Source organism: Dysidea avara, chromosome 10 (genome assembly GCF_963678975.1).
Source record: "Dysidea avara chromosome 10, odDysAvar1.4, whole genome shotgun sequence".
In the NCBI taxonomy this organism is placed as follows: Eukaryota; Metazoa; Porifera; class Demospongiae; order Dictyoceratida; family Dysideidae; genus Dysidea; species Dysidea avara.
This window is the reverse complement of record NC_089281.1, coordinates 29,665,189-29,737,277: the sequence shown is the minus strand read 5'-3', so window position 1 is coordinate 29,737,277 and position 72,089 is coordinate 29,665,189. Positions and strand designations below refer to the sequence as shown.

The window sequence follows — 72,089 nt, the reverse complement described above, 5'->3', positions numbered from 1 at the left end:
AAATGAGACACAAAGGAGGACAAAGATAAGTTCATGATACATTCATTGTATGCAATGCAGTATGCCAAAAGGCACCTGTCAGGATGAAGCAATGTTGAACAATGAAAAATCAAGCTTGTAGGCACAAGCAAGTAAGTAAGTCAGTCAGGCAGTAGAAAATTCCTCTAAATATATTTTTTCTAAATTTTGTAGCAACCATTGCAAGTATTTGGTCATACTGAAAGCACTTTGTGCTAATACTGCCAAGGTGTCATGAAGTGTGATGTCGGTTTCTAACCAATATTTTGTTGTGCAAAAGTGCAAACCCCAGTGATCCCTAATATTCAGTTACTGTATGATATGCATTCACACTATCTCTTCATAATAGTCACACAATACTTTACCATGCTTGGTTCATTTAGTAGACAAGACTCAAATCCTTGATTGAGGTAGGCATTCATTTCACTGACACTACAGCTAGACCACTCGACTGGTGGAGGATTCCTACATATGACACATCATGTTACACGTTTACTACAAATTAGAAATTGAGAATGGTATCACTTTAGGTAAATACATCACAGTGTAGCTCGGTATGGCTTCAACATGGATAAAGCCAGACAGACACAAAGTGACCAGATAACTTACGAAATAAACGAAGACATGATACACAAATTGTTTAATCCAGCACATGTACAGCCACCTACAGAATACAATGATTACATAATCCACAGCCCTCATGGATCTATCACATTGTATAATCTAACAAAGTTTGGCAGTAGAAAGAAACTTCCCAAAATGACATTTTATCAAGCAAAAAGCAAATTCTTTATTAACTAAGACAGGTTCTGTTAAATAAAACAGTTCAGTAAATGCAAATTTAGTTCATTCATAAATTTAAAAACTCAGATTTTAACTCCTTGCTCACACAAGTGCTTGTTCACTACACTTACGTCCATCGTCATGATTCATGTCAAAAATATGTCCCATTTCATGTGCAGCTGTAGCGCCCACAGAAGCCACAGAAGATCCAGTATCTTGTGTCACTCCATTGGAAAATGAGGTACACATGGCACCAACAGGAGCAATACCAATTGTCTGACCATCCAAATCAATACCACTACAAGAAAACGTTATTGTATATACAAAACATTAAGTGATTTACTTACGTCACCAACATGGAGCTGTCATAGCCGGGGTATTGGGCAGCTAATGCTGTTCGATAACCATGGAAGTTGTTTAATAAAATTTCTGGATCAGAGACAATTGCAATAAAATCCTGACTGTTCCATGTGAGTACACCAATCAGGGCAACACGTACATCAATCGAGGCATAAAGCTGTTGATGTAACACTAACCTTGAAAACTCTATAAAACTATTCTAACTAACCAAATCAACAGTGTTAGCTATATCAATAGAGCGCATGGCAGTTTGTGAAAGACTTTGTCCTTGAGCAATAAACTACACAAAAAAAATACACAACAACTACAATAAGTACACCACACACACACCACACATACTTGTCTGCGATCATTGACAATGACCCATTCCACAATACGAGTAGCACTTTGACGACGCACCTACACAATCCAATTATAACAAGTGATATACACACATCAGTGACAACTAACCCTATTATGTGGTGTAGTGAAGTTGTGAGGAGGTTCTAACATGTGTTTATGATTATCCTTGTAACCTGATATTATAGTAAACAGTGATCACTCCTTCATATGACCACCTACCACATGTTCCATTTCTTCTCTCAATTGACAACTCAGAGTTTACATATAGAATGTGTGTTTGCTCAATCTGTGGGTAGTTAGGTTGATGTGACCAGGTTATTGCTCATATTTCTCACCTCACTGCTAATCCTTTCAAGAGGCTCTATGTGATATAAGCCTTCCATGTTACCATAGTCACCAAAGGTGCCCCTAAAATGGTCAATATCCAACATTGTAATAATTGCAGTACAGAGCCTCTCCCTATTAGCACACCAACAGAAGCCATGTAGGAACACAACAACAACAATAGTCAATAGATCTGATGGTACAGTTAACATGAAGAATCATAATACATGACCAGGTTATAGGACTTCCTAATTACCTCAATCCTGTACAAGTGCTCATGGCAGCTGACCAGTTAGGAAACCCGACCACTCTTCCATGATAGTAACAGTTTTTACGCTCCTGTGCACATCAGGCAATTAACATACATGAAGCTGTCGGCCTCACCTTACTAAATACCATCTGATTGTTCTCAATGTATGTCTCCTTATAATGAGGAGCTAGTAGCTGCCTATACACAATGTATACCATAATACATGGGGTCCCCTCAGTAATAACACTGATATGAATGTAATGATAAATTGTTGGCACTAACCTGTTCATTGACAAGTGGAGCTCAATGGTTTCATGTGAAGTGTTAAACCTAACCCATAGTTCATGTGGATAGCCCTACACAGATGATAACAGGTGTGGTAGACACTTATCATGGTGCACACAAAACATTGGATCTGAAGATTCTTATACTAGGGTAACAACTCACATCAGTTGTGTCTTGGGACTGATGAATAATTGTCGGTATAACCACCTCATAATTACTGATTGTTTCTACATTAAAACAAGTACATGACACGCTGTGCATCAAAAACGAGGTAACATAAATGCTACAACAGTACGCCAAATCGAATTGTGCCCTCCAGCAAAAAGGCAGATAGCCTAATTGTCAAGCATTTCACACCTCGTTTCACACATACAAACTCACCAGCTGGAGCCAGCACACTGCGTACTGGTCTCCTGCGAGCATCTGCCCAGTGGCTACTACCGGCGATCAGACAAGCCACGAGAAGTGAAACCAAAACGCGATCCATAACGATCGAAATCACTCATAGAACCAAACTTGTTAATGTCACTTACAGATTTTATCTCACATATATGTATATTCACTGCATGAGTCACGAGCTCTTGTTAAACATAATACACGCACTTAGGATGTCCATATACGGCGTGACCACACTATCGATATTATACGTTGTAAATGTGATCACGGTTTAATGGATCATGACAACTAGCAGCATCACCAAATTTGTCCTGTCTCTTGGAGATACTTCCTGTCTCTTGGAAATCCTTCAGGCCCACATAGTGTAAGGTCAGAGAGTCACTCACATCAAAATTGGAATCACAACTTGGGGCTGAGTCCTATATACTCACAAATTGTTTACAGGTGCTTTCATTCTGATCCTGTAAAATTAATAGAACAATCATGATAGAACAATCGTAAGCGTGTGTGTGTGTGTGTGTGTGTAGTGTGTGTGTGTGTGTGTAGTGTGTAGTGTGTGTGTGTGTAGTGTGTGTGTGTGTAGTGTGTGTGTGTGTGTAGTGTGTGTAGTGTGTGTGTAGTGTGTGTGTGTGTAGTGTGTGTGTGTGTAGTGTGTGTGTGTGTGTAGTGTGTGTGTGTGTAGTGTGTGTGTGTGTAGTGTGTGTGTGTGTAGTGTGTGTGTGTGTAGTGTGTGTGTGTGTAGTGTGTGTGTGTGTGTGTGTGTGTACTTTTGAATGGTTAGTCATGTATTTTTATATTGTTTTTGTTGTTGTACATGTGTACTCCAGTAGGGAACAATGGCTCTGCTGATTACTGTGAGGATAAATAAATATCTATATAAAACAATTCTAAGGGACACTAGGGGGCCTGTACCCCTAAAATTCTATTTATATAACTACAACATTCATACTGTCCCCCCCCTCCATGCACTCCCCTCCTTCCTCTCCTATATGTCAGCTCCATGCACAATTGGCACTGGTTTCAGCGTCAACACCTGTTGGAAGATAATGCAAGACACTGTATTATAGTATGAGCCTTATATGGCCTTACAATCCACTGTCATGATCCGCAGGGACAGGTTCAGTTTAATTGCAAATTTTGAAGAAATGTGAACATACTAGACAAAAGCACCAAAACTTTCTACATGCTACCCATGTCAATTTTTGATAGAAGACACTTCATTTCCCACATAAATGGAGGTTCCCTAATAGAGCAGTCAAACAACTATTGTGAACTACACACATGGCTATAAAAACTTTATACTTGTAGCTATATTATAGTAACCTATGAACTTATTAAAGTACACACAATATGCATGCACCGGGCATGACACAAACTGAAATTGCTTCACTGATCTGGCATTGCTGATGCGCCTCGCATCTTACCAGAACAAGGCATCTCCACCAAGCTACAGCCTTGCTGCATGCAAAGTTACAGACATATTTATTGTTATTAAGAGCTTTACAGTGACCAGCACTGATATGCGCTTTTCTGTGCATTGAAAGAGTGCATACTAAGAATATATCAGGAACAGATGCTAAGACTCTAAACTTTCATTACTTGGAGTGATGTTGGCAAATTCTCCATGCCTTGGATGTGTGCTAATTATGGTGATCAATAGTAAAGAAGTATGGAGCTAATGCTTCAAATATATAAACATGAAAAATTGTTCTCACTGAACAGTGTGATTTAATAAACATGCATTGCAGTCCAGAAGTTAAATTGTTCACAGTACAAACAATAGCTGCATGGTGCATGTCCTACAGACCTGTGTTGTAAAGCCTTAATAAATGAACTATTCCATTTGGTTCCACAAGGGGTACTTTGAGATAATAAAGTCACTCTCTAGAGTTCCTATGGGGATAAAAATACATGAAATTGACAAGAAAATAGGGAGAAAACTTCCTGACCACCTGTAAGCATTTGAACGTAAACCAGATGGCTGCAGGTTCAAGGCTGTACAGGATTTTTTCTCTCCTTTCTGTACCTTTTCAAACATCATTTAACAGGCTGTAGAAATAGGACCAGGTGTCCTACAGACCTTCAGCACTTGTGCTGTAAAGCATTAATAAATAAAAATAGTAAAATAGCCGCTATTATTTGTATGGTACAGCTATTATTTGTATGGTACAGCTATTATTTGTATGGTACAGCTATTATTTGTATGGTACGTGCTATTATATGAATAGATAAATGGCACCATTTAGTCACAAAGAAGGAGATAGTGATCCCATGCACTGGTAAATATCCGCACTATTTTCTTGTGTGTGTGTAATTGACACAGATTTTATAATAGTTTTAAACTGCAGGCATCATCACTTGTTTCCTGTGCCAAGATATGGAATTCTTGGGCGGCACCTGGTCCAGGAAAGAGTTTTAGACATTCCATTTAAAGAGTTCAAGGTAAAGAGAGATCTATTGCTTTACCAGCATTTCAGTTTTACAGGTTGTTTCACATTCCTGCAGCATTATTGTAAGAAATCTGCATAGGAGGTATGGAACTGTTATAGTGACTACTCAGTAATGTGCCGTTTACTTATGTGGCTCTGCATCCTTATGCTGTGACAGATCTTAGTTTTTCTCACTTCTTTTATGTATGACAAAAAACATACAAATGGAAGTTATATAGAAAAAGTGTTTGCCAAAAGAGTAGGACAAGGGAGTATCATGGGATACAGTATGTGAAATGACCTGTAAATCAAGCTTCAATATGGTGTACCAGTGAACAGTGGTATGAGATACAATATGATGTAGCAGTGCACAAAATAAACCATCACGAGTACAAAATTTGTGGATTCCTGTTTGAAACACTTTACCAGTAGCTGCCAAGACTTGTACCAAATTAGTAAAGTCCAGATACAAGGCTAAATGGATGTGGTCCCAGTTACTCAAGTAGAAAAGTTGATTGGGAATGCACTGAACCTTGTAAATGCCATGTGTGTTCTCTTTGGCATGGCTCAGCTACAGTGCGTGCATGTGTAATATAATCATTCAACATGGCTTTTGCATGTATTATGTCTTGTATGACAAGTAGCCACAATACTTGATATTCAGTTATTCATAATTTGTGACCCAATCTGACAAAACCGGGCTTATCGCCTATTTAAAAGTATCGAGAAATGCCGGTTTTAATTTAGTGTGTTGCAGCTGGTCAATGGTTGAAGCTATGTGTACCAATTTTTCACATGTTTTACACCAATTCCTCACCTTTCAGAGCATCCACTGTGCAAGTAGCCAACAACTAAATTTCCCACCATTTTAGATAATTATTAAACCGAGGTTGACTGTATCAGGCAATCTGCAAATTGGGTGGGATGCGGGGGCCCTGGAAGGCGGGCAATATGGTGTTCAAAACTTGAAAAGGAAGGCCAAGGGATGAATTAGGCCAAGTTTTGAGCTATTGAGGTCTTAAAACTGGCTAAAATGAAAGGAAATTCACAGCAGAGGTACTTATTCAACACCACAGAGCTGTACAGCCACATACAGTCATTCCCAGGCTGACCAGAGCTCCATTAAGGCCCCACACCACACGTACAGATCGCCACTGGGCTTGGGAAAAGCAGCCAGCAAAACCAGACCACTCAAGTCTAGCTGATTTTAAATGTGGAATTAGATAGTTTATTCATGTAGCTGTGTGTCCTGGGTGAAAAATCGAATCTGCTGACATGGGCGATAAGACCGGTTTTCTCAGACTGGGTCACATTTATTGCTGCATAACCTTGTAAACTACATGTTCACCAATTGTGTAGTTAGTAAGCTCTTTTCTGATCATGCAACAGTGTTATCTTTGAATGCTCTATTAGAGAGTTTTGATGTAGATTTCAGCTTGTAAATAATTTAAAGGGAGCATAGCACAGGAACTCAGTATATAATACAGATCATTAGAGTAAAGTAATAGGTACAATATGTAATAACAAATCCAATGATTTTATAGAAAGTTCCGACAACTAGTTTACATGCAGCTTTCTTCAAAAGTCGTAGCTACAAGTTCTGTCCTCATTTAAAAGTACATCTGTAAGCCGATATATAAAGCATTTCTTACGTATAGAGTATATCTCTCTTAGGCTGTCCTAGTAAATCAATGCACAGCACTACAAAACTCTCTATTAGAGCATTCACTATATTCCAAATGGTGGTTTGTCTCCTTAGATGAAGTAACTCCTATCAAAAAATGAAAGAGTAGGGACCCGCCGATTATGCTAGCATAATTTTGAACATAATAGGTACCTAAAAGCATTGAGCATAATGCCAGCATAATAGGTTAAATATTTGTACGATAGTGTAAACTTTTGCTGGAAAAATGACAATTGCAAAATAAGATCGATATACTCTAATAGAGCAGTCAGTAACTCTAATAGAACAATCATCAAACTGACTGTTCTATTAGAGTATATCGATCTTGTCTCTTACATGCAGGCATGCAGCAAGAATTTATAATTTGTGTTCCAGCCACTCATTTTTTTCTTTCTATATAGTGTTAAACTAGTAGCAAAGCATATGAACTAAGGCATGAACATTGGTAAATATTGAGCATTAATTTAAGCATAATAGGTGAATTTTTGAGCAGTGCAGCATAGCATAATAGGTAAAATTATGAGCATAATCGGCGGGTCCCTATGAAAGAGCTTCAAACAAGCAAAACCTCAATTTGTCCAGTAAAGTGTATAGTTGTGGCCAAATTTTATGAGCTGGGTAAAGGTTTGCAACTTTGCATGCGGAAGGCACATGTATATATACATAGATCAACTGTAACAAAAATACAAGGTCTTTGTTATGACTTTTGCAATATAATCTCAATTAACAAAAATTGAATGAAGTTTATTTCAGTATGTCTTTTGCATTGTCTAGATATAGCTGGTGGCCATTCCATTTAAGTGGTATATTGTCAGAGAGTCAGTATCATACAGTAGTACTATATGTACTGTAGAGTAGAAGGTTTGGACTTGCTCACACAAAATTATCGCCCAAAAACCAGCCCCACTTTTTCCTTCATAACAGCTTGATGGTCAAGACCAAAAAGCTGACCTTGCTGTAGCATGGTCTTGCAAATTCAAATTTTCACTCGGCCAAGCATCAAATTGTGAAAATAAATATTAATCATCTAGGATATTCAAGTCTCAGTAATCTGATAAATTGATAGGTTATACGATACAGTTAGAAGATTAAAACAAACTTGCTGACAAGTGTTATCTAGCCATGCTGTTGCTAATTTGCTGCACAAAATATTTATGCTTATATGGCAATGCCATTCATGCAGAGTTGAGTGGAATAATCACACAAACATGTTACAACAGTTAACAAGCATATATGTAACTAACTTATCCACCATAGTTATATTTTTACAATAGTAACTGTAACTGTAATGAATAAATAGTAACTTTTTTGGAGTAATTACCCCCCCACCCCCTCAACCTCTGGGCATTAGTGGCTAAAACAAGTTTTACAAATTAGGCACTCAGTATATGATGTAATAGCATAGCTATACCATAATTCATTATCTCCTCTGTAGTATTAACATTCTCAGAATATTTTAATTGAAATATACTTTATCAGTACTAACTAAGACATTCATTAGTTTTTCAAAAATTTTTTTCAATTAGCAGTTCAGTGGATAAACTAGGTACTACGTACGTATTTCATCAGTGTTCTCATTCTGTGCGGCTGACACAGGTTGATAAAGGAGTGGAGTGGTCACCACAGGTGGTCCCGAAGGTGGTTGGCTCTGAGATTCTGTTAACTGGCTGACAACAGGTGGAGGACGATAAGCTGCTGTTGGCAGTGGTGAAGGTGGTAGTTGAAATGTAGCACTAGTCACTCCATCATTTCCCTCCATAGTTTCAAAATTAATCCTTTCATTTTTGGCAACAAACCCAACGTCACCATCTTCCCTAAAGTTCTTCACATAATTTATTTAGTACACAGAAGAAATGTGCTGACCATGAGGATTTAGGCACACAAGAGAAAGTAGCTGTTTTCTTCTTTCCTCTACAAACTATACAAGTGGCTGCAGCAATAATTACTACAACAATTATTGCTACTGTTGCTATAGTTGCACTGACAATAACACAAGAGTCACTACCACCAGCTACAACAGAACTAGAGTAGTAACAATTAGGAATTATTATGTACAGTACCTCCTTGAAGATTAGTATGGCTGCCATGTGGATTACTCGGCCCATCTGGAATGGACAATGTTGATGGTAAACAATTCATGTCCTTAATTTTATAGCGTATATAACTAGTTGATTCTTATGTGAATCTTAATTTTCTACTGGCCATTTATGTTGTATATAATCCACTACACATTCTCTGGTGATCTTATTGATATAGGTAATTAATTTGCAATATAAGAAGAGATTATGAGAGACTTTGATGAATACACGAGTGGCATAAAATTTTTCAAGTGGGCATGCATGATGAGAATGCACACACAATACTACTACTTAGCAGCCACCTCTCTAAAGAGGCCAACTTTAAATTCCTTCAACAAGACTACACTAATCCAACAGCATAAAGCAGTCACCTGCAAATTTAGATCAAGAAAGTTTGGCTCAAATGTGACTGGCTTAGACAGGTCCCACTATATTTCATTGTGTTCTTCATGGTATCTATATGTTATAGATAAGGCATTACACTGAACATGTCAGTGTGAAGAGCTTTACTTTATAGTCTTATTACAGTGGAGACTTAACAAGCTCCAGTCCCCAGTCCCCAAATTAAGGACACAACATAAGGACAAAGAATTTGGTCCCACAACAGATTTTGACTGCATACATTTTTACCTCTGAAAGATGTTATAGAGGGGTTTCACACATACCATGATAAACAAAGTAGGACACAAGTTTCTGACATTTCCAGAAACTGGTTAAGCATGATCGAGATACCCTAATGCAACAGTCAAGCACATATTAATACGATATAGACTGCTGACATCACTTTGCTAGTTATATTGTGCCTGATTGTTTTCATGTCCTCTATCTTTGTGTCCTGAAGTTATGGGATCAATGTCCAGCGCAGTGTCCAGCCACTATTTACTCAGTATTGGAGTAAACTATATTTTATATGCAAATAATAAAATAACAGTTGTTTTAACCTGTTGTTTCATTAATCTTTGTATTACAGTCGAAACCAGTATATCCATCATCACATGAGCACAGGTTGAAATTGTTGCATTGCTGTATAAAATACAAACAAACATATCAGAACATCATAACATAAATTGTATGTAAATAGCTGAAGATTATAATTACACCATGAATGCTGAAAACAAGTATTTTCTAAGCTTTGCTTATTCTGTTTGTCATACATGCAGATTTCCCTTAGATATCTCCCACTCTGGTAGTATCATTTCCTGTTTGTAAACAATGTGCAAATTCTGTCACAATAAAATGCAACAATGTATTCTGTATATATAGTGAATTTCATGAACTATAGTAAATTTATTCACTTCTCAATAATCATGTGACCTGATTTGGATAACCTATCTTTTTTGGCACAATGTACAATCATGGATAAAATGGTAACCTTGGCAGCTATGCAGGTAAAATTTTCCAGAGATTTATGACCTTTCAGAGATTCAAAAGTACAAAAAGCAGCCTTTAGAATTTTCTGCCATTTTAGACAGTTTTCTTGAGTGTTGCATGCTGAATCACAAACAAGTGGAGGGAGGGTTCAAATGGATAAGTGTTGCTCTAGAGGCTCTGGGAAGACACTGAAGTGATGTATGTCATAACATGAATGGTACATGTGTGGGTGTGTAGTTTATACCACTGCAATCCATGTGATGTTCCCAGGAATGTGCACTCATTCAGAATTCTGTCCCAGAAAGTAAGCCTGTTAATATTTGGACAAAATTTGTGTGAAAATTGTTAGCCAGATAGTGCAGCCATCTCATACTGGTAAAACTTGCTTATGTGCCCAAAATAATAGTATTGCCACATGCAGGTTTTCCAAAAAAATCAGGTCACATAAATGATATAACATCAACACAATACCCACTATCATATCATCCCTACTTACACTGCATGCGTGATGTTAGTTGAGTGTGAGCTCAAATGTGTGAGCAAATAGCTAATACTACATGCATGCACATGTACATTAGCTATGGTCACAAGCAGTGAATTGCAAGCAAAACTATGTATATACAACTTATAGTAATGTTGTGTCTATGTTGTGTATGGATCATTGTAACACAGTTCTTACCCCATTTCCAGAACACGGAAGTAAGTTAGTACTAGGACAAGGAAATACACCTAGTGCAGTACACTGAAGATTTATACACACCTGAAACACATTAATGATGATATGGCTATTCATAATGTAGACTCACCTTTCTCTCCCCACATTTTGCTCCATTAGGAACAAGGCCCGGCATTATATCAGATCCTGGTTGTGTTGTGAAGGAGCTAACAGAACTAATGGTAACCACTGAAAATGTTTACAAGAAACCTACCTGCAATTGACAGGCTTTCCTTGAACATTTGCTTCTCGACTTGATATTTCAACATCTGAGCTGGTATTACTCAGAAATGAAACACTACTTTGACACTGTAATTGTCCACATCTCACATCACTATAGTAACAGTTTAGTATAAACTTTTTTGCAATAACAACTCACTCAGTGTCACAGGGCACAAAATCTGTACTATTGTGACCACAGTTTCCAAATTTGTCACCACGTGTATTGAAATTGAAGCATTCCTGAGGCCCACCAGTTGGTGGAGTTAAATTAGCTGAGAAAAAATGAAAACGTGTGTGGCAAAAGTATGTATATCTATTGAACATTATCACAACAGTCATGCAAAAAAGGAAACAGCAAACTTATTCATTTATACTATACATACTATGCATATGTGTGACCGAATTTTGGAAAATTATCCATATGGGAGCATTTGATGCCTAAAATATTTAATAATCAAATCACAAACTTTATAGTTCAAATCTACTTGTTGATGATTTTAAGCCATTCTCTATACCTTAAATTACAAGAAAAAAATTGAAATATTTTCAAAACTGTGCCCTGCTCTTATTGGCAACCCATTAAACATGAAATTCTAGTTATTTCATGTGATGGGTGATTTTCCAAAATTCAGTCACATATGCTTAACATCACTTTAATGCTCACCAGACAAGAATTTAGCTGCACAAATGGCATCAAGGTCATGACACATCCCATCATAACAGTATGCCTAAAATATTTATTGTGCATGGGACAAAGATTGGCAAGAGTAGTTACACCAGATGTAATAAACAAATTACCTTTCCATTAGCGCAGTCTGTCCCATCTTGTAAGAAGCGATTAGAAGGACACTGTAAGCAAGTACACAGAGCACAATGTTACACACATACGTATACACATGTACTCATGTACACTTTGGTTGTGATGACTCACTCACTCACTCACTCACTCACTCACTCACTCACTCACTCACTCACTCACTCACTCACTCACTCACTCACTCACTCACTCACTCACTCACTCACTCACTCACTCAGACACACACACACACACACACACACACACACACACACACACACACACACACACACACTACACACACACACCACACACACTCACACACACACACACACACTACACACACACACTACACACACACACACACACACACACACACACTACACACGCACACTACACACACACACACACACACACACACACACACACACACACTACACACACACACACACTACACACACACACACACACTACACACGCACACTACACACACACACACACACACACACACACTACACACACACACACACTACACACACACACACACACACTACACACACACACACACACACTACACATACACACACACACACACACACACTACACACGCACACTACACACACACACACACACACTACACACACACACTACACACACACACACACACACACTACACACACACACACACACACTACACACACACACACTACACACACACACACACACACACACACTACACACACACACACACACACACACCAGGGGCGTAGCCAGGATTTTTTGAAGGGGGGTTCTAGCACCAGCATTGAGTTACTAGAAGCAGGGGTCTGGGAGACTTTCAATATTTTAATAAATCAAAACTCAGCAAATTGCTATATATTATGCAAAAAGTACACTAATTATGATGCATTAAGTGCCCCTGGGATGAAGGTAGTACTAGATAAAGTCACATAGTGGAAATAGATAGCATAACACATAGAGACACATATAGTAATCTGTAAGTGATGGTTATATCTCACTGTGGTATAGGAGCCATGAATCCACTGATACAAATGACAATCAAAACAATATAACTATACAAATATGCATAGCACGGATTCATTTTGCATAACACAAGTGATGAATTACTTGAGCTCTATATCTTTAAACACTGCACACCAAAGCTATAGCAGTATAAGGTCATGCTAAGTTTTGCATTTAATGTTGGAATGTCCGGAAAACTTCATATGGACATGGATATTTACAGGCATGTTCTATTAGAGTATACCTGACTGCTCTATTAGAGTATATACGTGACTGCTCTATTAGAGTATATCGATCTTTTTAACAAGTTTTGAAGAGGGCTCATGTTATCTCTGTAAATCCTTCCCTGAGAGATGAATGTAAGTTTTATCAATTGTGGTGCTGTGCCATTACACTATATTGCTCACTCATTTTGTCCTGCCATACTAAATGGTGTGTTAGGATCCTGCTTGCAGAAGTCTAAACTTTACAGGGGGGTTCCTGAACCCCCCGGAACCCCCCGGAACCCCCCCTCCCTACGCCCCTGCACACTACACACACACACACGCACTACACACACACACACGCGCGCACTACACACACACACACGCACTACACACACACACACACTACACACACACACACACTACAAACACACACACACACACACACACACACACACACACACACACACACACACACACACACACTCACACACACACACACACACACACACACACACACACACACACACACACACACACACACACACACACACACACACACACTACACCCAAACAATGCACAATACCTCTCCAGAACTTCCAGTACATTTCTCAGAAATATCACACTCATTAATGGATTCCCTGCAAACAGACCCTCGTGCTCTATACTGTAAGAAGCATCACATGAGCATTGCATGCAGTTTATAATGTTATTATGTGATCACCTGACAGTTAGAACAACAGAAATCTTGGTTGCTGCAGACAGCACCTGCTATTAGCTTACATGTGTTGGGAATACAGCAAGGGTCATCACAAGTCTAACATGTTAACACACACAGTCACTAGTGAGTATGCAGAAAGGTTGGCAAAAATGTTCTCACTTCAGAAGAACCACAATCACACTCTTCTTCACCTTCAAGAATACCATCACCACATGATGATGATGACTGACTGAACATCTGTAATAAGTGAAGAAAACAATGTTACATGGAATTTAGGTTTAGGTAAATACAATTACAATCCATATAAAAACAGCCAAGCTGAGAAAAAAATAGTGCAGCCCTGGGTGAAAAATATGGCCAAGAAATGGTAATATCGCAAAACTCTTTTCATAGCTTAGCAGATTTCACTTGTTTTTTTTTGGACTTTATGCTAACCTAAAACTGGTTTTGGGTTTGTTTTTACTTTAAAAAGAAGTAATAAAAATTGTATTGTATTGTATTGCATGTTTTTTTGACTGTTTGTAACTATCATTGTAATACTAGCTAAATAGAACACACATTGTTGAGGACTTCTAATAGAACACACAAAGAATGTTCTAGAATTTCATTGGAAGAACATGAAAATATCAACTTTTACAATTAAGCTAAAATGAAATTTAGCAATATGTATAGCAGTGTCCCTATTGGTCTTGGGATTACATTTTTGTGTACTTTTTACCTCACAGTGAACTGTTCTGTTATATATTGACCTCACAGTTGTACACTTTGTTTGGTTTTTGCTTGTAGCTGTTACCCCTTAACATGCACATATACTTGTTCAAGTATTCCAATAAACTTAATCACATGATTTAAAACATTACACTGTTGACTATCTTACCACATTTAGTCTTCTATTATACAAACATCGGTCTACTCCTCTGTTAGAATTACGAACAAGGTCATCTATGCTACAGCTGGACCACTCAGCTGATGGTGGATCCCTACAAGGAGAGAATCAAACGATTAAAGTTAAAAACAGTGAAATATAATTATTACAATATCAATCTGATTAATCAGATAGAACTACAAGTTGTCTTTGCAACTTACGAAACAGCAGCAGCCATAATGCACTGGCCATTTCTTCCATTACATCTACAACGTCCTAAAAACACAAATACTCCACCATTTGTCCAGTATAAGATCTGGCCTACTTCCATTATCATGTTGCATGCCAAAAAGGTGACCCAACTCATGAGCAGCTACAGTACCTACAATAGCCTGAGAATACCCAAAGTCTTGTGTTACACAAGCAGAGTATTTGGAGCACAGTGCACCAAGTCGAGCTACACCAAGCACTGAACCAGACAACTTGATCCCACTGTATAAATATTATAACACTAAATATTTAACTGTGCAAAGGACTAACGTTAGTAACATGGCAGTGTCATGGTTGCGAAAACGATGTAACAATTGTGGTCGATATTTTTCAAAGTTAAGTAGTAAGGTTTCTGCAGATGAAGATGCTGAGATTTTATCTCTATTGTTCCACGTTTCTATGCCAACAAGTTTTACATGAATGTCAATCTTGGAATAAAGCTAAATATATTACAGAACAAAATTATAAAATTATTAATAACAATGGACTAACCATGTCTACAAGATTAACTATGCTTTTAGCATGATTGGCAGTTCTTATACCATCACGTCCTTTAGCAACAAACTAGCAAATCATTCAATATTCATATGTTTTGATCACCACTCTAAAGTGTGTACCTGTCTGAAGTCATTGACAATAACCCATTCCACAATACGAGTAGCACTTTGACGACGCACCTATACAATCCAGTTATAACAAGTGATATACACACATCAGTGACAACTAACCCTATTATGTGGTGTAGTGAAGTTGTGAGGAGGTTCTAACATGTGTTGATGACTATCCTTGTAACCTGATACAATCATTATAGTAAACAGTGATCACTCCTTCATATGACCACCTACCACATGTTCCATTTCTATAAACTCTATGAGCTTGTTGTATCTGTAGCCAGGTTTAGTGAAGTGAATATTGTTATTATATTCCTCACCTCATCACTAATACTTTCAACAGGTTCAATATGATACAAGCACTTGAGGTCACCAAAATCACCAAAGGCACCACTAGTGGCATTAATGAATGAATACCAAAAAATGTATACAGTAGACCATGTATAGTACACAACAGCCACACGTAATACAGTTGTATATAGACAGTTAGCACCTTAGTATACCACTTAGTAGGCTAATGATATAAGGGGAGCCACTTTTATTAGTCAATGTAGAATATCAGCATTACCTGTCTATCTTGGTACACTAAAGTTTAAGTTATTCATAAAAGTAGTCTTAATGGTACTGGCCCAGCCAGGGTTTTGGTAAGAGGGTATACTGGGTATAAGGAGCAGGGGGTCTGGGGATGCAGTTCCCCAGAATCTAAAAATGGTGTACAGCAGTTTTATGTACAAATAACCAGGCTTGTTGTAATTGTAATCGTAATTGTAATTAATTACTAATCATTAGCAATTTTCAAGTAATTGTAATTATAATTGTAATTGATCACTGAGCATAAAAGTAATGGTAATTGTAATTGTAATTAGCTGTTCAGTCAATAATCATTATGTAATTAAATTAAAGTAATCAAAGTTATGCTATATAAAAGTACTACTCCATAACTTGACTATACTATGTACACAATCCCATGTGTATAACATGTGGCCCATGTAGCTACAGTAAATTATTGAAATTATATGTCATGTATTTGTTGACCATATAGTTAAACATTTTATGTACAGTATGGGATACCCATGGGGTACATAATGTTCAATAGAAACATTTAAATGTATCTGGATGACACAGAGTTTACAAAGGATGAAAGCCCTTTAAAATTTTGGAAGATCAAAGCAAATAAATACCCCATTTTAAGTACAATAGCAAAGAATAGCAGCAACATTTGCACCATTTGAGTGTGTATTCAACCATAGTGGCAATGTTCTCAGACCAAAATATATGTAGACTATTACCAAAAAAGTTTGAAGAGTTAATAGACATACCTTAAGATTAATGCTGGAGAACTGTAAGTAAGTTATTGTTGTACCCCAATTAGTGCTGGGCGGTATTGAAAAATAACGAACGGTATACCTTCCATAAAAAGTATCACAGTATTAATGTAAAAGCTATTGGTATTAAAGTAACTGCCATTTACCACAACAAAAAGCACCAAATACCCATGGTAGTTCAGCAAGCCTCAGGTACAAACTACCACTAACAAACTTGTTTACATATAGTTTGGTTAGCTGACTACATCAGCACCTGCCTACAAACATTAATTGTCACATGTCTGGTTACCTTCTAAATATGGGATGAAACAAACCCACAGGGAGGCCTTAGTGCCCAGATGGTATGGCGGTATTAAAAAAAGCAGGCGGTATCATAACTTAAATATCACAGATTATTAACAATACCAGTATATCACCCAGCTCTAACCCCACACGTACAGTAATAATTGAAAAGTAATTGTAATTATTAATCATTATTTTACATACTGAAGTAATTGTAATTGTAATCATTAGATTGGCTTCAAAAAGTAATTGTAATTGTACTGATTACTTTCATTGGGTAATTACAACAAGCCTGCAAATAACTAATGAACGCTTTCTAAGTGGTCTCCATTGATCAAGAGCTGTGGGGGGGTCAGGAGCAGTAATGAGCCAAAAGTAAATTGTCATATAGAATGGCATACAAATGACCATGTGCATTTCATTTGCTACTAGGCCATACCCAGCAAGTCAATTGTGGAGGACTCTTATAGTGTTACATGTGGTGACTGTTCTATTAGAGTATTTTACTGACTACTCTATTAGAGTATCTCAAATTTGTGGGGAAGGGGCCTATAGGATCCATCAGTATCAGACCAGAAATAAATCAAAGAGTGAAACTTTGTGACAGTGAAATTTACATAGTGGAATTTGAAGTATGCAGCAGACATGAATGCCATTCAATATACCTATAGTGCAGTATACCTATAGTACCTATAGTGCAGTGTACCTATAGTACCTATAGTGCAGTGTACCTATAGTACCTATAGTGCAGTGTACCTATAGTACCTATAGTGCAGTGTACCTATAGTACCTATAGTGCAGTGTACCTATAGTACCTATAGTGCAGTGTACCTATAGTACCTATAGTGCAGTGTACCTATAGTACCTATAGTGCAGTGTACCTATAGTACCTATAGTGCAGTGTACCTATAGTACCTATAGTGCAGTGTACCTATAGTACCTATAGTGCAGTGTACCTATAGTACCTATAGTGCAGTGTACCTATAGTACCTATAGTGCAGTGTACCTATAGTACCTATAGTGCAGTGTACCTATAGTACCTATAGTGCAGTGTACCTATAGTACCTATAGTGCAGTGTACCTATAGTACCTATAGTGCAGTGTACCTATAGTACCTATAGTGCAGTGTACCTATAGTACCTATAGTGCAGTGTACCTATAGTACCTATAGTGCAGTGTACCTATAGTACCTATAGTGCAGTGTACCTATAGTACCTATAGTGCAGTGTACCTATAGTACCTATAGTGCAGTATACCTATAGTACCTAGTGGGGGGGGGGGGGGGGGGGTAGTGCAGTGTATTTGTAGTCATACATGTTCAAGCTAGCTATAAGGTATCAACCTTATCCGGCCACCATGGCGACCTTATTAAAGAGGTGATCACTTTACATCCAAAAATTTTTATACCTTAATCCACCACAAGTACTCAAAGCAGCTGACCAGTTAGGATACCCAACCACACTTCCATGATAGTAACAGTTCTTGCGTTCCTGTATGCAAGCACATAGACAAATTATATTTTCTCACCACCAGCTTACTCACCCTGCTAAACACCATCTTGCCATTTTCCATATGTGATTCAATATAGTCTGTATGTAGCAAGTCCCTTTGGCACAACTCTTGAACAATTATGATACATACATGCACTTCTTATTTACAAACCTGTTCATTGTCAGATAAAGTTCAAAAGTATCATGGATCATTTCAAACTTCACCCACACTTCATATGGGTAGCCCTATGGCAAGTATAGTGTTAGTTACCATGTTGGAGTATATATATATCAGGATTTGTACATGACTAAGAATGTTAGTTATGTGTTCACTGACATGAGTTGCTCCTTTAGACTGGTAAACAATATTTGGCACTACCATCTCATGATCCATCATGGTTTCTGTAATACACAAATACACACAATAAGTTATGTCAAAAAGATGTGGGGTACATAAATAATCTGAGCTATGTATGACTACACGATACCAAGATACTAACCCTATGATATTATAGTATACAGCCCTATAGTGGACGAGCCTTACAGGTCATGCATGAATACAGTAGCCAGGTGTGCAGTGGCCTAGGGCCACCTGCATTGGCTCAGGAACAATAATTGTACATGTACTATATAAACAATGAGATAAATTATTATAATAGAACAGTCATACACCCTAATACAGCACTCAAGCAAATAATCAGTAACTAAATTGCTGAAATTACTCTCATATTCAATTCCAGAAGTTAAAAGTTACCCGCATTGCATGTGTTTAGTAGAAAGTTTATTATGTACAATGAACACCAAGATACCTTCATAGGGCAATCACCCTTGTTAACTATTATGCATACACCACATTGTGATACTGAAATCACTCTAAAACATAATCTCTGTGATCCAGATTTCCTGAGGGGTATGCCCCCAGTGCTTTGTGCATTGCACACTAGGCCCTGGCATCACCAAAAGTCTGATTACACCATGACATCCATACTATTTTAACACTTAAATGACTTAATCACATAGCTGGTTCAGACTATGAAGTACTCTGCATACTATGTAGGCTAGTATTGATCTTAAGAGTGTTAGTTCACATGTCAGTGTGCCATATACCAAGTCAGCACTTTGTCAGTGCTATTCAACTTAAAAGACAAAGTTACAATCTTGATCATGCATGTATGTAGATGGGTAGTCCATTTTCATTATTCCATTATACCTTTTCAAGCCATTATTTGGCTGGAACTGTTTAAAGCATGCAAATACTGATGCTTGAGTGCAGGACGGGAAACAGATAATTTATTTGGCCTAATATTCAGGCTATAGTCACTGGTAGATCCCCAGAATCACTCCCCCCATCCATCCACCCACCTACCCACACATACACACTGCTCATACACACACACACACTGCACACACACACACACACACACACACACACACACAACACACACACACACCACTCACACACACACACACACACACACACACACACACACACACACACACACACACACACACACACACACACACACACACCACACTACACACACATACACACACAGGGGCGGATCCGGGGAAGGGGGGGGGGGGGGGGGGGGGGGCTTTGGGGGCTGAAGCCCCCCCCTTCATATTTAGGCTTTACTTGATCAATATGCTGAGTATTATAATGAAATTTTGTCTTAGCATAATTATATGATCGCTAATAATACAAATACTCATAAAACCACCTTATAAACATCTTTCCAAGGTATTATCAGTGGATTTATGCTAAAGTTTATGCAACAAGGACCCGGATCAGCATTGGAGGTGTACAAGATCGAGATACTCTAATAGAGCAGTCAGCTAACTACTCTAATAGAACATTCACTAGAAACATGTAGTTGGTTCTGTTATGGAATTTTTCCAAATCTGCCTGCACCTATACATACAATGAAGTGCATTGGTCTGTTTAAAGGGCTTCATTCATCTACTTGTGTAGTTAATATGTATGGCAATACTTAATTCAGGTACACAATTACCGCTCTCAAATTCAATCTTGTATTGTTCAAATTCCAAAATTTTCCACTTTCAACATTATTATTCTAACATGTACCTATTCTTGGTTGTCTGTACCTACCCAAACTTTTCCATTAGCAAAATGCTTCAGAGAGCCATACCTATAATCTAAAGGCAGTATATAAAATATCTACAGGCAGAAAATATTAGGGATTTTATGTGAAAATGTCTCCAAATTGCAGTATTTTTGCATCAATTTTTCAAACTTTTTCTGGGGGGGGCATGCCCCCAGACCCCCCTAGTGTGCTTTGCACACCTCTACCCAAGAGATTAGTACCTTGACTTAGCCCCCCTTTTTATAAATCCTAGATCCGCCCCTGACACACACACACACTGCACACACACACACACACACACACACACACACACACACACACACACACACACACAACACACACACACACACACACTGCACACACATACTGCACACACACACACACTGCACACACACACACACACACACACTGCACACACACACACACACACACACACACACACACACACACACACACACACACACACACACACACACACACACACATACTGCACACACACACACTGCACACACACACACACACACACACTGCACACACACACACACACACACACACACACACACACACACACACACACACACACACACACACACACACACACACACACACACACACACACACACACACACACACACACACACTGCACACACACACTGCACACACACACACACGCACACACACTACACTACACACACACAACACCAGTGGCGGATCTAGATGGGTTTCTGGGGTTACCCCACAGAAACCCCCTTTTTAAATTTAGCTTAGTGGCATTCTCAATACATAAACCTCGACATAAACATTATTGTATTGACAATTTGTCATAGCAAACAACTATGTACCAGTAGCATGCATGCAGTTGCACTTTTAACTAACACCATTTATAGTTATGAACCCTCAGCAAAGCTTCACTTTTCATCTCTCACTGCATTAAAACGATCGAGATACTCTAATAGAGCACTGAGTCAAGTAACTACTCTAATAGAGCAATCAAAGCTACAGCTTGTAGTCACCATAATATGTGACTGAATTTTTTTGGAAAATCACCCATATGGGTGCGCATGAAATAATTAGAATTTTCATGTTTAGTGAGTTGCTAACTTGCTATATAATAAGAACAGGGTACAGTTCCAAGAACCTTCTTGTAATTTAAGGTATTGAGAATGGTATAAAACCATCAACAAGTAGATTTTCACTATAATTTGATCATTAAATATTTTAGGTGTCAAATGCACTGATCTTTAAGACCAAATTAGATGTATTTTTATATGACCGCCGGTTTGATTTTATTTAGATGTACTTGAGATTGGTTTTTATAAGACTTTGTCTTCAATTAACAAATAATAATAATAATAATAATAATAATAATGCGCCCATATGCCATGAGTGATTTTCCAAAATTCAGTCACATATTTGCCCTATAGTTAGCTATAGTACTTAGTAACTATTTACAGCTTAAAGCATTTAATTGCTAACTAAAAATAGCCTAAAATCCTATCTCAGAGTTTCTAAAATCTCAAAAATTTTCCGGAGAATTGTCATCAGATGCCGCCTTATTTAGCTATACCTTTAAAAATCCTAGATCCGCCTCTGAACACACTACACACACAATAGCTACATTCTGTGCATGATTCTGTAAAGCGAGTAAAATTAATTGCCTTAAGGCTTGATAAGGAAACATTAATAATTGCTGCATGAGAAGTCATAGCCGTAATTTTTAGCCGCTACGTATAATGTTATACATACACCCAGTTGGTAGGGCTATATAATCTGGCTGTAATTGGACCATGCCACATAGATCCACCACTGCAATTGAATTGGCTTGTATGCCGGCTTAATGCAGTGTGTCCAGTAGTACCGACTTACCAACGGGATCATCCGCCAGTCTCCTGAGTGTCATTATTTTATGGGCAACAGCCAAGTGGTTGATGGCTAAGTACGCTACCAGGAACGTAGCCAACTTCTGATACATTTTGAGATAAAGGCTAGACCAAAACCAAAGATTGCATAGCACTGAACTTTTATATTGAAAGGTAGCATTACGTCATGGAAACGTGATCGCGATCACGTGTCATCACCAATGGAGTGTTTTCAAGGTTTCTGCAGTCTGTACTAGAAGTTGAGCTAGAAGTTTGCAGAAATTGTAGCCAGCAAGCTAATCAGAGGAGTGAATCGGACGATCTGTTATTGATGAGTACCACTCCAGTGTAAGTTATTATATAAAGTGCTATCCCACTAGGGACCTAGTCTGGCGGCGCCCGCCCCTTCGCATAGAGTAAGGGTCTGGTATGCTTAGTATAGTGGAGTTGTACCGGATTACCAAAAACTGGTGCAACCAATCAGAACGCTCCACGTTTAATCAGCGCATTTTTGTGTATGTTACGTCAAAAGAAGGAATCAAATGCCCTAACAGTACTGAAGAAACAAAAGGAGTTAGCTAATAAAGAACAAAGAAAAGAAAGTGTTATATTGGGAAGGGCTTTTCGCCTTGTTTGATACGCGAAAAAACCATGTTACGCTCTGATTTCCTAGGTAGGGAGACATGTGTCTTTTATAAAAGTAGACCAATCCACTTTCGCCTGTGTAAAGGCGAAGAAAGTTCAATATCTCTACCACAGTTTTGGGTGAGGCACTTCCGTTAAGGCCATTTTCGTTACGTCATTGCATTCAAATTAAATTCCTCCAGAACAACTCGGTGATACTAAGCATACCAGACCCTTACTCTATGCGAAGGGGGGGGCGCCGCCAGACTACTAGGGACCTGTGAGAAGGCTATAGGCCTGTAAATACAGTGAGTCAGAAACATGTAACTGAAACTGTGAATGCAGAAAAAAATCCCAGACCCAGTAGTGACTTGATCCCCTACAACTTGCAGTCTAGGCATGCACCAGAGGAGCCACAACAGCTGGGATCTGAGATCTTCTCTGCATTCATCCACTACTAGATTTTTTTTTTCCCGGGCTAGATGTTATGCCCTTTCCTACCACCCCCAGCACAAAAGGCAAACGTGCTGGACAAGAACTGAAAAGCGGGACATCTAAAAGTCCCTAGGGCCATTTGTTAGGCCCATTTCCGGGGAAGCATGTGGTGATCTAAACGAGATGGAGCGGCTTCCACGGATGCACATCGTCGCTGACCTCAACAGGGAGAAAGACAGGGTACAGCGAATCCACGCCAAAGTACTACTGCACGATAAAGCACTACGTTTGGAAAGGAGCTCAGCAAGCCGGCGATAAAATGTGATGGCTTCCTTCCCCATCCACTACTAGATGGGTTCTATCTGACTATAGTTATCACAGTAGTGTTAGTGCCATGCTGAAACAGCTCAACTGGTTACCCCTAGTGAAGAGAAGGAAACAACAGAGGCTTAATTTGTTCTATCAAATAATGCATGGAGGAATTGGCTTATCTTTACCAGAATACATTCATTTCACCACCAGACACACTAGACATCATCATCCGTTTCACTTGATTGTACCACCAACAAACACCACCACCTACATGACAAGCTACTTTCCAAGAACCATCCGGGAATGGAATTCACTGCCACCGCATCTAATTGAACTGAACACTCTAGCTACATTTTCAAACTTGATTGAACAGCACTTATAATTTGTGATTGTTTGGGCTTAATCAGCTTTGCTATCTGCCCTTTTCCCCCAAATAATAATAATAAAAACTACTTAAACATTGACTTCTTGCCATCAAAGATTAGAATTTAATATGCAAAAAATTATAGCCAGTATAATAGAATATTTAGGCCACTCCAAATTTATTTATTTAGCTATTTATTTCTTAATGTGCAGCCTCAGTTTGAGGATTAATGCACATATGAAACATGCATACAATATGTTTTACAATATGAGATTACTGATTGGTAATAATAGTTTCAGCTGGTGCTTAAAAATTTGTAATGATTGTTGTTGGATTAGATTCTCTGTTTCCCCAGCGTCCACCACCCGCATCTGGTTACTGTCAGCTATAAATATTCTGTATTCTTCCATTATTCTCTGGTTATTCTTGCATACTGACAGGCCCATCTCGTCAGCTCGTGTGTCAGTGCGCTATCGAGTCGGCACAAATTCACATTCATGTTTGGGTTATTTTTTGCAACTTAAAAGTAGGAAGATGGTTGTGCCAGGCAACTAATAGCTTGAAAATTTGACAATTTTATAATGAAATAATGGAAATGGACCACCTGCCCGCATGCAAATATGCCTGAGTCCAGGACGGGAACAGAGAATTTATTTGGAGTGGCCTTAAGTAATTAGCAGTTTCTGTGTAAATTGATCATAATCGTTACATCAGTATAGTTATAGCTAGTACATTTGTGAATAATCAAGATCATACACATGTGTGTATGCTTTAATTTTTATTAGATCCAATTCCCTCTCTTTACTGTGCAAGCATTCTAGAATTAACTCTCATAGGTTTTCTCTTTATTTGTTAGCATGCAGCGTTTATTTCTGGAATTGTGTCCCACATGATATATAGAGCGAAAACCATCATTATTGATAAATAACATAGTAAAAATACAAAAATAACTAGTAAGTGAGTGTGTCCTTGGACACACACGGCCATGGATAGGGCAATAAAATGCCCCACGAGTGGGTGTGGCAGTGGGTGTAGCAGGGAAAAACAATAACAAAAGAATTTTTTTTAATTTTCCTATTTCCTCAGGTACACTATACCACCCAGCACTACCAGATGATAAAGTGCTGGACAAAATAAGACAATAAAGGGATCAATGTGATAGAAGCATATATGCACTTGGCCCTCTGATACTGCAACCCAGCACACTTTTGAGACTATATGGAGCACACATTATGGCAGTCAACTGTGAATAACTGCCACTATAAAAATGTTACAACAGAAAGTTCAGATGCCATTGTATAGAGAAGTTCAATTGAGGGCTTTGTTTTCATAAATGTATTGTTGGGAAAATTATATATGGATTCTAATGGGTATATGTTTGTGCTTTTTTGTGCATAATGTAAATATGTGGTATTTTCCATGGAGCAAGAAACAATGGCTGTTCAGTGGGACCAAGCTACAACTACAAAAAGGACATGGAGAGTTTTTAGGCTGTTTTAATGCATAACTAGCTACTTCATAAGAATTGAGGTTAGCTAAAATATTGTGCAGTGTAAATTTTCTTTAGTTGACAATTTCCAATAACTTGATATGCACATGAAAAACTACTTTATTTGTACATGTCTAAAAGGGGATCAATGGAGGTATATACACATGTACATGTCATGCAGGATTATTGGAACCCTTACCCAAATTCAGTCTTATTCTAACGTACTGATTAAGAATCTATCTGAACTAAGAACTTAAAATTGGGGCCATTTTAGAAAGATTGATCACAAAATGTTGTATATCACCCAATTCGCATTTCATCTAGGATTATGATATGTGGGTTTATGGAAGTTATGGTGTGTTAACAGTGTTATTTTCCGTAATTTAAAATATTTAATGCACAGCTAAAGTGACACATTTTAAAACTGTTTTGTACTGATGTGTAGCTATGTATATAGTTTGTTGTGTTGTGTTTTTGTATAGCCCCTATAGGCTTTATATTAGCCTTTTTTGCATTCACCCTACCCTTTTGGTTAGCAAAACATTGTCATTCAACAACCGTTAACAAAGATTAGAAGTGAAACAAACTGTCACCTATAATGTGGTGAGTGTGATGGTTTAACTTCTTGTTATTTGTAATACTGATAGTCATAGGCTTGCGTATTTGCATGTGTGTTAGTGTCATGTGTACCTCCAACACAAATATTATATACCAAAAAAAATCATTTAGCAGTCCAATGGAACATGCAGTTACACATTATAGCTCGATAAATCTCGAACCTCTTCTTGGATGAGTGTGTTGGTGAAGAAACTTGGAGGCTGCTGGGTTAGAGAACCACTATAAACAATTATTAGTATATTCATGCAATGAAGTATATACCACTTCAGAGTTGTGCTATAGTGATGCATAGAAACCTCAGCTTTGCCTCAGTTTATTGGTTCTATTGCATCATTCTAACATCTCCTCCTGGGTTGCTACATATACTTGGTTTTCAGATCATGTCTTGATATTATACCAGGGATGTGCCATGGTGGTCGGCATTGGTTTGTACCATGCAGCCAGCACTCAAATAAAATAGCCACTACTACTACTACCACTGACTTTTCATCTTTTACTTACACAAGGCCTCACACTTCATTTCTGTATTTAATTCTCCGCCACTATTGGGAGTATCTCTGTTGATATTGCTCTTAGCAGACTTTGCTATATATGATTAGGTGTAGACCTTATGACCTTTATGATCAACTTTATTATATTGTAGTCAACTACATAACAGACTTCTAAACAAAGACTGCATGATTGATAACCATTGGTCCACGATAATAAGAGTTATAGTGGGTATTGTACTATCAATGATAACACACGTATGGACCAATCAAAGTGGCCCACTCAAATCAATAATTAACATGTTGCCTTGACATAGCTACATGAGGATCATGCACTTTAATAAGTTAGTGCAGTCTTTAACACTTGATGGACAATACTGCCAAAGAAACTACCCCCAAACAATTGATTATAGTTTCTGTCATCAGAAGAAAATTTGCTTTACAAACTGGCCAGCTCCACATATCAGATTTGATATAATTTTATGCCACAACAAATTTTAAACTACTTTTGGCAATGAATGAACATGTTCATCACAATTAAGCAAAACTGTTTACAACGGCAGTTTACTAGCTATCATCACATATGCATGGAAGTTAAAGATGAGGTTGGGATGGTGAGAAGCATTAAGTGCTTGACTACCTGCATGGTCTGTGGAAGTGTGGCTGGGTATCATCCTAACTGTTTTGAGTATTTGTGGTGGATTAAAGTATATATATGTGTGTGGAAGGGGCTCTTATACTGAGTCTGCATAACTATTGATTCATACTGTATAGTTTCCCTTGTATATAGGGAGTTCAGTAGGAGGGTTTATTTTACAATTGTATGTCACATGAACATTTCATCTGTATTTTACAACGTTGTAGAGGTGGTGACCTCAAGTGCTTGTATCGTATTGAACATGTTGAAAGTATTAGTGATGAGGTGAGGAATATAATAACAATATTCACTTCACTACACCTGGCTATACAGATACAACAATGGAACATGTGGTAGGTGAAGATATGAAGGAGTCATCAATGTTTATTATTGTACAGGACAGTCCTCTCAACTTCACTACACCACACAATATAGGGTTAGTTGTATTGGTGCATCATCAAAGTGCTACTTGTAATGTGGAATGGATGATAGGGTAGATTATAATACTTCATATTTGAAATTTGTCAACTATACTTATGCTAGTTTACTTTTTAAGGGAAAGGTCTTTCAATAACACAATGGGTTTTACACCAATCTATACAACTATTTAACTATTAGTTGATAATGTTATGTTAAACTGAACATTCATGGCTGCTTTCTATATCAATTTCACTTATGTACTCTGTTTTGTCCATATATTAAGGATAGAGGAGCAGTACAAATTACAGGGACCATTTCTTGAGAGCAGAGAAAATTGCTAGTGTAGAAAATCAACTTGTACATTTCTGTTGCTGGCACTGTATATAGTTGGAAACGTGGAACACTAAATACTTTTTCAATCATTTAAAATTCAAAAAACTGTTTTGTAAAATCATGACTACACTTATTAGCAGTATAGCGTAAACCTTGTGCATTAAGGACACCTTGGGGCTAACTGGCATCCTAATATATATAGCTCAGACAAAATTATATGTTCACAACACAGTAGTGCATCGTTGTGATTGCTCTACAGTGGAACTTGTTATGTGCACACTTAGGACCCTATACATAACTCAAAGACTTATAGACTTGTAGTTAAGGTCCCAAAGTAGTACATAAACAGACTCAGTAAATCAGGACAGTTGAACATGATAAATTATAGCAGTTGCATTATTTGGGATCATGTTTATATACATTCATGCACCTGGAGAGGTAGCTATACTGGATAATTTTACAAGCCTGCTATACTACAAAGAGTTTAGCACCCATCTTTGTGAAATCCTATATCCACTCCACAACTGGCTTTAAAAATGGTTTGAATATATCTAAGAGAAGAAAGTGTTAAAGATAGTAACAGTTAAAGTAACCAGTGTGTGAGTATGTATATGCATGCGCAGTTCACTGATCTAAGACAGAAAACTGGTCTGCAAACACTATTGACTCGAGAGACTAATCCTTTTGAAATATAAATTATGCCTTCAGTATAGAATTATTAGATTGGAAGCCAACTAATGAATTTGTAGTTTTTGCAGTATTGGCTAGAGACCTGAGAACGATGTGGGCAAGGCTATCCACAAACTTAATTTCCAAGGCCAAGGTAAATGATTGTGGGTAGCTAGCTGAGCCCACATATGTTGAGGGGTAGGGACCCGCCGATTATGCTGGCATAATAATGAGCATATCAGGGGCGGATCTAGGATTTATAAAGGGGGGGGGGGGGCTAACTCAAGGTACTAATCTCTTGGGTAGAGGTGTGCAAAGCACACTTCCCAGCATGCAAAGCATGCTGGAACTAGGGGGGTCTGGGGGTATGCCCCCCCCCCCCCCCAGGAAAAGTTTGAAAAGTAGATGCTAAAATACTGCAATTTGGAGACATTTCCACATAAAATTCATAATATTTCCTGCCTGTAGATATTTTATATACTGCCTTTAGATTATAGGTATGGCTCTCTGAAGCATTTTGCTAATGGAAAAGTTTGGGTAGGTACAGACAACCAAGTACATGATGCACCCCTCTCACAATTGCACAACACTGAATAGGCGTATGTTAGAATAATAATGTTGAAAGTGGAAAATTTTGAAATTTGAACAATACAAGATTGAATCTGGCAGCATTTTCAATGGAAATTGTGTACCTGAATTAAGTATTGCCATACATATTAACTACACAAGTAGATGAATGAAGCCCTTTAAACAGACCAATGCACTTCATTGCATGTATAGGTGCAGGCAGATTTGGAAAGTTCCATAACAGAACCAACTACATGTTTCCAGTGAATGTTCTATTAGAGTAATTAGCTGACTGCTCTATTAGAGTATCTCGATCTTGTACACCTCCAATGCTGATCCGGGTCCTTGTTGCATAAACTTTAGCATAAATCCACTAATAATACCATGGAAAGGTGGTTTTATGAGTACTTGTATTATTAGTGATCATATAATTATGCTAAGACAAAATTTCATTATAATACTCAGCATATTGATCATGCAAGTAAAGCCTAAATATGAAGGGGGGGCTTCAGCCCCCAAAGCCCCCCCCCCCCCCTGGATCCGCCCCTGCATATAACAGGTGTCTGAAAGCATGGGCATAATGCTAGCATAATAGGTAGAATATTTGTGTAATAGTATGAATTCTTGCTTATCAAAATAGCTATCACAAAAAGATCGATATACTCTAATAGAACAGTCAGTAACTCTAATAGAACAATCATATAACTGACTGTTCTATTATATATCGATCTTTTCTGTGATATACATTTTGACAATTAAGTTTGTGCTTCAGCCACTTATTAGCTATTTATCCATAAATTGGAAATTATTACTAGAGCATGGGAACTGAAGCATAAATAATTGGGCATAATTTGAGCATAATGCATGGGTAAGTATTGAGCATATATTTAAGCATAATAGGTAAATTTTTGAGCAGTGCAACGTAGCATAATAGGTAAAATTATGAGCATAATCGGCGGGTCCCTATTGAGGGGTTCTGAGATAGTTAAAGTTCAGTGCTCACGATGCTCATACTAGCCAACTTTAATCAAAACCTGTAAAATGGTCTATTAGAGTATTTTAATGTTCTATTAGGATACTCAACTTTAATTTGAGTGTTTTACTCTTTGAGACCCTTTCATTGGAATTTTGCTCTTGTTATACATCACCTGTAGCTTCTTCAAACTTCCTAGAGTAAATGATTGCAAACACTCCCTAAATTCACCCTTGATGGCATCCAAGTTTTTAATATATCCCAATATAAGCCACCAACAATTACTTTAAAATACTCTGTAATAAAAGAGTCATTCAACTATAGAACAAATTATATTCATTGTTGGAAACACCTGCCATCATTATACTTCCAATTAGCCTGTATACTCCACAGTATGCAGATAGTGACAGCGAAAACTGATATGAAAGATAGGCTAAATAAATGTGTCATTTTCTAAGGGTGATTATGTTTTATAGTTCCACTATAATGGACATAATTATACAGGTGGTAGAAAGGAGTTGTTGATTTTAAAAGACAGAACTAACCATGTAAGTACTCTGTGGAGGAGCCTTGGGTGGCTTTCTGTCCAATCACTGATCCAATATACCATTGTTGCTTATGTTATGCCGCCATTATCATAGTGACATGGAAAATACTATATTATTGAGTCCACCAATTCAATTTGGCAGATAATCACACTATGGCACCAGAACTACCCCTCATTTTGCTCGATTTTCATTTACACAGAATTTTTTTGTTCAAAAGGGACCTACTGGTGGAACAATTTACCATCTTTTATCTTTATGCAACCAAACAGTTATTATGGCTTTAACAGTTTAAGAAGCGAATGTTACAGCATCTTTTGGAAAATGACTGATTTATTAAATTTTAATTAGTTTGGTTTGTAATAATTATGTGTTGTATATAGTTAACTGCTCACCTTTTGCTGTGTTTATTGTCTTTGTAGTATCTCATATGTAAGTTTGTTGTAATTTATGTTATTGTATGTCCCTCTGGCAGGGAAGAGTGGCTTGTTTGACTGTTTAGAGATACATAATAAGGCAATAAGCAATCAATCAATCAGGGAATGCTCAATTATATACATTAGCAAAGAACATAATTATTATAGTGATATTTTAACTTGACTGCTTTATGTGCACAGAATCAATTGCCAACAACATGTAGTCAATTAAAACATCCACAGTAACAGATAATGACCATTGCATGCATGTCCACATGCACTCCACAGAGCTGTAGGAGATATTGTTGATATAGTGACTAGTGTGTGATAGCATTGTTGCATGTGTTGTGTAACTGTTATGTCCCCAACTATCCAACAAGCAGCTCTCTCTCTCTCTCAACAGTTGTCATTGAGTGAGGAACATGTTGGCTGTGGGCTTAAACACAATTAGAATTTCAGCTTCAATTGAAACAGACGGATTCTATTATAAATTAATTTAATGAATCATTCAATTAGAATCAGTTTAACCTGTTTCATCACTCATCAAGGAATCCAAAATTATAATACTAAAATATAAGACCCCTGAATGTTTAATAAGTTCACAATTGATATAGCTAACAGCCAATAAAAAGTTCAGTCTTATACACAATAAAAGTAAATCTAAGAAAAGCTACAAATGTGAACAAAATTTAATGTGCAGTTGTATTTGACATTCTCCTCTCTATTCTTAATTTCTTTTTGTAGTGATTTAATCCTCTTTTCAATATCTTCAGTGTAATGGGGTAATTCTAGCTCTTGTAATGTATCATTGTACTGGAGGGCTTGTAGTAGATGCTGAGCAGCTTCCACACTAATCTTGTTGTTAATCATGCATGTAAAGCCCTACTAGAGGTGTGTTGTGCTTGAGTGAAGTAGCAATGACATCACAACCTTCATCAGTGATCGGATTGTAGGTAATGATGAGCCACTGCAGTTTATTACCCTTTACTAGTGCAGTGAAGAGGGTAATGGCTGAAGAAGTTGATAAATTGGTACCTAATATTTCCAGTCTTACTAGCCTAGAGGAGGTAGCATGTTGTAGAGAGCAGGGTCTTCTCCAATGGTGTGGTTGCCAGTAATCAACAATATTCCCACTCTACAGTGGATAATGAGGTCACTGATGGAGGATGCAGATGATCTAGTAAGGCCAGTAAATGACAAGTTCAACACTCTAATAGTGACATCACTGTATGTCAGATTACGATGCAGCACGCAAAGACCATGATCTTGGATGTAGCACCATTGCAAGTTAAGATTCTTCCACTCTTTGTGAGGTGAGCAGGAAAGAAACAGTGTGATACACTCAATATCATAAGGTGATAGGCTAGCAGTACTAAGTGTGGTTGCTTTATCATTGAAGATTTGTGCATTTTGTATAGAAGTGCACATCACTTCATCCCTGGCCTCATGAAAGGAGTGAAACAAGAGAAGACATTTCAATTGATCCCTTAAAATATATCCGAAATGGTGATAGTGTCATCTCCGTCAGAGAGAAAATGTTTAAAAGCAGATTGTTGTCCATTGGTAATTGATATGTAAATTGCAAACATGTTAGAATAAAGATGGGACCAAAACTTTGTTTTAAGCACTTGCAGTTCTTCATCTGGTGGAAGCTGAGTGACATTGTAAGCAGCCAAGTACTCTTGAATAGAAAAGTGCACAAAGTTAAATGTCATTGTTTTTCCAGCAAGCCCAACTGAAGTGCTGAACAGCCTTCAGAAGACCTAAGCCATTGACTGCCCCAGGAATGGCAGTGATATCAGGACAAGCTGCTTTAAGGTAAAGATCAACTTGTTGTTTTTAATACCCTCGAGGGCTAACTTAGACAGCTGCTGGATTATTCTATTATAAGGTTCAGGGAGTTGGGCTAGATTAGTGATGGTGTTATCAAGACATCGACCAGACTTGGCAAGATGTCGACAGATGGTAAGACAAATTAAGTGATTGTAGAGCTGTGTAGAATTGTTAGGAAGGGGAATTCCCTGTTCATATATAGATATATCAAGATCACCATGTTGAAGGGGATGAAACACAGGCTATTGATAGTCAGATTACCTTTAAGATATTCAGTGAGCTCTGATACAGCATGTGGCTTTCCTTTCATGGACTGTTCAATGTACAGCTTTCGTTCTTCTTCAGCAAAGCCCAAGATGTCAACCCTTACAGTTGCTTGCTGTCGGAGTCTCACAGAAGCGTGTGGACGAGATGACACTATCAAGCCACAATGAGGTAGCACTTTACGCTTCAGTATGCTAGTGAGTAAACTATCTTTCTGTAGATGTTTTGGAAATTCATCAAAGCCGTCAAAAAGAAAAACAACATATTTTTAAAGAGGCATCTACATGCCATGGTAATTTCTGTGGCATCTGTGTCTCCTTCACAGACCAACTGGAAGAGATCAGCAACAAGTGACACCTGCTGCACAGCTGCATGGGTTACGCAATTAGATAAGGAGAACTAATTTGAATCTTTGTAACAATTTCCTTTAGCCCAATTGTAAGCAATATCTTGTAAAAGTAATGACTTTCCTATGCCAGGCAATCCTTCAACTAAAATAAATTGTGTATCATCACTATCTTGTAGTGGAGCTAAGATATCAACTAGCTGTTTAGTTGTCCTACTGTTGCTAAGTGTTTCTCTCAATGACTGATGGCTGTTCTGTGGGCAATGCTTAAAAAGTCTACCTGATTGGATAGATCTTGCTAAATGCTGCTCCTGTTTGAAATTGTTTTGACTTTCGTGGTGAATTAATACAAGTGGAATAAAATCTTGTGGCTGATAAGGAGGTCAAGCATCTTCATCAACAGCAAACCGTGTTTGTATATTAAGCTGTCTCACCCTGTCAGACAATATGGAGACTCCTATCAACAACACATAAAATGGAGCACACAATAATGTGTCCGCTCTACCTTGATCAGTGACCATTGACTTGTCCATATCAGGTTTGGAGGTCACTATAGTTGGTGAAGAAAACACAATAGCTAGATGCTGGTTCTATTCAACTCCATATACATATAAAAAAAGTCAATCTGCGTGGATACCCTGTGAATATATATGATAACTAGTGGGGCAAAAAAATTATTAATTTTCAACAAGTAGAATAGGGATCAAAGATTTGATTTTGAAAAAAACTGCGTAAACAAGAAGTAATAGGGATGATAATCCACAAAATTCTATGCATCATCAGTTCAAAGCAAGTTATTTGAATAGTGTACACTCAATTTGCGATTCCTATTTCAACTTGTGGTTAAATTTTGTTAAAATGTTGAAATAGGAATCGCAAATTGAGTGTACACTATTCAAATAACTTGCTTTGAACTGATGATGCATAGAATTTTGTGGATTATCATCCCTATTACTTCTTGTTTACGCAGTTTTTTTCAAAATCAAATCTTTGATCCCTATTCTACTTGTTGAAAATTAATAATTTTTTTGCCCCACTAGTTTCATGATTTTTTTCATGTCCATGCACATGGACTACTTCTTAAATATACATTCAACAGTACATGATTGTTTAATAAAGAAACCCATTGTAATATCAACTGGCAATAAACAATTACATAAATAAGTTTAATAAACAATTACATAATTAAGTTTAATCATTGTCCTCTTCCTCTTCCTCAACACGAGTAAAACACACGCTTGACAAAACGTGGTCGACTCCAATTAAAGTGCTGAGTATACGGAGTATCCCGCTTTTTATTTTTCAATCGCGTACGGAAGGGACACACCCCTTTTCAATTCGAAATTTACCAGTGTGTTCCAATAGCTTACAAGCCTTGTTATGTCGACTCTTAGCTGGTAAACAGCTGAAGAATATAATAGAAAGTATACACGAAAGGCGTACAGTAATAGTTTAAGTGACGAGGTGCGGCCACACCCCCTTCATTGTCTCGTAATGAAGGAAGTCTAAAACCCGAGTTTCAGTGAACAATAGTTATGTTTAATGTTTAGTGTGATACAACTTGATGCATTTTAGTCCTGTGAGCTAAAGCAATGGAATTTTAAACAATTCTATATTATCATCTGTATGGCTTCTCGATCGAATGGCGTCTCGAAGAGTGATTCTTGCTCTATATCTCGCAATCGCATTAGAGAGGGAAGATTTTAATACCACACAGACCTGGGTACGAATGTTTTTTAAATACGCCATACGTTTTTAGGGCTGATATCTACTTCCTACGAGCTGTAGGCGCGCGAAACAAGAAAGAAGAAAGAAAGAAGATGGAGAATCTAACCATTTTCAAAATTTTAAAAAACACCTAAAACCATTTCCCTTACTTTTAATACTTGTTGGCTAGTGTTGTAAACACAAAAGAAAGGTCTAGAATGTTTTAGAAATAAAATCTAAAGCCCGGAAGGCTGCTTTTGGCGTGCGTTCTATTAGAGTGTTTTGAAAAATTTCTGCCTGATCCCTATTATGTACCACTACCGTGGTACATGATAAAACCAACAACTTAATTGTGTCCATGCAGGTTTCATATATACCCAGGTGGGTTGTATGGTGATGTGGGCACAAGTGACTCATCCGGCACTTGTAGCGAGCTTCATGGTGAACACAGCCACTATAACTTATATTTTATGTTCAGATATCATACCCAGTTGGGTTGTAATGGGATGCGCTCCATTTCATCACTGCTTAGATCCCCTCGTAGTAAGGCTGAAAAGAATAGTACGAATATTCGTTATTTGTTCGTTAAGAAATATTCATTATTTATTTAATATTTGTTAATCAGACAATTACACATTTAATCTTGAAAAGCTTCAAAACAATCAGACAATTACACATTTAATCTTGAAAAGCTTCAAAAACTGAAAAGTCATTTTAAAACTGTTTAAAGACAACCACATGCATTTACAGGACTTTTCATAATAGGATGTAGTAGCAATCAGTGATTTTGTCCCTTTTTGAGCACCTATAGTTGTACAGAAAATTTTAAAAGAATAATTTGTTAAATTCATTTGTTAATTAGAAAAATATTGGATTCTTAAAATGTGACCTAGTCTGGGAAAACTGGGCTTATCGCCTACTTAAAAGTATCGAGAAATGCCGGTTTTAAGTATTTAGTGTGTTGTAGCTCGCCAATGGTTGAAGCTATGTGTATCAAATTTTCAGACGTTTTACACCAATTCCTTACCTTCCAGAGCATCCACTGTGCAAGTAGCCAACAACTAAGTTTCCCACCATTTTAGATAGTTTTTAAACCGAGGTTGACTGTATCAGGCGAGCTGCAAATTGGGTGGAAGATGGGGGCCCTGGAAGACGGGAAAGATGGTGTTCTAAACTTGAAAAGGAAGGCCAAAGGATGAATTAGGCCAAGTTTTGGGCCATTGAGGTCTCAAAACTGGCTAAAATGAAAGGAAAGTCACAGCAGAGGTACTTATTCAACACCACAGAGCTGTACAGCCACATTCAGTCATCCCCAGGCTGACCAGAGCTCCATTAAGGCCCCACACCACACGTACAGATTGCCACTGGGCTTGGGAAAAGCAGCCAGCAAAACCAGACAACTCAAGTCTAGCTGATTTTGATTGTGGAATTAGATAGTTTATTCGTCACAAATTTGATATTCATTTCACCCCTACCTTGTAGCAAATACTAAGTATATGCTATATTACTTTTGTTATGATATCAAACAGTGAAGCAAACCATAAGTGCTTACAATCATGTAGCAGAGTCACATTATGTACGTGGGACGTGAGTGTTGTGTTATGTCTGGTTACACCGTTCAACAATGTTTGTCCAATTAGTTGTTGATGGCATTGCCGCGGTTATGAACTATTATTTGATTTAATACTGAGGCAGTAGCTAGCAGTAAGGCTAATGGACTGCTATACTATTGCATTAACTTTGTACCAACAGTACATTATATTTAAGGCTCTACTACTTTCTTATTATATGTTAAAAACATTATTTGTTATGAGTACATGTTCCTTCTTCAGGCTTGTGTGACGCTTATGCAAAGTGTAATACAATTACTCACCTAGACATCTTATACACACACACACGCGCGCGCGCACACGCACACACAAATATAGCTAATCACTTTTATCATGAGCTTGATCATTGGACACTGCAGGTGACTCAATCACTTTAAACAACTTCCCCCAACTAGCAGAGAGGTCCACTCCAAGCCGGCCACTCCTCCAACATGGCATCACAACAAGGCCTGGATTTATCACGATTATCATATTTTAAGATGTCAAGTGTTCCACTGGGTAGACCCAGTAGTGTTCCTATCACTCTCCAACAAGCAGCATAATTAATTTTGGAGTAATGTGGTTTACGAAGATCCTTCAGTAGTGGAGTACTGGTAGCTGTAGTATGCGGATACCGTATACTATATATAAATGGAGATAACAATACCCTTATCAGGTGTTTTAAACTGATTTAGTCCTTAATGATCACTTCGACTCATGTCCACATCACGTGTAAATGGGGCGATTGTCACGTGATCTTTTGTCACGTGATCTTTTGTCACGTGATCTACTGTCACGTGATCTACAGATCGTTTACTAGTGTCACCAATCGGTAGTACAGATAGTATACTATGCACCAATGGGCTACTTACGCGTGTACTGTCTATGACTTTCACCTATACTTGCAAAGGTGACTCTACAACAAACACTTCAAAAGTTCAAATTCGAACTGAAGGCGTGTTGTGTGCACATGATCTGTCATACTACAACCTGTCCCCCCAAAATCGATCCCCCCGGGCTACTGCAACTTGACAACTTATGCCCCATAGTCTGCTGTAAGTAGTCCCCACTAGCTTTAGACTGGAACTCATTGAATCACTGACTCACTGCCACTCATGCCAGTAGCTAGCTAGCAGCTATATATGAACTTCATGACCTAACTGATGTTCTTTTCTCAAAACGCCACAATGCTTCATCCTACACTAGTACTTTAAAGTGCATGGTTTTGCTGCACTTCATTGTTGAGGTCAGTGATCATGGTATGTGTATCTGGGGAAGTTGCTCCATATCTATATGCTCCCCCAGAGATGCATGGGCCTCGTAAGTGGCCATTTATAGACTTTGTTTTACGTCTATTATATTTATGTATTCTTGTGTTTTATTCTTTTTAAAAAAGCCTATAAAAATTAGTTGGTGCAGCCTGGGGATTGGTTCCCTAGAGCAGTGATGACATGGCCGGCATAGGAAGTGGTAGATATGTAGCTAGCTATACGGCAATTCTCTGAGTTGCTGTTAATTGATGTCCTTGGACTTTCAGTGGGTGTGGTACTCCAAAAGTATGTGATGATATTAAATAATTAAACGTCATGATATTTGACAACATACAGGAAGTAGCTCACAAGGTGAGGGTTGATGTTAATGATGATTTTGTAATCAACAATAAAAAGTGATTGTTTCTTCCCACTTAATTTGTCAGTAGTAGTATAGTTAATTATAACTGTAATGGTAACCAAGTACAGGTACTTAATGTAATTGTAATAACTAATGTAAAATCAATAATTTGTATGCATTTATGTTTTCTCTGGCTGTGGGTATATGTCATTAGAGTATAATGAGTTTTTTTGCAGATTTACAAACAACCCCATAATATAGGTCTAAATTTTTAAAATATAATCTGTTAACCTCAAAAGCCTCAAAACAGCAAAAAATTTCTCGTTCCTAAATGCCAAATATGGTATTTTTACAGTATTTATTGACTAGTATGTTGATCTACACTGTGTGCCAGTCTGTTATAAATGCTTACAAACTTATTAAATAGGTTTAGAAAGATAAAACCTAAGAAGGATGTGCATAAATACAAGAAAACCTGTAACTTGAAAGCTAACACCGAAGCTTCGAATGTTCGAACATTTTATTAGCAAGTATTCGAAGGTAAATTTCAATATTCGTCCCAGCCCTACTTTTTTTTTTTTACAAATTAATGACATAAGATAAAACAGAACATAATAAACAAAAACAAATTATCTTACATATGGGCCTCAGCGACCTGCTGCAAAAGAATGTAATACATCGGCTCCAGTTACCAAAACTCTAAGAAAAGTCCCCATAGGAACAATTAATTTATTATCTACTTCTAACAATCTGTGCTCTCCCGGATTTAAATCCCCCGTATTCACCATATAAGACTCCACCTCTATTACTTCTCCATTAAAATCCGTGTGTTCATAACTTCAATATCATTGATGCCCTACTGCCTCCCTACTAGTGACTACAGTCGGTAGTTAACAAAACAAGCTCAATCATGCGTATTATTTGTGTAACACAGTAGTAAAGTTTAGTCCATCTGACATCAAATACAGCATTACAAGCAACAAAACACTTATGGGTGGACGGATATAATTATTTTATAAAAAAAATCACCAATACTTAAATTTTAGTCTCACAGCCTGCAGTCACAAGGCTAGAGGCCAAACGAAGCAGCGCATGGCCACCTTTTATGCCACAACAACAAAGCTAAACTCACCAGCTAGGATGTGCCTTTTGGGATTCTGATGAGCATGCAGCCTGTCTTCCTTTTATCTTCAATCAGGCTATTCTTCATCTTCTTCATGCAATGAAATCACATTGACCCGAGGCATTAATTTTCTGTATCAACACTTTCCTTGAGCAGCATATTTAGACACCACAACATTATTTAAAGTGCTTGCACTACTGTAGAGGTACTGGACACCTGGATACCTGTAACTTCACAGTAGGTTGACTCATAATGGTCGAGAGCATACACTATACATCTTAACAATCTATTTACTCAAACATGGATGCCATACCACTTATTGGTCTGGCTGTACTATAATGACCACACCCCTTGGTAGGTTAGAAACTGACACGAAACACTCTAATACAGCACACACCCTAATAGAACAGTCACACGTGTTGATGAATGATGGTATTGCAGTAGCTATACACTGTAGCTTGGTGAGAAAGCCAATGTAAGGATTTTATCATAGAGCTACGCTGTAATACCATCACTCATCTCTTGTTTCAGTACTTTTTATAGCTTGGATCTCTACTGCATTTTTACTGAAAATAACATGTCTTAAAAACACTAGTTTATTACGAACTCTTGTTATAGGTAGGGAATATATAATCTATGGTTATAGGAAGAAGCAACTAGCTACTGCAATCAGCCAAGGTTTAATTTTTTGCTGCTACCTACCAAGCCATTCTCAAGAAATAGTCCACTATATGTGACCGAAATTAGCTGGCTGCATCAAGGCAGGTACGTATCACGTGTGTTCAATTCCGGACGTGCTCTTGTCACAACATGTAAGCCAACTACCGCTTACAAGTAAACACCACTTATTAGACGAACCTATTATGCAGCTTTCCTCGAACCGAACAAAAAAATCGATGTCTCAGCTCGCATCTCAGGTGACTGACAGACTGTTGTTATTGTTATTATCTACTTTACCAGTTAGGCACTGGAGGGTGTACACAGAAGGCAGAGCCTGTTCGTAATCAGTGTCGATCGCATATCTCGAGTCCTGTTCTCGGACACCCACCGTACTGAAAATTGAGAGTATAACAAACAGATTTGATGCTGATGTAATTACTCACCTTTCGAAATCATTAATCACAACAACATATTGCAAGGCTGATTTTGGAGTGGTACCGATATCTAATATTTTTTTAAACGCTAGCCGCACTTTTTTGTGTAAAATTACCGGGAGCTTTAGTTTCCTTGGTTACTTGATGGGCTCCGACAGCTAGCCTATGCTGAATTTATGTTGTATTTCTTCACTAATGAATAGTTGCCTTAGTTGGACCTCAGCTGTTGTTAACGACTGGAAGTGCTATGCCGTACTGAAGTAACCGTACTGCGGCGTCGGAACTGGCCCAGCCTCTGCAGCTGACGTGGAAACCTATGTTCATTAATTTGTTGCCAAGAATGACTGTTTCTGTAAACCACACATTTCCAGCGTGTAAGTTTTGTACTTGGTACTCAGTCGTCACGTGTAGCTGTTTTTTTTTTAGAATTGTGGAATTGCTGTGTTCTGGATAGTGCCTCGGATCCGGCAGTAGTGCATACTTCATGCAGGCTGCAGCTTGGAAGAAGCAAACGACAGTTCTTCTTGTATAGCTAGTACTCAAACTGTTATAAAGTTGGTTTCCATTAAAATTTAAATTGTAGCTACTCACGTGTTTTTTTTAGGAGGTGGCAATGTTCCATGCATTCCTGAAGAGTTTACCACCATACTCCCCATCACTGATATTCAACTGACGTAACCAAATTACATTGACAATGGGTTTGTCTCCATTGGTGAGTCACCAACCTACTGTTGTTGTAGTCATGTAACTTCATTGATGCAGGAAGAAAAGAATGACCAAATTCAACTGTACAGTTATACAGAAACAGGTATGCTAGTGCTATTTCCTATACAAAGTATTACCAAATTGATATTAATGCAGGTTTGAATAATTCGAGATGAACCACTCTACTCGGAGTTATTTTTGTGTCCATTGTGACTTTATTACATTTAACAGAGTAAGACCTGGTGTGTGTGAGTGATGTCATGCCCAAAGATGAAGTGATACTTGTGGTGTTTGAGGTACGAACATTGTGTACACAAGATATGTTCATTATTGTTACATTTTTTATGCAGTGTAAAATAAAGTCAAGCTTGGTGCTGACAGAAGGAGCTTCTCTAGATGGCGGTTGGTACCACATACTTCCTCACTCAAGATGGTAGAGGGGTGTCTGTGACTAGCTGCCCATGTTATTCCTTCCCACCTGATTCTGGTGCCTACAAAACAGACCAAATACATTCATCACAAGTTGTACCTTTTATTGTGTGTTTTTTATTGCTTAAGGTATTATATGCTGATTTCCTTTTTCCTAATCCTAACCTACATCACACCAGAGGCCATGATAAGAGATTTTTAACCCCAATGACTAGAATTGACTGTTATAAATTTTCTTTTTTCCCCTCTGCAATCAATATTTGGAATTCCTTACCCCAACACGTGATTGATTTAACAGAGATTGACCAATTCAAGCACAGCCTAGCTGGACTAGTAACTGTTTAATAATTTATCAATGTGTATAGTAAATATTGTATAATTATATAAGTTTTTCTTTTGTAATTGACAGTAGCAATTGTACCCTTTTTTGTGCACCATACTCTTGAGGTCTGCACAACAATCAATAATAATAATAATAATTATGGTAAATAACACCATAGATAATGTATGCGTTCCTAATGGATTGGAAAAACGCCCGTTAAATTATTTTCCTATTCTAGTTACGGTGCGCCAATACTTTGGGATTTGTTGAGTGGCTGTTTGGCTTTCTCTTGCTTGTTTGAAGGCCGGTTCGAAGGCGTGGACATTCCTTTTACATTGTTTATTGTGTTGCGTTGTGTACTGAACAAGAACACAGCGTGTCTGTGGGTACTGGGAGAAATATTGTTTGTGACAGTGACAATAGCAGGTACGCACCAGCTAATAATTCAACAGCAGTACTATTAGCCAACTTCTCATCACCACATTTACACAACCAAAGAAATGTGTGATACATTGAAATAAATTTTAAGCTACAGTACTGCTCAGCTTGAGCTAAACAAAAACACAAAGTAGTGCCTGTTTTCTGAAGTTTTATCGAAGCAGTGGAAATATACAGCGAAGCAGTGAATATCTAGCTAGCCTATTACACTCTACCTGCTACAAGTGGTGTAAACAGCAGCAAAGAAACAATGCTTCACCTGACTAACTTTATATTTGTTTCATGTGCTTGTAAATATGCGTCCTTTATTTTATGCACAGAGTTATGTTGTTGTTGTTGTTGTTTAGAAAAAGACTTCATTGATGTACAAAGTAGCAAAGAAACAATGCTACACTTTCTGTTTCTTCAGGAAATTTGCACAACCGTTTTGAAACACCATATTTCACCTTTGAACCTGAATTTTCTTACGCTGTTGTTTACTGCTCTCCAGCGTCCCTACCCAGTCCAGCGTCCCTACCCAGTCCAGCCTCCAATTAGTGTAAGTGGTAACTAACCCAGCTGTAAACAACAAACACTAATTTGCTGGTCACAAGTACAGCGAAATCTTCCACCTGTCGAGGCCATAAAGTTTACGCGCAGCGAAACGAGGATAGCCCATGACGTCACTATGTAAATAATACAGGCGTTTCCAATCCATGTGACATTCATTATCTATGATAACACAAAGCTAGTGTGGGGGAAACACCTAAATCATGCATGCATCACATGGCTGTCATGTGCTAGACACACAAAAGTCATGTACGAGGAGGTATGTACACAGGTTCTAATAGTTCTTGCGCGTCGACAAATTTAAAGCGGAAGTCACGTGTGGTGATTATAGTTTGAAGTTAAAAAATAAATCGATTTGATTGGTCGAAATCCTATACACGTGATTTCGCTTGTTTTTGTTGTCGCGCAAGAACTATTAGAAGCTGTGTACGAAGTACGAAGTCATGTACACAAAAATGTGTGGTCCCACCACACAAATTTTGTGTGGTAAACACACAAGGAAATGTGTGAAATAAGTTGCAAGTGTTTCACGCAAGATTTTGTGTGGTGGGCACACGTTCTTTTTAACAGTGTGCGCAATAGGTGCATGCATGGTTGAAAACGAATTGCATATAATTGCATCAACCCTGTTTTCATCATAGTTGTTCACTTGAGTGCAAGATAGAGTGATGCTATAATCTTAGTAGAAGAATGGCAGAATCTTTACCACCCGCAGATATTATTAAAGAAGGATTTCTTTCTAAGCAAGGTAGCTAGCTATAACTATATCGTCTAGCTCAGTAGCTACAGCAGAATGTTTAGTTAGTTGTTTTCAATAGATTAACAGTCAGTTATTAGACTACTGCACATGGCATAGTATCACGGTACTATAAGTTAGACCTACGTAACTATGTGTTTTTAGCTACCTGCATGCAACTGAATGTGGAAGGGATATTGGCGGAGTATAGCCTAGTCACTCTGCATGTACTGTCTGTCCAACACTAAAAACTCAGTTCAATAAAGCGATGGAGTGGGGGCTTTTCTACAGTTAAACGATCAAGACCTGAAACACCTTCAGGGCGGATGACCTTTTATCATCTGCATGTGTTTTTATCAACGTGCGGCGAGACTTTGACGATGAACTGAATGATGAAATCAAGCGATCCGAGCCCTGCAAAGCAAAAATTTGACGATAAAATTCCGGTTCATGCTACTGAGGGGCGGATCATAGCTACTTAAGTATTTTCCCGGTTTCCAAAAACTGGTCAAGCCTAGCTATTAAAAATGATTCAGTAGTGTTACCATAGATTTTAGAAGCGCCTCTAAAATGTATGGTGTTACTGAGATGATTGGACACTCTAGACTGTACAACTGAATGATGTAGCTATAAGATTGTCTACAGTCGTAGTAGACTCCAAACTAGCTATATTAGTTTATACAATCATGGAATTACCAGGAGGCCATGATTTCAAATTTACTATTCCTTTTACATGGATTGATGCATATACAAGTTTATTTTTATCCAGTTAGCATTTCATCATAGAACAAATTGCTAGCTATACCAAGTGAAACTATTGTCAGTGCCACTTAAATGACATTTGTTTTGTTGCAGACGTATAGCTACTTAGTGATTTTAATTTTCATTAACTGTTTGTACCCATATTGCATTATATACTCACTTGTGAGGTTTTAAAATCATTGTAAAATTGATTTGCAAAGGTCGAGGCAGAAGCACCAAGGTTAATTCAGGTTGAAATTTTCCAATAGAGCAGTCAAACTACTTTTAGTATCCTTAAAGTTACCTGTTTTACCTGCATGCCATTGCTATACCAACACAGTAAAATAGCTAGATTTAAAAGAATGAATGAAACTCTCTTTTTCCTGGGGGCATGCCCCCATATCCCTCGATGTCCTTCAAACTTCACTGCTCAGCTGTTTTGCTACCAGGTTTAATCTGGGTAAGCATGCTACCAGCATGCAACCGGCACAGCAGAAAATTTGGAAACCTGTTGCCTAAATTCCTGGACCCGCCCTTGGCTATATGGAAGTGATAAGAGGTAGCACATGTTTGCATTCAAGCTGCCAGTTGATACATTTATGACTGGGAATTTTGATCGGCAGCATTTTGTCTTGATCAGTTCAATTTTCACCTTTTGGATGAGAACTTTTGAGCTCGAATAAAAGAAAGAACTAGCTAATTAAGAGTTCAGATCTTGTATCAGTAAAATTGTTAAATATGTAGCTAATGTACAGAACCTAGCTGACAAGCGAGTTTAAATGTATATGCTATACAGCACTAGTATGTGTGCAGCTATAAGATGAAGCCAAGTTGATTCCTATACGTACAGATTTCTGCCTGTATTTCATTTATCTGGCTTTATAGCTATTTCCACGTCATGGCTTTTGAAATATTCACAAAATTTTCATTATATTTAGCTATGCCTCTATGAAGTTTTATGCAGTAAAAGCCCATGAGAGTGAGACAAAGGTAAAATTCACAGTTTCTTGTCACCCTCAGCAGGATTGCTCCAGAATTATGTGAGCTATTTCATTATGTAATATGGCTATTATGTGTTAAGTATGTTTCCATAATAACAGGGAAAGGGGAGTTACAGCTTTAAATATAAGGGAGTATACAATGTAATTATGTGGGGTGATGGTGGATAAAGTCCCACAACTTTCAGACTTGTAAGATAGATACTCTAATGTAGCAGTCAAGTGGAGTCTTCTAATAGAAAAGTCAGGCACAACTAAATCACTGCAAGGTGGTGAAAGTTCTTGTGTTCTTGCATTGTGCTTGACACTGGACAGCATATTTCACAAGTATATATTTGTTGATTGTTTCACACTTTGTTTGCTGCCACTTGTTGCATGTCAAGACGTCTGGTGGGGCACTCATCTTTGAGAAGGTGGAAGCCACCTGACTCCAGCAGAGACATGAAAGGCAGGAGTAAACTTTGGTGCCTATGTAGAAGGCCAGGCTGGGATCAATTCATGATTAGGTGTGATGAATGTGGCAAGTGGCTACATGGTGAATATGTAACACTTTGACACCTCAGATCAAAGGAATTCTTTATGCTACAAATGTGATGTGGCACACTTAGCAGTGCAACATCTAGATGTCACACTGCAAAGTGTGCTGACAACTCACTGCATTCCACAAACTGTACAGCTATAATGCTTCTTACTATTGAATACTGTAGTAAAATGTATATGAAACCTTTATGACCAACATCCACTTTACATTGTGGGCTTCAGTGATCTCCTGTGGCCTATACAATTGAGCCTCCTGTGGCTCTCAATTGAGACCAACCGAATCCCACAATCAAAACTGTCTCGTGGTGATAAGGTTTCTTATCAAACAGTACGATAGTACTGTTTAAGTAGGGATCCGGGTGGATTTGGCGCGCGCCTCAAATTTCAATCCCTCAAAAATCATCCTAGAAATATCTCACACAGCAAATAAACCTTTTACTAAAGAGTCTTCAAGTTTCTAACTTTATTTCTAGCGTTATATATCAGGAAACGACTAGAAAAGTGCTGGAATTTTATTTCTAAAAAATCGCTAAAACAGAAATTTCCGTCTGCCTGCCTGCCTGCCTGCCTGCCAGCCTGCCAGCCTGACCACATTCGCAAGGCTACAGGCCAAACGAAGCAGCGAAGGATCACGATTCTTTGCCACAATATTTAACTCGCTGCTGGGATGTGCCTTTTCGGGTTCCGACGAGTGTCTGCCTTCTGCGCTTTGCCTTTCCTTTTATCTTCAATTACGGATCGTCTTCTTCTTTTCCAGTCACGGAGGCGTTAATAATTCGTATCGACACTTTCCTTAGAGCAGCCGTATTCGGACGCCACAAAACTAATAACGGATTCCGTACTGTAAGGGCAAGTAGATGCCTGTATAGCAACACTTGCAAAGCGATCAAACAGCCTAGTGAAGTAAGAACACACGGCCACGCCCTTATCAATCAGAGCGCGCGCTCGTACTTAACGATCAGTGGACCACGCCCATTATTAATGGTCCAGCTGTAACTAATTGTAGAAAACAGGAGATAGAAACCCTGCATGCCTTTCAATTTAGTAATTGAGCAGCTTGCATAAAGCAAGCAGCAAGATCGAGATACTCTAATAGAGCAGTCAGTGCCAAAGATCAATAATAGCTATATACCTATACCAAAAAAAGTTAACAAACTAGTGAATTTAAAAATTGTTAATTAGAAATGGAAGTAGGGATCAAGCGATAAAAACTACTGAAACAAGTGATTTGAATGATGGCAACTATTACAACATAGCTTTGTGGGGAAATCCCTACTTTGGCATTGAACATATATGGTGACGTGGTGAGATGCCAATGTAAGGATTTCCCCACAAAGCTATGTTGTAATAGTTGCCATCATTCAAATCACTTGTTTCAGTAGTTTTTATCGCTTGATCCCTACTTACATTTCTAAATTAACAATTTTTAAATTCACTAGTACATTTTGAAAACCTTACATAGTAAGTACTAGTGTTATAGTAAGAGCTAATATGAAGCTTTGATATAGTAACAATAATGATATATTCAACCACCACAGAGGATCCTGGACAAATACCAGACCACATTAAAGGCACCCTCAACCACATCAAAGGCATTTAACTTAAAAGTGAATTTAGCAGCTTAAAGCTACTGTAAAAGTAACTTGAAAGGGTTAGAACTACTTTAAAAAGCTACTTTGAAGTGTAACATATTAGTTGCAACACTGTAAGTCGTGCATTACCTGATATGTACGCACTCGCCCTCGGGTGCTGCGCGCCCTTGGGCATCGTGCGCACATATCAGGCAATGCACTCCCTACAGCGTTACAACCATTACATGTTGGTCTTTATATGCAGCTGACCCACTCAAATCAACACTATGAGACTATTATTTTGCACTTCATAGAGTGATAACAAATGATGTCACAGTGTAGTAGGTGCCTAATCACTTTGCACTATACTAACAGTCATAGGACCACCTCATGGAGCCATCCCAGCCTGACAAGCATGCTGTTGTATACATGACTTCTTATCCAGAAGCTGCAGGTTAAGTTTCAAAACCCATAATCCTCTTTAGTATATAAAGTGTTTATGGTTTCAAGGGAGTAATCAGCTTTCAGTGTTGACAACTTAATTAGCTAGACTAGATATCAAACCTAGTCCATAAAATTCACAAGCTCAATAGACTTAATTCAATGAAAGTTGCTCTTTTGTGGAATAGCTATGAAAAACTTTCTTGACTGTTCTATTAGAGTGTCACAATTGCTAAACAGAAGGATCCGCAAAAAAATCATTGTCCTTTAAAACTCAATCTGTACATTGACCTTTTTCAGGGATTTGCAAAGAATCCTGTTAACTTCTTAAGTGGAACACAACAAGAACAAGAGAACACAGTGTCTAACAGTTGTAAGAAATGATTGCTAGCTACAAGTTGAGCTGGATCCTGAAAAACAGCTAAAAATTAAAAGTGGATTTTTTTCTCAAGAGAGTTCAGCCAACCAGATGATTACCGTAATTGCTTTTTTTCGTTGTAAAATAATTTTCGTATGCAAAATTTGTACGAAAATTTCTTACACGAAAATTTTTATACAAGATCGAACTACTCTAATAGAGCAATCATTAACGTAAATTATACGAAAATATTTTTACACGAAAATTTTTTGCACGAAAATAAAGCGAATTACGGTAGTGGTGACGGCAAAGATATCAACAACAGACATGTACAATTTGGCTCCTTTACAGGATCGGGAAAGGACTGTGATAGACACTGTACTTTTATGGCTCCCCATAGGAAATGTATGGTGAAAATTTTAATTGGCTGTAAATATTGTGTTAGACATTTGAACGAAAAGATTTTTAGTGGGTCAAGCAGTGCTGCAAATGAGCCAAATTTCAAGATCATGTGTTGTTGCATCCATGAGCTTTTAAATGTTTTTGAGGATCCAGCCATACTATAAGCAATTACTGCAGCACAAAGCAAATAAATTTTGGCACAAAAACTCAACTACTACATAGTTACTTGTCTTGTTCTTATTATATTCCACCTGAAAACTATACGAGCTGATGTTACTGAACTAGTTACTGTTAACAGGATAGTCAGTCACTATCTTCTTTATTACTCTTGTTAACCTTATCCATAGCATTAAGATCAGCTTCTTTGTGCATGGGGACTTTATATATTGCTACCAACTAGTCTTTCTCTTTTTCAAGAGGTATTATCATATGCAGTCAAATAGCAGTTGCTCCATTATACTTATACATTTGCATAAAATTGGCAGTGGCAATTTTTGTATATGGATCATTAAGCTTAGCAGGTAAATCTAGTTGATATGCCAGGGAATGCATGATCCAGGGTTTGGCAAGGGGGGGCTGTGCTATAAAGAAGGTACTTTATATGTTTAGGACTGGATTTTTTTGATATAGAGCAGTTTTATGCACAATTATCTAAATAATACATTATTTTATTAAGTGTACTGCATGCATTGACCAATAGTTGTAGGGATCAGTGACAGTCATAAGTGGTTCAGTTATGACCAATACAAAGGACCATATTATATACTTAATCTGAAAAATTCCTAGCAGGCTAAATGTGCCCATGAGATAGTGCTGCAGGTACCAATTTCCCGGCATATATTTATATACTCAACAACTGTGAAAGATTCTTAGTGTTACACGTGGTGACTGTTCTATTAGAGTATTTGACTGTCTGCTCTATTAGAGTATCTCGCTCTTGTTTAAAGTTTGCTAGACTTTTTTTTTTTTGGGGGGGGGGGGGGGGGGGGGGGACGTGCCCCTTGTGCCCCTCTTGGATCTGCCACTGTATGTAGCTCAGCAATGATTTCTAAAGTATAGCATATTTCAATTTCTATAATGGAAAATGACCACCTGCACTCATGCTTTTGTGAAAACTCTGACAATAAGCTGTGAATCAACTTTTAATACCTGGCCAAATACACAATTCTTGATCATCTACTGTAAAAGTCTACTGCATTGCTACTACTGCATTGCTACTAGCTAGCTAAAATAATGAGCAACACATTCATATGGTGTAATTGTGTTAACAGGAGGTGTATATCATGTAACCTGGAAGAAGAGATACTTTATTCTAAGAGAGAACTCACTTAGTTACTCTGTCAAAAAGGATAATAGCAAGCCTAAGAAGATAATAGACTTGACAGAGGGACGTGGAGTGAGAGAAAAGGAACAGTGCGCAACAAAAAAGTGGCCTGGAGATGCTAAATTTTGTTTTGGAGTGGCATTGCCTAAGAGAACATGGTACTTCTATGGCTCCGATGACAAGGATATAAAGTGAGTCGGTGTATGACACTTGCATTGCTCAGAAATTTATGACCATGGAATTCACTGTATTGTAATTGCTAACTGGTCTATTGCCAAGCATGTATATTGTTCCACCATTTTATCTCTAGTATAGTTTTCTTGAAGGGTACTATATAGTACACTTATAGAATGTGCTGCACTATAGTGTATTATAAATTAAGTCATGTCAGATTTTTTTTTTAGGGAATGGATGGAATTAATTCAGCAATGTATTGTAAAGGTTAGTTTATACCAACTGGAACAGAGGTTCACAACTAGGAAGTTCTAGATCTGTTACTTCTGTTTAGTATTATTTTAATTGCTTTTATGGCCAAATTGTATTATTGCTGGCCATCTTCTTGTAGGTTGGTAATCCAACTGAAGATTGGGAAAATGATATCGAAGGAAAGCAAGAGAGTGTAGTCTCAAAAGCTTTTCGGAGTACAACTAAAACTGCAGTAAAACATGGGAAAGGGCATATTCCAAGCACTGGGGACAAGTATCTTGATGGTGCTATATCTACAGCAGCTGATGTAGCAGAGAATCAGATAGATGCTGATCCTAATGTGTCGATGAAGGATAGGATGAAGATGGCTGGAGATGACATGATCTCTGTTGTGGCTGATACTGTGGGCAATCCTGCTTTAAATGTGGCAGCTAATGTTGCCAAAGTAAGTGAAATGTGTGATAAACATGTTGCAACCAATAATATTGTGCTTGACATAATTATACGTAGTATATATTGTAGACTCATTTCACTACCTTATTAATGTATTTCACTACCTTAACATACTTATTTCACTACCTACCTACGTACCTACCTACCGTTCACTATCTTAACCAACTTAACTTGCCAGTTTGGAAGTTAAGCTGGTTAAGGTAGTGAAACGTTGTTAAAATTAATGCCACTTATAGGACTATTTGAGGTGGCCACTATAAGAGGTGGTCTTATTAAATAGGTACCACTAAGTTGTATCTTTTAGTATATAAAGTACAGTGGGTATTAGGATACCCTCTAGCATTAATACAGGCTGTTATAATTTTAATGCTTGCATTGGCAATTTCAGGTGCAGTATAAGGCTGAAATGACATCTTATTTTTATGTTTTGCTTTAAAGGAATGTGCATGTAAGAACAATAAACGTTTGCCCACAGGACCAACTAGAAGCAGATGAAGATCTCTCACTGAAGCAGCGACTAGCCCTTGCTGGTGGCAGTGTAGTAGAAGGTGGAGGAGAACATACTAAGAAGATTTCATTGTGACTTGAACATTGACTGTGTGATGCTTCTAACATAGGGCTTACATTTTTTTACAGTTAAGCTCAAGCCTACTGTGTGTATAGCAGTTAATTTAATGGCCATATGTACTTATATACCCTCTCTGTGACTGATTCTTTCATGAAGGTGTTAACTAGTATTCGTATTAGTATTAGATGTACAGGTAAGGAGGCTCAATGAGCCTGTAAAGCCTGATCTTTACAAAAATCATTACCTATTAATAATTACAATATAAATCTGTACAGATTATACAACAAGAATTAACTTATTAGTAAAATCATACATAATAGTAGACCATCTACAGCCAAGTAAATTTTTAAAGTCATTCAACAAGGGTACGTTAACTATACATGATGAGGTAGGTTATTCTAATGTCCTGCTATATGGTATTATATCAATGTGGAATTTGTTTGTAATCTTTGTGTGACTGCAGCTGGTTGAGCAAAAACTGCCATTTTTTACATTCTTTGAATAGCATCAAAGGAGTGGACTACTAAAGTTTTATTTAGGTGAATGGTGTTGGAGTTATAACACTTGACAGTTGGAATAGAGATTTGAATATATTACAGGGATTTAATTAGTTGATCATAATACATGACTGAAACAGGCTTCGATTGTGGCAATCTTTTCACTATGAACAGGCAATATTTTTTATGTGTAGTCCCACTAACTGTGTGTCCTAGGGGGCCCCAGACACCTAACTTATGTGTTGCTTTTGGAATCCTTCCTTGAAAAATTCTGGCTACTGCATGGCCAAGTATGCTGGCATGCCACACCATGTGTATGTTAACAAGAAGAGAGAAATGCAATTTCCCTCATGCATGAGTTCCATGGTCCCTTCTATGGAGCTGCTTGCCAGGTAGCTATAGGGCAGGCTACACACTGAAGTTGATTAAAATTGCTCCGGCCATCCTGGAGACATGTGTAGCCAAACTTTTGCTTTATGAGTTTATGAGAAACTATCCCTACTCAAGTGTAAAATTCCTAACTTTTTATACAGATTTTCCTTACAATTGTTTGTTTACTTTTTTGCAACATTACTAAAATAATTACAGTGTGGTAAATCAGTGCATACCACATCAAAGGAATGAATGTGGCAAACACATTAGAAAAGCCAATTGCACAACTTGGGATAATACTCATATATACATACAGTGTTACAGACAAAAATTACAAGATATTTCTCATGATAGTCAGCTATACTGAAGCATACCGCAAATCATTACCTATGAGAGAGAGCTATTTTTGGTAAGTGCATGGTGTTTGTATCACAACTTTGCTCTTTTGTGTTAAATAAATATTGTAGTATTCCTGTCCTGATCTATAGCTACACTGTAGACAATTACAAACACTATTAAGGAAAAAAAGCAGTAAGTGGTAATATTTATCAGCAGTCAATTGACTTATATAGAAAAATAAGATGTCTGAAATGAATGATAATGGAATTACTATAATTTATTACCAGCTCTGATATTACAATGTCACATGTCCCCAATTATACATTCATTGTACTGACCATGTGTGTATTGAACTATGCTTAGCTACGTACTGTAGCTGAATGTACACGCAGAATCTTATATTGTCTTCTTGACTTCTTGTGTATAGGAGGAGTATATAATCAAAGATCAGGCCACAGCACATGAAGATGCCAGCCTAAACGATCGGTGTAGGAAACGTAGCTGCTGGTGTTAAAGAAGGCACCAAAATATCACAACCTCAATAGGTTCCTGTACATTTTAGCTTTTCTTTATCTGTGGTTGTGTAACCATACTGTATAGCTTAAAAATATATAGTGTATATAGCTACTAGTTAAAAGACCAAAGCCTGTCTATACACACTGGTGCACCTGAGATTAATCAGTCAAGGCAATCATCTTGAGTAGTATAGTGAAGTGATAATACATGACACTAACACAGGTCTTGTACACACCTGTATGTTTGTTGGTGGTCATGAGGTGCTATTGATATGGCTTGGGGTGCTTAGACTAGATAAGTACCACCCCTTGAGGAAATAGGGTCATATAATACATGATTCAAACATAGAGTGTAAAGGATCTATGGTGGTTCAAAAAAGAGATAGGTCCAATAAAACAGTAAGGACTTTTTTGTAATGAAATTTACACTTTTCAGGCAGTATTGAACTTATTAATGATGCTTATGTTTCATGGATGCAGCTGGTCAGTGTTTTGACAAACTCAAAAATTTTAAACAAATCATATGTGATCTCTTAAAAAGAGTGTTAATATGACTGTAGATTCTTTGATATTGTAGAAGCAGTAATATAGGCAAAGGAAGTGCCTTCACTTTAGTTCAGAAGGCCTTTAGTATTTGCACAAAGATGACCTGTGCATATCAAGTGGTCATTGTGCTATTTCTCCATTACACAGCATTACAAATCAAGAACAGTATGAGAGGAATCTCTGCAATCAATCCAGTCATTTAATACAAAAAATATGGAGCGTGACAGCTAGCTCAGCGCATCCACAGGGAAGCCATATCTCACTACCCCATACAACACTTAGCTTTGTCGGTGAAAATTACTGGAACAAAGTGAGTCCGTGATGTGTGTGTTGCACATACTGTGGTATGCTACAAGGGACCTGTCAGGCTAAAACAACATCTAGCAGTGGAAAAATCTAGCCCATAGCTTAATTGAGTCATGTTTGTCTGAAGGCATTAGTAAGTCAGTCAGTCAGTCAGTCAGTCAGTCAGTCAGTCAGTCAGTCAGTCAGTCAGTCAGTCAGTCAGTCAGTCAGTCAGTCAGTCAGTCAGTCAGTCAGTCAGTCAGTCAGCAGAAAATTCCACTAAATAGAAAATTTCATAGCAAAATGTTGTGGAAGACTTGGTTATACTTCGCCAACACTGCGAAGGTGCATTGTGAGGCTGGTTTCTGGTCAATATTTCTTTGTGAGAATGCGCCAACATCCATAATTCCTAATATACAGTACTATCGTAACTATTCAATATCAAAATACATCAATACCATGACATAAATACCTGGAATTGTATTGAATTTCAGCCCTATGGTGGACATAGATAATATGTAGCTACCTCTGGACCATGATTCAAAGGATAGGTTTTAGCAAGATTTAAATGCTGTAAATCTGGAAAGTTTCATAAATTGTGTGTGCAATTTGCAACATTTCATAAAATAATCTTTTTTGCTTGCCACTAATTTTTAACAGATAAAGTTTTGTAGTTTTCTTCATCTCATGTTAATTGTGAAGTTATTTTCCAGCATGCATCATGAAATAGTTCCTGAATTCATACAGTATATATAAAAGCAAGAGTATATATAATAGAGTATAGTATACTTTTATATTTATGTAGCGTGATAACAAGATTAGTTTAGGGTCCTAAGAGGCTAAGATTTATTCTGGCGGATTCCTCTGAGGGAGTCTGAGTCTCTTATGCAAGTGCTTAAACTAATGGCACACTAATACATTCAACTTAGTTTCCTAAAAAACTCATGCCAACTGATGATTTTTTGTTCTCTCAGCCTTGTTGAGTCCAATCTGCCCAAACTGTCTTGCGGTACATAGTAGTCAAACTTATACTACCCAAGTTTTGCTGTGTTGCAAAAGTACAATTTGTACAAACATGGTTGTATTAATAAGAGCCATAATATTTGCATGGTATACAAATATTATGAACTCTTAGCTGTATGCATACTTTTTGAGGGATGCATGCATGTTGTGTGTGTACTTATGTGACTCTTTAAATTTATCATCCTTGAATTGCAATTACAGTGTGTATTGATTTGTACTATTTAACAGAGCAAAATGAGTAATGCATCATGCAAGAAGTAATTCTCACCTTTAAAATCATACTTCTTGAAAATTTATACGACTTTATACAATGAGTTTAGTTTGTTCTTTCTAACTGACATTTCATTTCTAAGTACTACTCAGCCTTTTAATCATTCAGTGCCCTATCTACAGTGGAAGTTCAATGGTGTGTCATTCATGTAAAAAACTCTTCCACTCAACTATATGCATGGGCTATACTAATTGATTTAATATGAGAAAGTTTCCTCTTGTAAGTCATTTCCATAAAACTGTTATAAAGGTATGTGTTGCCTTTTATAGTGTGTATGTCACTGACATTACTGCCAGTTGTGCTCCAGTCATCTTAGGTAGTTGTCTAATCTACACAATACCAATATGTGTCATCTAAAAAATTCAAAGTAAGCTATAAAATGCCACAGCACTTTCATTTGTTTTCTTGGAGCATCACAATAATATACATGACTATAGCCTTCAGTATTCAACATGTAATGCTATAAGTTTTATTATAGTGCATGGTGTTGCTGTCAATGGTCAATACAATATTGTGTGTGTATGTTTGTGTGTAGTCACAAGACTGATTGTTGTTGGATCCAAAAATCACTTGAATTTTTGTACATGACACTTTGTTGAGGTTTGGTGGTAGGTATTGAAATTATTGACACATGCACTTGCAGCCTTCCCTGTCCTTGTACATTACTGGAATATATTCATAAATTGTTAATTTGTATATCTACTGGATGGCTCACTATAGAATGTGACCGGTACTTTTTAGTGCAGCACAAGTGCTTCAGTCAAGCCTATTAATACATGTTATGAATATGTTGGCTGAAACCATATAGTAGGGAATTAGAATATTGAGCCCTGTTGAATGGAGAAAAAATCCCATAGTGACTTAATCCTCAAACTCAGCTGTATACAAGTGAGGATCTGGAATTCCATGCATACCTGTGTAAATTATTTTTATTGAAAATCCTACAATGATGACAGTGGGATGAAAATTGGCCATGGACATAACTATAGGTTGAGATGATACAATTACATTAGGTTTTGGGGTTTTGTAGAAGGATAAGACATTGATATTAACACACTCACATATCAGTCCAGTAGCTATTTCCAGTCTATTCATGTTATATATTTACCATATACATGTACTGGAGTATGTTGGCTATATAAAAAACCTGTATATAGCAGGGAATAAGAATCTTGCATGGGGAAGACTGGACTGATGTATGAGTGTGTTAATAATTTCAATGCCTTATCCTCCCTTGATACAAAAAAGACAACAACATCAAACCTAAGTGTTGGTACTACAATTGTACATAGCTATATGTGGCCAATTTTCACCCCACTGTTGCAATCATAAAATTTTCAATTAAATAAAATGAAGCAACACAGCAGAAATTCCAGATCCTGGCCACCTGCATGTGCAGCTCCTTATGCACTTGTTCGGTTGTGTTTGAGGATCAGGTTAACATGGGATTTTTACTCCATTCACCGGGGCTTCAAGATTCTAATTCCCTGCTATATGCAAGTTTAGCGGCTCCCTCAGTAATGTGATAGTATTTATCTTTTGGTTTCCCAAATATTACAAATTCCTTTAACCAAACAATTAAACTCCTTTATAACCTCATAACTCTAGTGTACTTGTAGCTATCATCAGAAAAGTTTTAGCAACACTCCTTTATATAGTTATCCAATAGTGATAGCAATGGGATGGCCATTGGTTAGAATAAGGGATAAATCATTGTGTATGATTTTATTACAATAGGTGCCCTCAGTATAGAATTTTGCTGGATAGCTATATACACCAGCAGCAAAAGTTTCAGGGCAAAACATTTCTGTTCGATGATTATATATTGTCATGACGTAGATGTTAGAAAATATATAGATGGCTTGCTGTAATACATCCTTATCAGAATTTCCATAGTAATGGTAGAAGTTACTGGTGGGAAACCAAGAGTTAACATACAACAGACTGGTGAATCATCTATAACTATGTTGTTTAGAAAAACTGCCAAATAATTCTGTACAACAGACAGAAGAAAAAGTTGACAAATTTGCACTTTTGTGTTGATCTAAACACTCGGGCCACTTGCTTCATGAGGACAAAATCACAGCTGATGTATGTTAACTTTTTTTATGTCAAAAATTTCTTCTGATGCCAAACTTAGGGTGAATTATAGATAAATCATGCACAGCCAGCTTTGTGGAGGAAAGATTTTAGATGACTTTACAATCAGTAGAATAAAATGCTACTGGTTCACCACCATTCACTACAATGAGTATTACACAATATACAGTCAGTTTTCTTTTTTTCTGCTGATGTATGAACAGTACAAACTTTAGCACAACTACAACAAGATTAATTTTGGTCACTGTGTGGTGAGCTTTGTGGTGAAAAGATTTTGGATGACTTTACTAGCATTGGTATTGGTTCACCACCATAATTATTATAATTTCTTACTTGCAGTGAAACTTCACTTGGTGACCATCTTATGCTGCACCACTTCATTGGTTAGTATTAGAACTATGCTGTTGTGTAGATGCACACCTTATGTCTATATAAGGTAATCCACTTGGCTAACAATATTATTGGTCTCATTTACAGTTACAAAGTTGCTAAACTGCCTACATAATTTTACTATAAAGTGTATTATGTAGTAGAGTTCCACAGGTTCTAGGGTTCTAGAGGTTCCAGAGGTTCCAGAGGTTCCAGGGTTCCAGAGGTTCCAGGGTTCCAGAGGTTCCAGGGTTCCAGAGGTTCCAGGGTTCCAGAGGTTCCAGAGGTTCCAGGATTCCAGAGGTTCCAGGGTTCCAGAGGTTCCAGGGTTCCAGAGGTTCCAGGATTCCAGAGGTTCCAGGGTTCCAGAGGTTCCAGGCTTCCAGAGGTTCCAGGATTCCAGAGGTTCCAGGGTTCCAGAGGTTCCAGGGTTCCAGAGGTTCCAGGGTTCCAGAGGTTCCAAGGTTCCAGAGGTTCCAAGGTTCCAGAGGTTCCAGGGTTCCACAGGTTCCAGGGTTCCAGTGGTTCCAGAGGTTCCAGGGTTCCAGAGGTTCCAGGGTTCCAGAGGTTCTAGGGTTCCAGAGGTACCAGGGTTCCAGAGGTTCCAGGGTTCCAGAGGTTCCAGGGTTCCAGAGGTTCCAGTGGTTCCAGAGGTTCCAGAGGTTTCAGGGTTCCAGAGGTTCCAGAGGTTCCAGAGGTTCCAGGGTTCCAATGGTTCCAGGGTTCCACAGGTTCCAGGGTTCCACAGGTTCCAGAGGTTCCAGGGTTCCAGAGGTTCCAGGGTTCCAGAGGTACCAGGGTTCCAGAGGTTCCAGAGGTTCCAGAGGTTCCAGGGTTCCAGTGGTTCCAGAGGTTCCAGAGGTTTCAGGGTTCCAGAGGTTCCAAAGGTTCCAGAGGTTCCAGGGTTCCAGTGGTTCCAGGGTTCCACAGGTTCCAGGGTTCCACAGGTTCCAGAGGTTCCAGGGTTCCAGAGGTTCCAGGGTTCCAGAGGTTCTAGGGTTCCAGAGGTACCAGGGTTCCAGAGGTTCCAGGGTTCCAGAGGTTCCAGGGTTCCAGAGGTTCCAGGGTTCCAGAGGTTCCAGAGGTTCCAGATTGAATTACTTTAATAGAGCAGTCATTCACGTAAATCATGAAAATAACAAAAAAATTTATTATTAAAATTTTTGCACGAAGATAAAGCAAATTACAATACACTTTGTATCATCTCAAAATATATTAAATTGTCAATCCAAGCAGACTGTGTTTATTAAGTAGGTAACCACAATACAGTTTGGTTGCTTGTGAGCAATCTAGATGAGTGCGTACATAGGCTTGACTCAAGCCTATGTACGCACTCATGTAGATTGCTCAGCTGTGGTGACTTAGATTTTTGAATAACTAAGGAACTTTAAATTACTGGCATATCATATATCACTGAATCAATAAGCAGAGTATAATGCTTACCAAAGATGTTCACTTATGGATAGCATAAGCATACAGTGAATTAAGGAATCCAAGCGACAAAAGCTTGTAAAACAAGTAGCTTTAAAAATATTTTTAAAAATTATTTATTGGAATTTTTGCTGAACAACTCAATAACTGTGTGGCTGATGCATTCAGACCAACGTAACTCAATAATGTATATATATATAAGATCATGGGATCGATTTTTTTCACTGCTAGACGGTATACAAAACAAAATGCCAAATTCGCTGTTTATTAATTGATATTTGGGACATACGTGTTAGACAAAATTTTGTCTAACAGTCCACTTTCTTTTGATGCTGTATGCTTAGATTCATCAGTTATAACAATGTTACTAAGCAAACAATTACAAAAACAAAAAAAACATTAGGAATCATATGTATGTACAAATATAAAGTAAGGAAGTGCCTACACCTGCAGATGTACTTGCAGATATTCAGTCCTTAAGGTTATGGGATACTGAGCAACTGTCAAACAAAAATTTAATTTTATTACGTAATTAAGGTGGGCTTGGTGTTGTGTTGTGTATCAGCTGGTAACAGGCTTAAATTGTTGGGAGAATCATAGCTTGCTGACTGGACAGGTACAAGGTACAAGAAAACACATGTAACAGTACAAGATAACAAAAGTACAACACACTTAGCAACTGGCACACTTGTAAGTGCATGCATAGTTTTGCTGACTAATGGCGATATTTTCCTGAACCAAAAATCAGGACTGTCAAACTAGTTGTTAACATTTTGTATAAACAGACTGCTAGTTTGGCTTCTTGTCTAGGTCCTGACGGAGCCATTTGTTAGAAATAATGTTTCTAGTGCTTAACCACTGCATGTATTGAATGTACTTCATGAAGCGCTCGTCATTTAACTTCACCAAGCTTGTTAAACTGCTTCTAACTGCTGCTGTTTGTCATTTACAGCACGTTGAATGCAAGAGTGCTGCTAGAATTTTTGTGTAAACCACATGGTGAAAACCTATTAAAACAGTCATCTTATGCATGACTTTATAATTATGTTTACTCACCATCTAAACACAAGAGTTGTATAGCTCAGTGTTTACAATTATGGTAAGGTGATGAGTTTGAGCCCTGCCTGGATTGCATTACTTTACTTTGGGAATCTTTGGTTATAACATATTTTTGGCATTTTTTGCATTCCTTGTTTCTCTTATTCTAAACCTTTTTGGTACAACATTATCATGTCACTACATATGTAACCTTTACTCTCACACTGTATATAGCTATGTTAACATTTTCACTAAGTGCATGTTTACATTTCCACTCAAAAGATACACTAATTTACAATAGAACAAATGGATAGTGCTATAGAAAGTTGTATGGTAGCACTTGGATTTAGTGCTACAGCCTGACATCATTTCAATACTGCTGCTATAGATATGCTTTAATAAAAGCGTTAAAGCTTACAAGTATACTGAAATAATCTAACTATAGGAAATGCAGGGCATGCACAGGTACCAATGACTTTCTATCACCTAGCTAACTTCAGTGCGTGGTGTGCAAAACAAAAAAATATTGTAGGTACAAAAACAATAAAATGTGGTTGTGTTTGGTGCTTGCCCTACATTTCAGAACTGAGCAAGTTACTGGTTGTTTTTCTGCTTTGTGTTCTTTCACTGAGGGTGTCATCTTTTCCTCTCATTTTACATGCACCTTTTTCAACATCACATTTTATATTTGTGCTTTCACTACACCTAAATGTCACTGGCAACACCAATGTCCACCATGTAGCATGTGCATGCATGCAATATCTTACCAAACTTTTCAGTATGTGCATGCTTAACTTTAAGTGTATTATACTGAAAGGGTGTGGCTAACTAGGGTTAAAGCCATACACATAATTGGACAATGTTAAGCTTCTTTAATGTCAAAGTTCTCTCCACTGGGTAAATAATAGCTGTACCATATTCACACACTATGTAATAATTACAGTGCACACTTGCAATGAGTATGCAATTGTGGCATAGAATAATGTAGCTTACCCATACCAATTTAAGTAATTACTAAATCTTTATACCATGATTTATTATAAAATACAACTAAATGCTTAGTGTTTTCTTGTTATGTTACTAACTAAAATTGTTGGTTGGTAACAGCTAGTACTCAATGGTATGTAAAATACTATGTGCACATGCAATTCCTTTAGCTTTATACATGGATTTATGTGTTCACATACATGATTTTCAACAGGTATGAACAGCATTGCATTATAATTTCCATTACATTAGTTGGTTTTTAATTTTTGCAGATATGATAAGTTAGCTAGGTACCTGTATCAATGCTAGTATAAATAATTTCAATAAAGTAGATCTAATCTTATGTACAATAATAACAATTTTCAGGGGCAGATCCAGAGTCTGGAAAGATGGGGGGGCACCTTGCTGAAAAAAGTTGAAGAGCAAAAAAAAAAAAAAAAAAAAAGGTCACAACAATAATAGCTAGTTATCCTTCACCAAATATATTATATCACGTATGTTATGTAAAATAAAATCCTATTTATAGCTTCATAAGTAAGCTGCACTGCCTCATGAACATTGTGACTGCTTTATTAGAGTAATTGACTGCTCTATTAGAGTATCTCGATCTTGTATGCAATTTCTTGAAGGGGGAGGCATTTGCCCCAAATGCCCCATCCTGGATCCGCCATTGATTTTATGTAAGAGAGTTTTAGCATCTATAAAGGTATATAGTTATTATAGAGAACACCTACATTGGGAAGTCAGCATAGTGGCCGGTTATAAGATGGTAATTGCTAGAGTACACCTGAACCACATACACTCTCACAACCAGTCTTGTTCCTATATTATAGTAATTTGTCTGAAATGGTAACTTTACTGCCCTACTCCAGCCATATGCTGACAAGGTTGCAGCACATGCAACAAGACGGAATATAAAGGTTTTGATTGGTAGGAAAAGGACACCAACGTGCCAAGTAACATTTCTTTTGTAATTGGGATAGTGCTCATCAAACTTGAAGAAATTATAATAGAAACCAGTGGGCTAAAGAATAATAATTATAATATGAGCCTCATCAGGGGCATATAAATTTTAAATAGGTGAGGCAGATCTAGACCTTGCAGTGCTTATGTTTGACCATGAGATGATGCGCGTATACTAGTGTGTGAAACACACTCAGCATGAATAGCATGCTCCAGCTAGGGGATCTTGGGGAATGAAACTTGTGAAAATTAGGTGTTACAAGTTTGAATCTTAAGGAAATTTTAAGTCATACTTTTTAGCAATTGCAAAGAATGCACATAGTATCATAATTATGCTGTGTTTCAGGCCTATATATTTCAGGCCTATATATTCCAGGTTACGCTATTCAAGTTATCATTAAGGATTTATTACAGTGAAACCTCAGTTATGTAGACTTCACTTATCCAGACTAATCCAGATTATTGCTCTATTAGAGTGGTGACTATTTTATTAGGGTAAATGATAGTAATGGTATTTTTAGGTTATTAATTTTATACACAGTTTCAGAGATACAGACTTTTCATACTTACGGACTACCCCTGGCTTCAAGGTGTTCAGTTCCACTGTAATATACTCTCCTATCAATATAGAATAGTCATTTGGAATTTCCTCCTTGGATGTAGTGACTCAACATCAACAATGTCATCATAGCTAACACATGTATACACACACAAAATATTATCTCAATACCAGTTCAAAAACTTTACAATGTACCCTAACTTAAATTATGCACAGAAAGACATATCAGTGTAATCACACTTATATTATTAATTTATTATTGCTATATTATAGTACATAAAACATGTAAATCTAGAGTGTATGGGGTATGCATCCTGGGTAAAAGTTTTGTAAGTTGAGGTTAAATTCTCGAGTGATCTCAGCAGTTTACAAAAAAACTACATATTTTATTTATAAAGAACCTCTATAAAGAACTCTGGAACCTCTACACTATTACAAATGAAGAGTAACCACCACTCTAAAGACTTCCCAGGGTAGAAAAGATTTAATAACTCTGGAGAGTAAATAAACTCTAAAGAGAATAACTGAAGAATAAGTCACACCACCTTCTGAGCATGTGTTAATCCTTTAGAGTAATAGTTACTTTACCTGGAGCCTCTGGAACTCTGGAACCACTGGAACCCTGGAACCTCTGGAACCACTGGAACCTCTGGAACCTCTGGAACCTCTGGAACCACTGGAACCCTGGAACCTCTGGAACCCTGGAACCACTGGAACCCTTGAACCTCTGGAACCCTGGAACCTGTGGAACCCTGGAAACTGTGAAACCTCTGGAACCTCTGGAACCTCTGGAACCCTGGAACCTCTGGAACCTCTGGAACCCTGGAACCTCTGGAACCCTGGAACCTCTGGAACCTCTGGAACCCTGGAACCTCTGGAACCCTGGAACCTCTGGAACCTCTGGAACCCGGGAACCTCTGGAACCCTGGAGCCTCTGGAACCCTGGAACCTCTGGAACCCTGGAACCCTGGAACCTCTGGAACCCTGGAACTTCTGGAACCCTGGAACCTGTGGAACCCTGGAACCTGTGAAACCTCTGGAACCTCTGGAACCTTTGGAACCCTGGAACTTCTGGAACCCTGGAACCTGTGGAACCCTGGAACCTGTGAAACCTCTGGAACCTCTGGAACCTCTGGAACCTCTGGAACCCTGGAACCTCTGGAACCCTGGAGCCTCTGGAACCCTGGAACCTCTGGAACCTCTGGAACCCTGGAACCTCTGGAACCCTGGAGCCTCTGGAACCCTGGAACCTCTGGAACCCTGGAACCTCTGGAACCCTGGAGCCTCTGGAACCCTAGAACCTGTGGAACTCTACTACATAATACACTTTTTATTAAAATTCTGTAGGCAGTTTAGCAACTTTGTTACAGTTAAGGTGTCACTACTTCATGCAAGATCTAGCTCATAGTTTATTGCCATACACTAACTTATGGAACTATAGCTACACTGCGGGAGTAGCTAACTCATAACACACACACACACACACACACACACTACACACTACACACTACACACTACACACTACACACACACACACACACACACACATATTCAAATCTGATTTTCTTTCTTCTGATGAACTTATTTGTTGATGGTTTCCTGTATACTTCACATTAAAAAATAAGTAGTGTCACTGGAAATTCTTAGTGACAGTCACTAAAATGTCCAGTGATGTTCACTATTTGCCACAGTATTCACTACTTATTTTTACTGTGTTTTCTTGTGAATTAGTTTTGATTGTGTCAACATCCCACACATATTTGTTCGTTGCTATTAAAGCCTTTTTTTAGCTGGTACTGCACCTTTTGTCTGCTACTTATCATTCCTGCATGCCATGCATTCTTGAGAAATAGCTATACACTTAGGCAGTATTGAATTTATTGCCTATGATCAACTTTGATAAATTTTCATGGTTAATTTTTCACAGTGAATAAAGTAAGTAGCCAATCACTGGAAATGCCAGAACATAGCTACACAGATGACAAATCCCTGTGCACAAAATTAAGGTTAAAGAAATGCATGCACAAACAAGTGCTATGGCCAAGAATGAGACTAGCCATATAGGCACCTATAATAGCTGACTGATCAGTACTGATCATGTCCTGACCGCATATACACTTTCTTGGGATAAAACCTTACATCACTGATTAAGGGTCCAATAGTGAGGTACTGTCCATCAGATTCAGTGACTTACGTAGCAGTAATGTTGTCAAAAAATTCTATCATCCTGCAAAATTATATGTAGCATATACGCTCTGCACCTTAACAAGGCACATCTTTTAGCAACACATTGAATTACTGAGGCAGACTTGGAATGACTTGACTGAAGTTGGGAGTGAACTAAGGAATCATGGAAGGCTATTCATATAAAGAACACATCACAAGTAGTGAACACTGTGAAACAGGTGGTGTGAAAGTTTAAACTGTAATTGTTGTATGCTCTGAAAAAAATGCATGCAATACAATAGCCATTGCAGTCTGTACCATGTACAGTGAAACCACTATACAATGAAACTTGTGTATTAAGAAGAAGGACACCTTGATACCAAGTTGTCCTGATTTTCCAAGTCAGTTTACATGTTAAGGAATACTTTGGAGCCATTATCAAATGTCCAGGTGTCCTTATTTTCGAGTATCCTGACAATTAGACTAACAGGTTCACATTGTTATCTGACACTCATTGAGACAAGAAAATGGTTTTGAATTAGAGATTGATTGATTGATTGATTGATTGATTGATTGATTGATTGATTGATTGATTGATTGATATATTTAACCTCCAAGCAATCGGCTACAGCCGTTCTTCCTTGCCTGGAGGGACGCATTACAATACATAGATAGTACACACAAAACTAAACAAAGCAAGGTATAACCGATACAAAGATAACCAAAGTAAACAACTTACATATGAGGATGCCAAGTAGCTAATATTTGGTGCATAAAACAATGTCAGGTGGTATTCTGGATTACAGAGTGTCAGACTAGAGAGGTTTCACTGCATGTATTTAGTCACAGCTATGTCATTGCATGCAGGCTTGGATGCATGTCACCACAAACTAAATTGTCAATTACTGCGTTTCACTCACTACACTGGTGAACTTTCCCTCTTTCTATTCTCAAAAATAACATGGTGAACTTCTGCATGGATGATACACTTGTAACCAGCTATCATATTTTTAAGGTGTCAAGTGCTCAGCTATATCCCATAGATTATCTATGCACGGCCTACCCTCCTTTTTTGTCGTCCTTCCCTTGGTGCTAGCAGTATGCCACATTTTCTCTCCTTATCTTGATAACATCTCTAACGAAAAATATTGACTATGACACGCATGCGCAATGGGTATACTGGAAATATATAATTGCATCGCCTCTGTTTTCGTTGTTCGGTTGGGCGCAAAGTAGAGTGATACTATAATAGTCGGGTAGAATGGCAGAATCTTCTCCACCAGCCGCAGATATTCTTAAAGAAGGATTTCTTTCTAAGCAAGGTATAGTCTTGCTCTGACATGCACTAGCTACGTAGCTATAGTACACTTGAGTAGAGTGTAAAGCAACAAATAGTGTAACATGTCAGTTGTTACTGCACATGACATTTACAGGACAGAGTATCACAGACCTAAATTGTGTGTTTAGTTTAGATAGGCTAGGTCTACGACACGAGCCTCCGCAATCTTTGTGGGCGGTGCGAGGGCGGTGGAAGGATCATCAGTGCAGTCACAAGGGGCCCAGTCTACACCGGTCCGTTTTTTGCAATAACTCATGGGCCAGCTGCCCGCTCGCAGCTCGCAGCTTCCCAAACAGCTAGCCCTTCAAAAATGGGCGTCTGGATTTAGTGGAATGGAATGGACTGAAATGGTCGGAATGGTGGAATGGAACGGTACTTTGGTAATTTCAATTGGTGGTCACCTCTTTATAATAAAGACCGTTTTACTTTAATGTTTAAATTGCTGCTATCATTTTTTTAGAGTGTATCCCCATAGAATGGTCTTATTGATCAGTTGTACGCCACATGCCTAGAAAAGTCAGAGTGATAACAATCTCAGTAAAAGTAACTGACAACTAAAGGAGCTAATACCTGGGCGAGGCCAAGAAATACTGGCAAATAACTCGCTATAATTTATAAAAATTTGATCCCTTTGTCATTGACTCATACAGTCTTGCTGCATTCCTAATTAATTCCAGCCCTGTAACTCTAATTGGCTAGTAATTTAGCTGCTTTTTTCTCCTCTACAATGCCAAGAAAGGTACCAATTTACTAGCCTATTAGATTTACAGGGAATTAATTAGGAATACAGCCAGACTGCACAAGTCAATGATAAAGGACCAAGATTGTAAATTATACTTAGTTGCCAGTATATATTAACATTCATTTCTTGGCCTCACCAGATATTAGCTCCTTTAGTTTCGTGGACACATCATTTTTTGTATAGCCAAGCTGTTTTTGTATGGGGTATATAGCTATTACTGTATTGTATCATAAATCGGATATATATCACTGGCTTTTCTAGACATAACATGTGGCACACAATTCATCAATAAGACTGTCTTATAGGGCTCTAAAACAACAATTCAGATATTAAAGTAAAATGGTCTTTGTAAAGAGGTGGTCAAGGTGGTCTTTTTAAAGAGGTGACCACTAATTGAAATTACCTAAGTACCTTTCCATTCCACTATTCCAATCCATTCCACCATTCCAGTACACCATTCCATTTCACTGAATCCAGACGCCCTGGAACTGTTTATCGATCATAAGTAAGGCCATCAGACTTAACACATGGAAACATGTTTGTTTACAGACAAAGCCATTGGAAGTGAACCCAATGCTTGTTCAGTAGCTATGCGCAAAACCATTGATGCGTTCACTTCGTGGGGCTCACTGAACGTGAACTGACTAGCTATTAGCTACATATTATTGATTGCTACTGTCTGTCAAAATCAAGAATTTTGATCATCAACATTAATTTTTGTCTTTTTTTTTTACCTTGGGGAGAAAGATGATTGTACAAATGTATACACAAGTAAATAGCTATGCTACATACATTATAGCTATCTAGTAAATTTTCATGTTGATATAGAAAATTTTCAAAGGTGCTTGATTGCCACTTTTGCAAGCATCTTGATTGCTTGATTCTCTGTAAAACAGCCCCTTGATCATTTCATTAAATCTTCATTGGTCACATAAGTGTTTCAACAGACAGTATAGATGTGACTACCCCATTGTCATGATCTTCTGAAATAACTTCTAGTCTGATTTCCGGCATCAGAAAAAGCCACATTTTGGAAATGTGTATTACCACTGAATTATAAGACTCAGTTACAACCCTTTAGCCTGGTATTGCACAGTACACTGAGGTGCACCCATAAACCTTTTGACTATGTCAAAAAATGGTATAACTCAATCATGTAGCTATACAATGTGACATACTCAACTTTGCATATAATGATGATAATTAATGAACAATGTGGTGGGCTGTATGATCTTTTCTCTGGAGCACTGCAAGTGTGCCATACCACACAACAGGAAAGTTTGCCGACAGAAGGAAAAGTTGACGAATCCACGCTTCAGTTTATCAAATTAAAAATCTATAGAAATTATAGACCTGAACACCTAGCTACTTTTAAATTTATTAAGAATTAAAACTAACAAATCCTGCAATTCACTAAATTTTCTTTCGTCAAAGTTTTCTGTCATATGGGTATGAGCTAGCGTATTATGAGTCACATGATAGTATATCATGTCTGCATTGTGGTAAATGTTATAATGGAAACTTGTAGGAACACTATGGGCATGCAGTTAGTATAACACTATGGACAGTCAGTATAACACTATGGGCAGTCAGTATAACACTATGGGCAGTCAGTATAACACTATGGGCAGTCAGTATAACACTATGTGCAGTCAGTATAATTATTTTGTATCTTTGTACTGTACGTCTTCCTACATAGTGAGAGGTTGACAAGTTTTGACATCATAACATGTCTCAAAACTTTGATTGCAACCGTGACAGTTGTGCTATACTAGCAGGTGCTGTGAGACAGTAGCCAATCATATAGTCAATTATGCCGGCACATTTCCAACAACTGGTTTTGGTAAGTTCTGTACTATAAGGTTTGCATAGCTACACCATCTTTCAATTTAGCAAGATAAAATATTTTGTGACCTGGTTTATATAAGTCCTTGATTTAAAGGTCTTTGTTTTATCCTTAATATGGAAGTGTTTTGTGTCCTGTGTTGTCCCTTTACTATATATACATGCTTGGTTCGTGGCGTGTTTATATTATCCAAGGCACAAATGAGTATGAAATGCCATCTAAATATAGGCAGTTATATTTCTTATGGGCTAGAAGGAAAACAGCTGCATGCTCATGTATTGGCTAACACTGTAGTTGGTTGGTTGGAACAGATGAGCCATAAAAAACATTTCCTTCAACTGCTAATTTGTTTAATATGCTGCCGCTAAAAAAATTATGGAGTTGAGAAACAAATACTGCACGCTAGCCTAAAGTGTATAGCTATACCTGTACCACAAGTGCTACTGTAGGCAGCACACTGTAAAAAATCAGTAGTAAATTTCTCTACTATAATTTCTGCCATAATACTCAAGTAGCAAAGTTCACTACTTTTGCAGTGACCCTCACGTCATAGTAGTGAACATCACTATAGGGTCAACACAAAATTAGTAGTCTCTAGCTACACAAAAATAGTGAGTATTGTGGCAGACATTAGTAGTGACCTTCACTACATTTTTTACTAGTGACCCTCACTAGTTACTGTGCAACTGGTCTAGCAGCTCCTTGGAGAGATTCCACCAATCTGAAGTATATACATGTAATGTCTGATAGAAGATGGAGTGACTAAAGCTAGCCATGTAGTAAACTGATAAGTTAGAACTGAGAACTTTGCAAAAACTTGTCATTGTCACAAAGCCAAATCACACTTGGTACAACACAGTATGCTACATAGCTGCAGAACTGGCATTCACCAATAATGCATGACTCGAGGAAACATTCGTCATTGCTATTTTGAGCTTCATCAAGATAGCGGTTCAGTCCTTCTATAATAAAAAGCAAGGAATTACACTACAGTGTACCAGCAACTCTATACTTAAGCTGGTTTATAGTCATAGGGATAGCTATACACAGCCAGGCAGACCAAATGTGAGACCTTGGGTCGACAGCATGTAAGTGGAACACATAAAGAACCACTGTGGGCATGTAAAGTACAACAAACAGCTTTAAAGGAAACATAAATAAATATAAGTTGTGAATTACCATATAGCTAGCCTAACTATATTTTGAGGGAGAAAATTTCCTGCGTTGATTCAGCTTGAGGTTTTGGGGGCTAGCAGTGAAAATTTTACCCATGAAAAAAATATTTAGACCTAGCCTAATACATTTTGGGCAAACCCTCAAAAATTTTAAATTAGGTAACATTGCTCAACCTAAAAATTTTGCTCCTCGAAAATATTAATTTTACTATAACTACAGTACTACATAAGTAGGCTAGCTAGGTAGCTATCTATCTAGTTTGTGGACCACTCTTTACAGTTTCTCCCCAGAAACCTATTCTTTGAGAGGCAGAAGAGATACTGTGACTGAGGCAGTATCATATGGGCAATTGGAAACAGTGGAAATGGAAAGTGGAAATGGCCCAAATCGTCATATAAATGTACCCAGAGTAAAGCTCTTGTTTAGTGGCCGCCTCTTAAAGACCACCTTTTTACAAAGACCACCTCCATACAAAGACTGCATCTCAAAATGGCTAAGACATGCTTAATGACCACACCACTCGATGGTCACTTTTTATAAAGACTACCCTCTTTACAAACACCACCTCTCCACATTGCAATAATAGTGAAGTTCCAAACATCTATTTTATGGCTTTATCATAACAGCTAGGTCAGCTAAATTTCACTTGTATGGACTATTTTTGTATGACACATTCTGGTACAAACTAATTATAAGCAAAACAGATAGCCGGATTACTTGAGTGAATTAGTGCATGTGTACCACAGTATGGAAGATGACATTGACCCCTTTGTATGAGTCATGAAATACATGTTTGGAGCTTGTTAATATTAGAGGTGGTCTTTGTAAATAGGTGTTCCTTATAAAAGGAGACCATGAAGTGGTCTAATCAATTAGATCATCAAGTATGCCTTAGCTATCTTTAGAACCTAATTACATGTGGTCTTTGTACAAAGATGGTCTTTGCAAAAGGTGAAGAAGTTACCTCTAAGTGAGGGTTTTACTCTAGGATTCACATTTTGAAATAGATGTTTGGAACTTAGAATGTCACGTGAAGAGGTGGTCTTTATAAAAGGTGACCATGGAGTGGTCGAATTTATAGGGTCATTAAGGTATGCCTTAGCTATTTTTGAGATGCAATTACAATGTGGTCTTTGTAAGAAGGTGGTCTTTAAGAGGTGGCCACTAAACAAGAATTTTATTCTTGGGTACATTTATATGACGATTTGACCATTTCTGTTTTCCATTTCCACTTTCTGTTTCCAGTTTCCATTTCCACT

At 37.8% G+C, this 72,089-nt stretch overlaps 3 protein-coding genes and 4 long non-coding RNA genes across 12 annotated transcripts in view; 4 read left to right on the top strand and 3 right to left on the bottom strand.

Moving 5' to 3' along the window:
* LOC136268178 (zinc metalloproteinase-disintegrin-like 2d) overlaps nt 1–3,013 on the bottom strand; it is an 11,786-nt gene extending 8,773 nt beyond the window's left edge. The window contains exons 1-14 of one of the 2 annotated variants that reach the window (XM_066063437.1): nt 2,744–3,013; nt 2,525–2,589; nt 2,360–2,433; nt 2,212–2,275; nt 2,084–2,166; nt 1,839–1,911; nt 1,723–1,789; nt 1,612–1,676; nt 1,501–1,560; nt 1,370–1,441; nt 1,149–1,318; nt 933–1,099; nt 628–682; nt 384–483 (exon numbers count right to left, since the gene is read on the bottom strand). In XM_066063437.1, the coding sequence (XP_065919509.1) occupies nt 384–483; nt 628–682; nt 933–1,099; nt 1,149–1,318; nt 1,370–1,441; nt 1,501–1,560; nt 1,612–1,676; nt 1,723–1,789; nt 1,839–1,911; nt 2,084–2,166; nt 2,212–2,275; nt 2,360–2,433; nt 2,525–2,589; nt 2,744–2,849 (1,221 nt within the window). In that variant the 5' untranslated portion in view covers nt 2,850–3,013. The remainder of the gene's footprint in view (nt 1–383; nt 484–627; nt 683–932; nt 1,100–1,148; nt 1,319–1,369; nt 1,442–1,500; nt 1,561–1,611; nt 1,677–1,722; nt 1,790–1,838; nt 1,912–2,083; nt 2,167–2,211; nt 2,276–2,359; nt 2,434–2,524; nt 2,590–2,743) is intronic. The other variant, XM_066063436.1, reaches the window with a different exon arrangement.
* Nucleotides 2,988–5,410, top strand: LOC136268179 (uncharacterized). Of its 2 annotated transcripts, none has more exons than XR_010706896.1 (3): nt 2,988–3,255; nt 5,107–5,200; nt 5,264–5,410. It is a non-coding gene; the product is annotated as an uncharacterized lncRNA (long non-coding RNA). The 2 variants fall into 2 exon arrangements; XR_010706897.1 differs by having other exon boundaries at nt 5,244–5,410.
* Nucleotides 5,411–8,304: 2,894 nt separating this feature from the next.
* On the bottom strand, nt 8,305–22,929 carry LOC136236509 (zinc metalloproteinase-disintegrin-like VLAIP-A). Its single transcript, XM_066026670.1, has 27 exons — nt 22,816–22,929; nt 19,182–19,246; nt 19,017–19,090; nt 18,897–18,960; nt 18,762–18,844; nt 16,068–16,140; nt 15,982–16,021; nt 15,865–15,929; nt 15,754–15,813; nt 15,629–15,700; nt 15,407–15,576; nt 15,192–15,358; nt 15,088–15,142; nt 14,879–14,981; nt 14,161–14,238; nt 14,005–14,097; nt 13,867–13,947; nt 12,056–12,106; nt 11,922–11,985; nt 11,415–11,529; nt 11,250–11,369; nt 11,127–11,202; nt 11,000–11,080; nt 9,891–9,972; nt 8,932–8,976; nt 8,735–8,882; nt 8,305–8,685 (listed from the first exon to the last, which is right to left on the bottom strand). Exons 1-27 carry the CDS (start codon nt 22,919–22,921, stop codon nt 8,421–8,423), a joined length of 2,496 nt encoding a protein of 831 aa, XP_065882742.1. The 5' UTR covers nt 22,922–22,929; the 3' UTR covers nt 8,305–8,420.
* Nucleotides 22,930–25,612: 2,683 nt separating this feature from the next.
* On the top strand, nt 25,613–28,610 carry LOC136236981 (uncharacterized). 2 transcript variants are annotated; one of them, XR_010692272.1, is made up of 5 exons: nt 25,613–26,073; nt 26,569–26,635; nt 28,003–28,060; nt 28,109–28,211; nt 28,479–28,610. It is a non-coding gene; the product is annotated as an uncharacterized lncRNA (long non-coding RNA). The 2 variants fall into 2 exon arrangements; XR_010692271.1 differs by having other exon boundaries at nt 26,515–26,635.
* Nucleotides 28,611–32,285: 3,675 nt separating this feature from the next.
* On the bottom strand, nt 32,286–41,370 carry LOC136268863 (uncharacterized). 2 transcript variants are annotated; one of them, XR_010707140.1, is made up of 4 exons: nt 41,275–41,370; nt 41,030–41,223; nt 34,647–34,691; nt 32,286–34,598 (listed from the first exon to the last, which is right to left on the bottom strand). It is a non-coding gene; the product is annotated as an uncharacterized lncRNA (long non-coding RNA). The 2 variants fall into 2 exon arrangements; XR_010707139.1 differs by lacking the exons at nt 41,030–41,223; nt 41,275–41,370 and adding an exon at nt 35,323–36,138.
* LOC136268862 (uncharacterized) lies at nt 40,101–42,557 on the top strand. Of its 2 annotated transcripts, XR_010707138.1 has the most exons (7): nt 40,101–41,088; nt 41,136–41,639; nt 41,692–41,819; nt 41,870–41,977; nt 42,028–42,073; nt 42,127–42,266; nt 42,321–42,557. It is a non-coding gene; the product is annotated as an uncharacterized lncRNA (long non-coding RNA). The 2 variants fall into 2 exon arrangements; XR_010707137.1 differs by having other exon boundaries at nt 40,161–41,639.
* Nucleotides 42,558–44,296: 1,739 nt separating this feature from the next.
* Nucleotides 44,297–52,435, top strand: LOC136269357 (pleckstrin homology domain-containing family A member 1-like). The gene is made up of 5 exons (XM_066064905.1): nt 44,297–44,456; nt 50,767–51,010; nt 51,224–51,260; nt 51,385–51,690; nt 52,174–52,435. Exons 1-5 carry the CDS (start codon nt 44,399–44,401, stop codon nt 52,279–52,281), a joined length of 753 nt encoding a protein of 250 aa, XP_065920977.1. The 5' UTR covers nt 44,297–44,398; the 3' UTR covers nt 52,282–52,435.
* The last annotated feature ends 19,654 nt before the right edge of the window (nt 52,436–72,089 follow it).

What these genes read in the sequence shown, in the direction of transcription:
- LOC136269357 (XM_066064905.1), top strand. Translation starts at nt 44,399, where the DNA reads ATGGCAGAATCTTTACCACCCGCAGATATTATTAAAGAAGGATTTCTT. An exon ending in TCCGATGACAAGGATATAAA is followed by an intron (nt 51,011 to 51,223) that starts GTGAGTCGGTGT and finishes TTTTTTTTTTAG; the next exon opens with GGAATGGATGGAATTAATTC. An exon ending in TGGCAGCTAATGTTGCCAAA is followed by an intron (nt 51,691 to 52,173) that starts GTAAGTGAAATG and finishes GTTTGCCCACAG; the next exon opens with GACCAACTAGAAGCAGATGA.
- LOC136236509 (XM_066026670.1), bottom strand. Translation starts at nt 22,921, where the DNA reads ATGTATCAGAAGTTGGCTACGTTCCTGGTAGCGTACTTAGCCATCAAC. An exon ending in ACTGGCGGATGATCCCGTTG is followed by an intron (nt 19,247 to 22,815) that starts GTAAGTCGGTAC and finishes TGTGTATTACAG; the next exon opens with AAACCATGATGGATCATGAG. An exon ending in TCTGTTGTTCTAACTGTCAG is followed by an intron (nt 13,948 to 14,004) that starts GTGATCACATAA and finishes TGCTTCTTACAG; the next exon opens with TATAGAGCACGAGGGTCTGT.